This window comes from Erithacus rubecula (assembly GCF_903797595.1).
Source record: "Erithacus rubecula genome assembly, chromosome: 2".
NCBI classification, from domain to species: Eukaryota; Metazoa; Chordata; class Aves; order Passeriformes; family Muscicapidae; genus Erithacus; species Erithacus rubecula.
Genome location: NC_136685.1, coordinates 19,078,078 through 19,150,166, shown reverse-complemented (window position 1 = coordinate 19,150,166; position 72,089 = coordinate 19,078,078). Strand labels below are relative to the sequence as shown.

The following is a 72,089-nucleotide window of genomic DNA, read 5'->3' as shown; positions in this document are numbered from 1 at the left end:
CCATTGCTCACAGGTAGCAGAGCTGCTAGCTTGGACCAAATGGCTTCTGACCACAAGAAAAAGGCTGACCAAAGAGCAGTCATTATTCAGTAGCTGGCTCTGTCCACCCAGGCTGCAATTTCTACATCTCTCTTATTCTCAGCTATGTTTGATTTCAGTTGTCCCCAGTCACACTGCAGGCTTCCCAGTCACATTGCTCTTTGCACTTCAGGGATTAATGAAAACAAAAATTTCCTTTGAAAAATGAAAGGAAAAAGGGCCTTCCCAAACAGGATCACAACCTTACACCACTGCTGCAGTCATTAACACACACACACTGCTGTACACAGGCAAATTTCCTCATGCCTTACTTAGGAGTGTCCAACAAGAGCTCTGGTAGCACGGGGAAAGCACAGTGCCCAGCGCTGCTCTGGGCTCACCGTGTTTGATGCCTTGGCTGCTGTGAGTTCAGAGTAGAGAGACAAACTTCTCCAGGCAGGGGCCATGGGCAGCACAAAGCCAGCAGAAAGGCTGGCCCCAGTGGTGCTGCCACTCTGCTTCTAGGGAGAGCCTGGGCACTGGATGCACCTGGGGCTGCTGCAAGGCAAGGGCGGGGGGCTGATGGCCCCTTGGAGCAGGGACCTGCCTGCAGGGTTGAGGGTCTCTCTTGCTCAAATGTACCTGCTGAGAGAGTGGTGGGGTTTGCATGTACTCAGCCATCAGTGCTTCTCTAGCAAGGCAATGGGAGAAATTTCACAGGCAATGAATAAAAGAAAAACCAACCCCCACCAGCACTGAGGCACTGAGAAATGTGTGTGCTCTGCCCAGGACAGGGCTCTAGCTCAGAGGAGATAATGCTGAGGGCTGGAGCCAGGTAGGAGACAAGAACAGGGAGGAGTAGCTTCTATCTGTATGAGGAAGGTTTTGGTTATTAACAAAGATAAAGGAAGAATCTGAATTCCTGGTGTTGCAACAAGGCAGTGCTAAAAAACATATATTCTGTATTGGGTTATGGTGCTGGAACAGTGGACCCAGGTTTTGCAGGATTTTTTCTTTCTAGTTAATATTTTTCCTTTTTTGTCCCATAATAGAGTGTTATGTGTCTTTCACAGTTCTGACGTGAATCATCATGGCGTTTCCCACTATATTTCTATTATTTCTTTCCTCCAAAATGTAAGAAACACATTACTCATAAAATATTTCCTGCCTCCCCCTTTCAGTTTTCAGTTTTTAGTGAGATAATTAAAGGCCTGTCACAACTTGAGTGCTTTAGTCCTCATAATTTCTGCCCTGTTTTCAACAGCCACTTCTATCAGGGAGTATAAAACCTCCAGATTCAGCTTGTAAGCCAAAGAAAATAACTGCAATTCACAGAAATCTTTTAATAATTTCAGCAAAATGCTGAAGGAGGCAATTTTTAATTAAAGATTTCATATTTTCTTACTTACTTTCTTATTTTAATTTCTTCATCGTGTTCTGTTATGAGGTGGGAAGATTTTTTCTACTGATTCCATGACACCAAGCTGGGGGAAAAAATGTTTGCACAACTGGCAAGTTTTTTATTGGAATAACTTTGTCATATTGTTATATCTTAAATTCATGGAATAAGTATTTATGTGTATCCTTTTTCCAGGCAACCTTCAAAACAGCATTTACTTCATTAGATTGTTGCAACATTTAGATTAAGTGCTTTGGCAGAAGAAATTAATTCTATCCCAAGTTTGTGGATTAGTGTTTGGCAAACTTTAATGCATAATAAAGCAATGGGATTTTATCAGGATTCTGTGCCATGCATCCTGTGAGCTAACATGCAGAAGGTGGAGGGTGGCAAGAAGCAAGACTTTTGTCATAACAGAAGCTCTTGTGAATCCAATACCTGAAGAACTCCTGCTCTTGCTCTATCATGTGTGTGGTTGTTCTTTCCACAAAATCTCTGAGGCTCGGCCAGGAGGAACTTCCTGATTCCTATACATCCATTCCTGTGTTTCAGGGACATTACTGTGTTTTCTTTCACAGGATCTGAAAATGGAACTGAAGTTTATTCAATACCAAGTAAGTAATCATTTGAAATCATACAGGATGTGAAAAGTCCTGCTGGCTGCCATGTAGGTATGGCCAGACAAGATGCAGCTCACTTCTGAGGCACACACAGATGCCTCCTGTCCAGTGGCTCTTTGTCTTCAATGACATTATTTGCCTCTTCTTGATGAAGAAAATCCATTTGTTAATCTAAACTGAAGCACCTGCATATTCCTTTGTGAATTTTGCACAATAATTCTCTCTTGTGCCCTAGATTGACCTATTTTGCTTACAGAAAGCAGTTTAATGTTAAAAGATAACTTGGTCCCTGATTTTCTGAGCATTTTCTGATAATAATGTTTACTGTTGTAAGTGCTGAAAGCTCAGTCTTTGGAAAATTAACAGTTATACAAGCCTTAAGAAGTCAAACAAAAAAAAAAAAAAAAAAAAAAAAGGAGACAATTCCTATCTCTCTGTTATTAATTTGTATGCAAATGAAAAATAACAGCCAATACCCACTGTCATTGATGAAGTGCATGCATAAGTAACAGAAGAGGTTCAATACATTATTGCAGAAGACTAATGAATGACCAAGCACAAAATGAAATAGGAAATGTAAAGACAACTTCTATTTATTATAATTTCGTCCTCTGGTCGCTCTTCTTTTATTAGAATTTGGGTTTAGTAGCCTATTTCTAAAACTCTTATTAAAATGTTGCTGTGAAGTGATATATACTGTTGCTCAATACTGAATTTCAGAACTTGCAGCCTAGCCACACAGAAATCAGCAGAGTGGAAGTGCAGAGTTTCTGCAGAGAAGGACATCACCCCCTGCCACACTGTCACTGACCTGCAGCACAGGGGGACAGATTGGGAGAGGCAGACAAATAAGGGGAAGAAATAGGAGAAAACATAGAAAAAGAATGTTAAAGATTACTTTAATTTTCTTGCTTATTGTTTGGGGGGACATAAAACTTTGATCCAATGTGGAAAATTCTTTTGGGAGCAAAACTGGGATGTTTGTGTACAAATATGGAACTTATTGAAAAAGAAAGAGTAACAGACAGGAGTGGTATGAACTCTACCTGAAAAAATAGAGTATTCAGAAAAAATACATAGATGTATGCTGATGAAATTTGTGTTTTTACTGGCAACTGTACCTTGCCATATCATAATCTGACATCAGATTATGCTCACTTATTTATATTTGCATTATTTCCAATGAAGTTTATAGATCTCTATTTATTATCAATGTCATAGTGGGGAACATACACGTGTTTTCATGCAGAATATTTTAATTTAAATTTAATTTTTAAAATTACATGGCTTTATTTCTTATTTTGCCAATTGGGATATCAGTTAGTCTATGAGAAATAATGTAGTATTCTTCCTTTTTATTTTTTAAATCAGAAATAAGAAAACTAGTCTGTTCAACAGCACAACTTCTAGATGCTCCAAAAGGAGTGTAATAAAAATGAAGGTTTAGGTTGTGGATAATCTGACTAAAATAATTCATGACTGTCTCACTGTAGAAGTAGTAATTATTGATCAACCTCTTTTTTAATTCTTTTTTGAAGTTGAAGTACTGTAACCAGCTGCATTTGTAGAGGGCTGAGTGAACTTGGCTTATTCACAAAGGCTCAGACAGTGCAAAGTTAATGAGGCTGCTGAAATTGATGACTTCACAGGAAGTGAATATAGGACACTTAAAGGTGTGTGTTTCTTCCATTTTATTAAGATGCATTTTATAAGTTTAATAATTGGTACAGATAGCAACTCCATTAGAGCAAGGAGTCAGAGAAGAAGCCACATTCTGTGGCTTGCAATGGATTAATGAGTCTTTCATGGCAGAGCTGTACTGCTGTCTTGCTCATTGAAGATGCATTCTGCTAATTTCTAATTGAGAAATTAATTCAGTTCTCTTGAAATGCAACTCTAGTCATCCTTTGACTATTCAGTCCTTTATGTTAGGATCAGACACTGGACAGACCAGAAATCTTGCCTTGAAAAGAAATCAGAAAATTCCCATCTGTATCTGCCATAAATCAAATACTGTATTCAGTATTTAAACATTTTAACATTAGATGCCATCTGTATATAGACCATCTTTGGTTTTAAGATATGCCTTTTGCCCTGCATTATAGGGTTTCTTAAAGTCTTTGTCTTGGCAATGTAAATTTCCTGATATTTCTTCTTACCTGTCTCCTTTTGCAGCAGCCTGGGGACAATTTTTTTTATTATATTATATTTTGAAGGGAAATTACAAAACTCCCCAAGTGATATTCATTTGTCCTGGTGTTTCTCAAATTGTCCTGGATTTTCTCAAATCTTGGCATCCTTGCTGTGACAACAAGGATGACTAGGAAATCCATCTGTTCAGGATATAAGTACATCAATAGGATTTATGCATAGTGTTTCAATTTATGAAGACTAAATACTCTCAACCTGACAGTGATCACTTGTCACCTGCATTTTATCTAATTGTGCTAAAAATAAGGATTTTTTGCTATCATCATCATCATTATATTTAATTGTAATAGAAAATTATGCAATAAGCACTTTCTGGACACTGTTTTGAAGAACTTGCAGGATGGTGAAGGCTTTCTGTTCACTCCTATGAAGCATTTCTCACATTTCCTCTGAAAAATATCATCACTGCTCTTCAGTCCTAATAGATATCTCCAACCCTGCTGTTTCTCTTCAGTTTTCTAATTCCACTTTTTTCCACTGGAAGAAAACCTGCAAGAAACTGATGGAAAAAGCCAAAGTCTAGACCTGTCTGGCACTCTAGCTGTGCAGAAAGTGCAGAATAAGGGTATGCCTGCTACTATCATGTTAGTGGCTTTCTTAGAAAATCTATTGGCAACCTTTCTTCTTCCTTTTGATACTGAGAAAGAGTCTCACACAATTGTTCTGCCTTAATTTTGTCTGTGCCTCATGCTTCTCAGGGTGGTGATTCTCTAGCAGGGGCAGTGCACCCTGGCTGTAACTCCTGCATGGCTGCTTGAGATGCCCCTGGATCACCTCAGCCACTGCTGCAGTGGATTCCTGGCTCCACACAGCACATTGTCAGGTGCCATACACACTTCCACCACTCTGAAGGGGCTTGTCCTGCTGATATAGCTCATAGTAAGTGATGCAATAGGGTAGATACCCTATAAAGCAAAAAGCTGGAGGAGACCTCAAGTATTCATGAAGTTCAGCCGGTTACCCGTAGACAGGATCACCTATAACTGCAGTTTTTCTCTTTTTCAAAGATTTATGGGGATGGATATTCAACTATGGACACTTGGACAATCACTCTAAAGCGTCATTATTCCTGCCACTAAAAAATTTGCCCTAATACCAAACCTGTTTTTTTCTCTGCCATGTAAGTTACCATAGTGGGGTGCCATGCTCAGTACAAGTCCCCCCAAAAATGTTAATTATTTCTCCTGGGAAGCACTGTGTGTGAAACTTTAATCCATGTTGTAAGCCTGCCTATGCATTCTGCATTTCTAAAGCATTTTAAAGTATGTGTGAAAAGCCAAGAGAAGTTGTACTTCTGCATTTGGTGTCTAAAAGCTCTGTTCAGCCTGGAGAACAGGAGGCTTAGGGAGACACTGCAGTTACAACTTCCTCATGAGGGGAAGAGGAGGGGCAGACCCTGATCTCTGCTCTGTGGTGACACTGACAGGACCTGAGGGAATTGTCTGAAATTGAGTTAAGGGGAGGTTCAGGTTGGATATCAAAGAAAGGTTCTTCACCCAGAGGGTGTTTGGGCACTGGAACAGCTCCCCAGGGCAGTGGGCACAGCACCAAGCCTGACAGAGCTCAAGAAGCGTTTGGAAAATACTCCCAGGTCCATGGTGTGATTCTTGTGCAGGGCAGGGAGTTGGACCTGATGATCCTTGTGGGTCTCTTCCAACTCAGCTGATTCTCTGATCTTTTATTTATAATGGGCTGCATCCAAATGCAAGTCTTATGTTACCAGTGCTTGAAATAAGGTTGTGAATCACTATCCCTCAGTTCACGGGGATGAATCAGATATTCCAGCATCTTCTTGTACCTGTCAGGGTGGATAGTACCAGGAATCATTTAATCACTGCAAAAAGGAAAAAAAGGGAGATTAATATCACAACAAGGGAATTAGGAAAGCTGCCTACATACTACACACCATTCCTTAAAAAACTGACCGGGGCCAAAACAAAACCATGAAATATTCTTCTTTAGAGGTGTAAAATAAGAATAACCTGGTTTTACTTGAGTTGTCAAACTACCTGCCAAAATTTCCCTATAAATACTTTGCCAGAAAAAGAACTGGAATAGCAGATTGATCAACAGAATGATAGTGCAGGGTTGCCTCTGTGCAGACACCACAACTGGTTGAGTGATAACTGACTGATAACTGACTGATAACTGACTGATAACTAACTGATATCTATGTCAGCTTCTAGTCAGTATGTCAGTTAACACAGTTAATTTTCATTTGGATCTGGGTCAGTAACTATGACTACAAGGATAAAATATGTATGAGTTATTGCATACTTCATCTTTTAAAAGTGGATTTTGTTTTGGTTCTTATCTCATATCCAAACATGGTTTTGAAGCTGAGTGAGCATAAACTATTTTGAGATAAAATACCAGATTTTGTCATTGGTTACATATGGCTTGTATTTGTTTCAACAGTAGATAATGCACATAGCTGACCTAAAAACATGTTTGCATGGTACACAGAATTTTGCCCCTCCTTAACAAGAGAATATGGCTGCCTAGATTGCAAAAACCAAGCAAAACTCTACAGATAGACATCATGCTGTGAGCTTTTATTGTCTGACTGTGTCTAATGGTTGAACTGCCAAAACTAGCAGCAGGATGAAAATAAATTATGAACAAATGAAGAACTCTCTCATTCTTGTGCAATAATCCAGATTTCCTTTATCTATAAATAATGATTCCAGGGTTTGAAAATGAGAAGGACAAACATTATATGAACAAATAGTAGGAAGATTTTACATCCTTCTTAGAAATATCTTCTCTGACAAATCAAAACACCAGATGCCTAATATAAAAAGGGTAGAAACCCTGTAAATTAAGTGTCCATATAAAATATCAATGCTTATATAAGATGCTTTATATTCCTAAACTTGGTGTGCATGAGTCCTTTGTAACCTTAGTGTTCTGCATTCATGAGTATGATGACTCTATGGCTCACAGTCAGTGTTCTCTTTATAGTCAAGAGGAAGAGGGAGCTTTTTGCACAACAGATTGCCCAACCTAGCAGCTTATTCACATAAGCAATATCATTCAAATCAGCAGGTTTCCCCACAATAATTCTCTCCATGTAAAGAATGGCACGCCTATTTAAAACCACATCTGCCAATATCACTAATGCTAATTCTTCCTTGCACTGATTTATGCCAGTATAGTTTGCATGAAGAAATCACACTCAAATCAGGGAACTACCCTCATACAAATAGGATAATAAAATGCATATGTGCACCTTTACTATATTTGATGAGTGGAAATTAAAATGAGACATGCTTCAAGCTGAATATGATAGGGAAAGAAAGGGAAAATAATGTCAAAGGAAAGAAGGGAGTAACAGACAAGATGATGGAAAATATAGGGAGACCTTTAGGGTGTTAATCTTTAAGTTTTGAAATGTTCTGCCAACTTAGAATTATTATTTGGCAGAATACATAAAATGAGACACCTTGACCATGACCTCAGGTACCTGTCTTCCTCTAGTTCCTGTGGTCTCCTTTTTAATGTTTTAATGTTTTTAATGTTTTTGGAAAGATTTTTTTTTAAATATTAATATTAATGGTTTTTAAAATATTTTCTCTTGTTCTTCCTATACTTGTTTAATCTTTTAAATCTAAACTAGCCCATTTTTTTCACCCAGTTTTACCTAAAGGAAGATTCTGCTGCTGTGAAATCTCATTGTTTCATAGGGCAAACATCATGTCTTTTGCAAAGGCAAGAAGTTCCCTATTGGACTGAATGCTGTTGAATTATTTAGGCAGAATAACCAAGGTATGCTCCAATATGAATTATTCTTTACATGCTTTCATCAATTGTTGCCTTGGCCCACTGGCTGTACAGTCTGAATAGAAGTCAGTGCATTTAAGCCTTGTAACCTACATACATATGATTAGGACATTCGGCAAGAAGTTGAATGTGGACCAGGAGACAAAATATACAGATAGCAGTAGCATTTCTGCATGCAAACAATTATTTAAAAAACAAAAAACCCAAAAAATGGAAGTTTTTTTTAAGAGGATTTTTTTTTTTTTTTAATGGGAAAGATTGTTAGGAACAAATAGGAAAATTGATACATTTCCTAGTACAAAGTTGTTATGTCAGAAGGCACCTTTGGCTACAAGTAAGCGCATGGATCTTGAATTTTGTGATTTGTTTTTTTTACTTAATGATTTAATATATCTTGACCATATAGTTTATATACAATGTCCACAATATGTTAGATGTACTAAGCATGTAATTACTTACATAATGTATGATGACAGGAATTGAAGTTCAGATCCTGTATGGAGGGCTCTGGAAATGAGAAGAACATCAAATTTGTACCCTGGTTCAAATATAAAATTCTTGTCTTTGCCTGCTTTTGAAAAGAAGCCAAGGAATCAAAATTTCCTAGACCCTCTCAGCATGGAAGATAATTGAATCAGTCTGTTTTAATTACTGCAAGAATTAGGGTGCTTTAAAAAAATAACTGTTTTTGCAAAATAAAAACTGCCTAAAGAAATTATATGAAAGAGCTATTTGTTATGTGCCACTATGGGATGCATGCAACATTTACTTTTGCATTACTAGAAAATATAGAAGTCTGGTAGCCTAAGTAAAAGTGATTGAAAACATAGTTTGTATTGGGGCTTGAAGGAGGCAAAAAAAAAAAAAAACCCATTAAAAAGATGTAATTATTACTGGATTGGTATGGATTGCTTTCAATTATTATATACTGAAAAGTGAGTTTTGGGAGAGATCTGCAATACAGATTCTGTGTGAGTCCCCTGATTTCCAGTGACTACAGGATCTAAAGATTTGTCAAATCAGCATCTTGGTTTCACAGAAGGTACTCATGGGATATTTCACTTCTTGCCTAGTAAAATAAAAAAATAAATAATTAAAAACTCTACTGTGATCTCTGCTTTGATGTTTGCAAAAAAATGGAGTGGTCAAGAACATCTGAAAGGAGATTAACAAAATCACATATACTCAAGTGAAGTCTTGCCAAGCTGCATTTACTATGCAGGATAAATCTGATTTGCAAAAATGGGGAATATAGATTACTAGATTAATGAATTAAAAGAACAGACCTTAGTGTCTGTCTTTTGCTCATTTTCTGTCTCATGAGAAGAATAAATTATATTTTCTCTCCTCACTGGAATAATTAAAATTTTGAAGAGCATGCAAGTACAATACTGAATAGTTACTTATCCATTTGCAGTTTTGCTAAACTTTCTATGTCACAAAGTGAACATCAGTGTCTGCATTTACTCATTAAGAAGAAGTAAATGCCCTACTCAAATCATAACTTTTGATTCCTTTCCCTCTGATTTAGAGTGGGTCCAAACTGGGATTTTGCAATTATTTTTTCCCCCATTTTTTGCCTCATTGAATTTTTTTCTCACTGATTTTGGATCCTGAATCGATTTTGCATCTGTCAACGAATATTCAGAATATTGTCTGTGAATTCCATAGTAGGGAGGACATCTCACACAAAGAATCTGGTGAGAGGTCTCTATCCAAGGCACAGCAAAGCCTGTGAGAGAAAACAGGTACATACTAAGGATATTTGATTATATGAGAAGGAAACAGGGCAACTAGCAAGGAAAGACAAAGGACAAGAGGTATATGTTGCATGATATTAAAAAAAAAGAAAAGAGAGAGAGAGACTTGAAGCTTTCAGGCAAGCCAAAAATAGGGCTTGGTGCCAAGGAGAAAGAACTTCATTGCAGTTTTTGATTCCAGATAACTCTGAAGCAGATGTAGTCTTGATGGAGGGAGAGGAGCAGCTCCTCCTCTCCAGCAGCAGGGAGGTGCTGTCTCACTGAATGGGCTGCTGCAGACAGGACCACAGGTCTACAAGCTTCTGTGCCAAGTCAATGTCATGAAGGAAACATGAGTGCTTGCATTTTTGTCATTGCTGTTGTGAATAAATGGGGTTTCATATTAAAAAATACATGACTTCTTTGTCAAATCTTCAATCCATGTCTTTATCAATTGTTTCTGGTAGGGACAATGTATTGGACTGCACATCCTGGCTGATAGCCTGGTCTCTATATATAGATCCAGTGTGTATGCCTATAAAATATTTCTCCTCTATGATGATCCCTCTGCAAAATGCCTATTTCTGTCAGTTTAGATTAGCTTTGAAACTTCAGAGCCAGCAGCTAACAGGCTTAACAGCACAGACTAGTAAATCATCTGTCTTGCAAAGGCATTTATGTGGAAGAGCTGAGCATCTCTGAAAATCAGGCCATTTCATTTTACTGGCTATATATGGGTTCAGCAACTTAAACCAGGCCATTTCAGAAATGTTAGCAGTGGAATTTTCTAAAGACTGATTGCTATTCCATTATTAGAGCTAGCTCCAAATGCTTGTTTCATGCTAGAAAAGGTATGACAGCAGTACTTCACTAGCCAAATGGACATAATGACCTTCTTGAAATGGCTCCAGCACGGGATGGGGCTGACAGTGCAGTATCACTGCATGCAGATGGTACTCAGGAGGGTGGGGGTTCAGCTACCACAATGGGCAATTTTCACCTATGAAGATGAACTCTAGATTTGATAAGTTTATGTGGCCACCCCACAGCTCTGAAGGAGCTGTCTTGGACAGGCTGGTGGGTGATAAAAGTATGTGGCTGAGAGCAGGCACGTGCTAAGCCAGTCACTAGCAACCTTAAATTCTCAAGGGAGTTGGGATCCTTTGCCTTCCAGAAGTTCTCTCCATCTACTGATTTTGGAGCAGTAGTACTGCTTCTCTAATCTTTTGGATTCTGCAGCCTGGTGCCAGCTCAGCTGTCTGGCAAGTGAAATCTGTTTGTGCAATGGGCTGCTGGCTCTGCCACTTGCCCAGAGATGGCCACACAAGTGACCCCCAGAGCTGGCATTGTTGCTCCCACAGGCTTTGTCTGGCATTCACCAGTGACATGATCTGCAGCATCCATGGATATTTGGTCCCTTCCCACGGAGTTCTCAAGACCTCTGAAATACCTGCTCCCGACAGAATGATCAGGCACAGCTGGGACAACAATGTATGTCATGGACTGCTCCTGAAAAATCAGTGCAAGCAAGGGGGTAAGTCATGCACAGATTGCAAGGTGTGTTCTGCCAGTCATCCTCAGGACCCATGGTCCCTGGACTATTTTACTCAGTGGTACAGACAAAGCCAGAGATTACAAAGATTTCACCTTTTTTTCCCCAAGTCTGAGAAGCAAGAGCATCCTTAGGATACCTCAGATTTGGTACTTGGATGACAAAACTGCCCAGGAAATCTTGTAGACTGAGATTTTAGAGATTTCTGTCATAAATGGTAAGGCTATGTACAGTTTTATGCCAGAACTAGTTGATGCCCTTTCTTCCAAAGACTCTGCAGGAAGCCTGCACCCTTTTAAAGAGTTTTGTGAAGCACAGGTAAAGCTAATGCCAGGTAAAGCAGAAGCTGCTGGGAAACATGTACCCTTCCTGAGCCATGCTTGCAGAGTCAGTCTGCAGTTTTGCCATAAATTACATAGCAACAAAAGTAATGAGGAATTGTTTAATAAACTGGAGGAAAAAAAAGGCTCTTAAACTGACTGGATTACCTTTAACACCTTTGAAGTTTAGCAGAGAGATTTTCACCATGCTTTGGGAATTCCCAGTGAGTGACAAACCAGTTAATGAACAGCTTTCAAAGAGCCTAAACTTAGCTAAAGCCTGTTCATGAATCCCTTTGATAATCAAGAACACCAGCAGAATGAGATTGAGAAAACAAAAATCTATAGCTTGACTTTACACCGTGTACAAATTAAGGAGCTGACTCTTATATTTGATCTTTTAAGTAGAAAGGTAAATTATCATTACCTTAATACTTCACTTTGTCTCTCATCACCTCACTCTTGTCAGTACAACTCAAATGGTGCTGATTCTTGATGCCACTGCTATTTACATCAGCCCAGCTGGATTTCACCTACATTTCCACATTGTGCTGTTGTCAATTTCTGTCTTTGAACTGAAAGATTTGCAATTTATCCTGCTGCAGCTTCTCCCCTTGACCATGAATGCTCAATCCATCAGATATTCCTCCAGTCCTTTTGGCTATTGAAGAATTAAACATATTTTGGCTCTTCTACTCAGCAAGTAAAGTTAACAGTGGGAACTTGACACCACACTGATCCAGTGAGCTCCATCCTGATTTCATTGAAAACCCAGGATGGCAGCACTTTGCAAAGCTGGGCCTTACATGCTGGCAATATCTGCTTGCAGTGAACAGACTATAAAAGGGCTCTACTCAAAGGGAAACAAAGCTACAAAGCTCATGGGCAGGCTCTGTCTAATCTGTCCTCTTTATAGAAGGAGTTATAACTGATTTGTTGTTGTTGCTTTGTTATTTTTTTTTGGTTTTTTTTAGAATGAGAGAGCTGAAGTGCTACTGTACTGATGGAAATTTTCCTTTTGGTAAGGCATCTAAATTTCCTTCATTGCCAGCTGCTGCCCAATGCAACTGTAATTGTGCAGATTGTTTTACAGAGATGACTGGGGTTTTGAGGTATGTTGTATGGTGGTGAATTGTTTTTTAGGAAAATTTAACTGCAAATGCAACAATATATGGACAGACTGCATGAAATTTGTGATCATGATACTACTGCTTTTCTATTTTAAAGATAAAAAGCCAGGTTGGATGACTACTGAACAAATGAACAGATGTTCTTTCCTCATCAGTGAGCACACTGAGTGTGACACTGATTTATATGACCTGGAAAGGATGTATTTATAAAATATTTTGGATATGGAAAAGCAGAATAATTATAAAACCAGTTATTTAAAGTTTCAGCACTGGAGCACAATCCAATATTTGACTGTAAATTGTTTGATCACCTCTTCAGTCTCTTGCTAACAGGAAAACTATTGCCTTGAGCAATTTTAGCAAGAGCAGGGTAACTGCCTTAAAATGACTGCAAGCCTGGATATGTCCCTGTGGTGGTTTAGATCCAAGTGGGAATTAAACTCCAAATAACTGCTCTCCTTCCCTGCCCCTCCCTCCAAGAGAGGGACAAAGACAAAAACTGTGGTCGAGATAATTTCCTGAAGGCAAACAGCAATGGGATGAGAAAGAACCAGTAACACTAACAATATCAATAACAAAAGTATGCAAAAGAGAGGGTGATTTGCACACAAAAAAGTGCCACTGAGATCAGATGGTGGACATTTCCACATTCCACAGCTGGCATACTCCTTCCCTAATGAGAAAACTTTAGGAATTTTTTCCTATAACTGGTTTTGTAGCTTGATATTGCAACAGAAAGGCTGTATCTGGCAATCAGACCAGAAAATTGCCCAAAAAAAAAGCCATTTGGGCAAATACCAGTAAACTTTCCAATGTTGTCGTAACACTTTCAGTAAATGACTTGTGCATTAGATGAAGGATATCATCAGGTCATTCTCAGGGAGATGCTGTGGTCAGTCACACAACTCTGAGGTGAGACATAGAGGACAGGGCTCAGATGGAAAGATGGAACTTCACATGCTGCAGCCATCCCCCTCTCAACTTGTTTAAGCTCCCCTTGCTGCCAGTGCAGAGAAATATCTACTCTGGAAGAGCAGGCATCCCTTAAAGTTAGCCAGGAAGAACAAGCACCTCCAGAAGATTATGGTCTCATCTAGTGTAGGCAAAGGATGAATGTTTGTCACCTCACAGCAAGACTTCCTCTTCCTGGTGACTAGAAGAAATAGATGACTGATTAGATAACAAAAAACATATTCAAGCATTGGTGGAATTATGTTAATGTAAAGACTACATTATAATTTATTTACCTTCTAAGCATATAAGCACTTTCAACCACTTAGGCTACATCCAAACAAAATGGTGCCATGATATTACAACTGACCTCTGAGGCTGGATAACTGAGGACCCTGTTAATAAGTGTCTTGGGGTGAATTATGAATATGCATCTCTTTAAAAAGAGAGGTTAATTTCCATATACCACAGGGCCAGTAGCACAGTTATAAAAGAGCAGTGTGGTTTAAGCTATGCCTCAGGTCCACAGGCAAAGTTTTTACAATGCAGTTTGGATCCTGTCTGTCCCTCTCCTCACTCATTGAGGGGTCTAGCTCTGCTGTTGGCTTCTGCAGGGTTGATGAGGTTTCCTCTTGGACCTGGGGCAGAAATTGGCCCAAGATGTTCCCAACTACCCACAAGCAAGGAATAATAGGTGGGGTAGTGATGCACTGTGCAGATCTTCCATCTGTCAGAGGGAAGCTTGAATGTTGGATCTGGCCACCCATGGATGAAAAACAGTGTTTTCCTTCAAAGACAGATTCAGCACATCTCATATATTTAAGTATAAATAAATGGCACACCAAATTTTTTCCTAGTCCTTGTGGGATAAGGCAGCTTTGGGGTATGTCCCTTTGGTGATGAAAATCCTGGTTCTGTGTAAGTTCTTATTTAGACACTTTTGCAGATCTGGGCCATAATAATTTACCTCTTGTGGCAGTCCCGCATCTTAAGATGAAGCAAAGGTATGTGATTAGTTGCTACTGGAGCATCTACTCTTCATATCTTAAAATCTAAATTTTACCCACTTGAAATGAAGCACAAATGGATCAATTGTAAATGATATTTGAGAAGGACCCATACTTGAAGTGATAGTGAACTGTCATCACACACAAAAAAAAAAATCAATAGGTTTCCAAAATAGGTGTTTAAAAGCAAGAAGAAAGATATTACACTTCTTTTGAGGTGGGTGGAAGGAAAAAGTCAGTTGGTATGTTATTTGATGTAGCAGCTGGATTAAATAGGGAAGGATACTTTCTGCTGTCTATGTCTAGGTGACATACTGCCCATGGGAAACCCTGAAGTAAAAATTTTCCCAAAAAAGCTGAGATTCTTAAATGACTCATTGAAAGCTTGGATTTTCTTTCAAAGCATTAGAGACAGGAAAATCTAAAGATAGTCCTTGAAGAATTAAAGCATTAAACCAGCCAAGTATCTCAAATATGCAGAATATCCATGTGCCAGTTTAAAATTTCACTCTTAATAGCATAGATGCGAACCCTCCCTCTGAAGTCAGTGGAGTTGTTTTCAGTGATGGAAGAGAAAGCACACATATGGGGAAAAAACCAAAAAAACCGAACCTCTAATCTTTCTAGGACTGAAGCTGAGAAAGCGTTTTATTTTTTTGTCCAAGTAGTATCTTGACATTGCATTGTCTTTAAAAAAACTTCTGTTTCTTGAGTCTGAGATGGCACCTGCAGGGCTGACATATGCATGGTGAATGAGACATCTGGTCTGGAACAAAGTTGTCTTTCAACTCAAAATAAACATCACTTTTTCTTCAATGACAAGCAGTAGACAGAGCTAGGGATGAAAGCCAGGTGAATGTTATACAGTGTATATTAAAAGTGATTATAATAAGAACTTACAGGGCATGCAATTTAATCACCTCTTCAGAATACAGAACATTTTCCTGCTTTTTGTTTTTGGAGAGGCACCTGTGGTTAACTAGATTTGTTTAAGTAGCTGAAGATGACATTGCAGACCACCCCATGGAGCTGTGGGACAGTATCTGCAGAAAGTCTCTTTCTTTGCCCAGTTGCCATCATGGAGGGACTGTGGGGGCAGGCAGGGAATATGATTTCTGGAAGGGATGGCTCAAATATGGTTCCCACCTGGTTCCTGTGCCTCCCTGTGATGCTCCAGCCCTGCTGGCAGTGCAGCAGCCTGCCCACCTCAGTCAAATACAGCACTACAGGGTGGGAGAGGTGCCACAGTGTCAAGGGATCTTTAGCCCTGTGTCTGTGAAATAAGGATGAGGGAATCAAAAAAGGCCAGGGCAGAGTCCTGCACCTGGGGAGGAACAGCCCCATGGACCCCATGTACAGGCTGGGGGCTGATCTGCTGGGAAGCAGCTCCATGGAGAAGGACCTGGGGGTCCTGGTGGGCAACAAGCTGTTTATGAGCCAGCAGTGTGTCTTTGTGGCCAAGAAGGCCAAAGGTATCCTGGGGTGCATTGAGAAGAGCTTTGCCACAGGGCACTGGAGGTGATCCTGTCCTTCTGCTCAGCCCTGGTGAGGCACATCTGGAGTGCTGTGTCCAGTTCTGGCTCCTCGGGACAGGAGAGACTTGGAGCATCCAGAGCAGGTCTAATGGAGAGCTACAGAGATGATGAAGGGACTGGAACTTCTCTCTTATAAGGAAAGGCTCAGGGAGCTGAGCCTGTTCAGCCTCCAGAAGAGACAACTGAGAGGGGCCCTGATCAATGTCACTGTCTGAGGGAAGGTGTCAAGAGGATGAGTCAGTCAGTTGTTGATATTCCAGTCCTTGGCACCATCTGAAAGGGCCCAATATGATGAAATTGGGATGTAACAACATCAGCTTTTAGCCCTGAGCCTGTCAGATATTTGCCTCTAAAATCTATAAAAGTGACAGGTCTGAGTGTAAAAATTTGAACTAGGTTCAGTAGTTGAAAAATTTTTGAATGCTTTGCAAATTAGAAACAATTGGCAACTGGCTGGAAAAAAATGTCGTTGCTGACTTTTGCAAACTGTCATTTCTGGCAATACTGGCAAGAAAAGCTATTTTATATCCTGGAGGATTGTTCTTGAAAAAGAAAATAAAATAGCTTCATTCACTTTTCTTTCAGTGTGGCAACATGGAAGAAACTGTGCAGCAGAGCTGGGTGTATGACAGGGAAGACACCACCCTTGCTATTAATGAGTATCCTCTGAAGAAGAAGTGTCATGGATCACTGAGGATGAATTTGAGTTTTGTGAAGGGTATGACTTCTGGTTTCATATGGCCTAGAAAAGTAGTGATAATTTAATTAAGTTTCAGACAATGACTCTTGGGAAGGTCACTGCAGGGCCCACTAGGATAGATGGATTTTCTTGACAGAAATACTTTCACAGGCTTCAGTGCAGTGAGCACCTCACGGGCTTAATATATCTGAGCAGTTACTGTGTGTGCACTGGTTCTGCATAGTGAATAAGGCATCCTGAGCACATCAAGTGTACAGCAGAAACAGAGATCACCTATGAAATCCACACTCCAGAATCAACCCCTCAACACTTCCAAAGAATCAGGCTTTGGAATGGGTGCTGAAGGGTAACCTTCCTCCCCAAGGAGCATCTCCATGGTTTCTGGATGCTGAGCAAGCCAGAAGTCCCAAACAAAAGCAGGAAATCCTCCTGCTCTGCCCAGGTGACACTTCCAAACTGTAGAAGTGAGTGTAAAGAAAGAAGCCTTCTTAGGAAGAATCACTGGAGGACAAGAGGCAAAAGATATCCAAAGGACTGCCATAAGTGGCCTCCTGCAGGTATTAAGAAGAAGAAATTCTGTGCAAGAGGCCTTTTCTCATGTTATTTCAAGCTGGTTCTGATAATTTCCTGAACAAATTACTTGGACAGTCTGCCATTTTTGGGGATGGCAAATCCTTTGCTCCAAAGAGCTCAGCAGATATATCCCAGCCTGATGCAGGGACAGCATATGCACCACTGGGCAGGAGATAGCAGAACTTCTACTTGACTTTTCACTATAAACTACAGCAGGTTTTCAACCCAGATAATTCACAAATATACTATGGTTCATTATGAAAGCAGTCTTCACTCTTAAATTCTCCAAGTACTTATAACTAACATCACAAAGACACCTGCTAGATGTAATTAAGACATATAGGACAAATGTCTTTATGAAAGACCAAAGGGAAAGGAAGGAAAAGAACAAGAAATCCTTAGAACAGATTAGCACCACTAGTGTGACTGTCTCAGGTCAGTGATGCTGATGCCATGCCATTTATGTTCGAATTTTACAGGTTTTTATGAAAGAGTGGAAGGTCCTCCCCAGACAATCATATGCCAGTATTTATTAATCTTGTTTTGCACTTGGTGATATGCTTTTGATCTCTCATCATCTTTCTTAGTACCTATTGTTGGAGGTGGCATGGCTGTTAAAAAACAAAACTCCTTGGTGCAGTGCCCATGTAAAACAAATTTAATAGCTTTTTTACCTTTAGAGTTCTTATAAATATAGGTAGTTCTCCAAGTAGCCATAAGAAGTATTTTTCTCAAGGTATCAGTTGTGTGTAACAGCTGTGTGACAGTATACAGCTCAGTCTTGTTAGACACAGATAACCTGCTATGTTACTAACCAGCAGTTTAACACCAAGTGAAAAATTTCCACCTCCTTTCCCACGTGCTCCAGGTACCAGAAAGAGAACTCCTAAGGCTAATATGTGAGTCACAGAGAAGTTGGTTTGGCCACAGTAAATTAAGCCTCCTAATGGCCCTGTTGAAATGTGCAGAGAGCTGCTGCTGGGTGATGCTAAACGTGTGAAAACTGCTGCAGGAGAGGACTGGACAAACAAAGGGAAAACATTACAATTTGCACTTTCAAGTCAAGTAATGACTAGAGTAAAATGCAACACAAAGGAAAAGGTTTGTAATTAATTTGTACAGTCATACTTCTCTGTATGGATAAAATATTTGAAACTGAAGGAAGAATCTATACCAGCTAAACTGACAAAAGGGAGCAGGAGTAAACAGCTGCCAAAAAACTGTACTTAGCCCAGATGTGTCCCTACTGCCTCTTATTATGGTCACTTTCTCCTCATTTAGGCTTCCCAGTAAAAACAAACAGTGCTGGAAAGACATTCCTGTGTTCACTGAAACAAGTACAAATGCATAGCAAGAATAAATGTTTTCAAAAAGAGAAACAGTCTTAAATTGTAAAAAGCCTTTGTAGGATAATAAAGGGATTTGGGCTGCAATGAAAGTGCTCATTAATGTTTTGAGAACAAAGCATAAATAAATCCAGAAATGAAACTGTTATTTTAAGTATACAAATGCAAAAGAAAATTAAGCATTTTAGTGTATATTTGTCCAAAGTGCTGCATCTCATTTCTCTACAAACAGTAGCAAAATCATTATAAAAAGCATGTCACACACTTACTTACTTACTAGTTGCCAACTAACAGAAAAAATATTCTAATGTTTTAAGGCATAGCCCCAATACCTTTTGAGAAGTTTCTCTAAAAATGAAAGAACATAGACATAAAAATAGGAAATATTTATGGAAATTTGGGTCTTCTTTTTTGGTTGACTTGGTTTGGGGTTTGTTTTATTTTTTTTTTTTTAATTTATTAATTTTGTTTGTTTGTTTGTTTGTGTGTTCATCTGATTTTTCTTTTTTAAAAGTACAAATTATTTAAAATTAGTTTTGTTTATTTCATGGTTTGTGATGTTTGAGGTACTTATTTTCAAGCCTTTCTCCATAGCAGTGATGCCTGACAAAGCTAATATTTGTCATTTCAACGAGCCGAGATTTCCATATAATCACTTAACTTGAGGATTAGCTTTTCCAACACTGCATTTAATGCTATGATATTGCTTGTGCTATCAGATAACACTATTTCCTTCATAAAACCTTCCAGGGAGCAATTGCATGCTCCAGCAAGTCAACTGCAGTGGCCTTACATAGGAGGGCTTTAACTGGCAGAGAGGAATTAGCTGGGAAATGAGCTGGTTTGCTCCCACAGCAGCACCACCCTGATGGCTCGAGGAAAGGCAAACCCACTGGCTAGAGGATGGCCTTGTCTCATTTCTAGAGTGCAGCCTTCTGACTTAGAGCTTTAGGAACAGATTTTTTTTTTTTTTTTTTTTTTTCCTCCAGAGAGGAAAATCTACCCATTTAATTGGCCTGCTTGTTTGATTTGAGCAAAGGTTACTCTCTCACCTGCTGGTGTAGCAGCTCAGTGATTCACATAGAGCTGCTTGTTCACTTGTACCAGTCCAGTCCTGCTATGAGAGAAGACTGCCTGGAAACTCCTAAGGAACTGGGGGTTAATTTCAGGAGAAGCCTGCCACAGGACTTAAAGTTTACCAGATCCTGATCACTGCTTGAGGAATCCTGCATTTAGAGATGCTAATTGGGTCAACAAGAGAATATTCCGTTCACAGTGCAAGTAAACAAATTAAAAAAGTGTTAGTTAGACACTCTCAGTGGTGTCAGATTAAACCCTGATCCTAGCAAAATACAGATGTTATCCTTTTGCTATTTTGTGCTAGATAGACAGGCTGCAAACTGAACAGCATGCCTTGTCTCATGCTAGACAAGGAAAAGCTACATTGTTCTTAGAGCAGTTCAATCTTACAGAAACACTACACTCCAGTAATGTTAACACACACCCTGTTCTGCACCCAGTGCTTTCCTCAGAGCTACTGGTGACACAAATGGTCTTATAGCAAAGCTTTAAAAATTATAGACCCCAAAAGTTAGGGAGAGAAGAAGCCCTTAATAAATATTCAGTTTTAAGACAATGAACAAATAGCTAATGTAACCAGTAATAAGCCACAGAATTTAGGCTTTTTTTACAACTTCTGACAGATTATTCATCAGCATCACTACTATGGATTATGTCATGAAAGCAGAAGCATCTCACCTGAGACAGCTGTCAGCTTTCAACAGATTTAACTAGGTAGCTTAAACAACAAATATTACCAATGTCAATCCTACTTATTGTATGGGTGTGAATCAACTGAGAGAGGGATGAAGAATGTATATTATTATATTTGCCCAAAATAACACCCTCCAGAAGGGCATTCAGCCTCACAAGATGATTCAGTCTTTCTCATGCATGGGTACAATTAGTCTAACCTCCATCCTGGTCTTCATGATTGTTGCAAAATGTGAAATATGGAAAATTTTCTTAAGAAAGGATGTTCTTTAATCCTTGTTCTTTGTATACTTTCAAACCCAATCGATAAGAAGGGAGATTTAAACCATTAAACAGAGAGCAGATAACAGGACCTAAGTGGTTTTCTTGTGTCAGAAAAGCAAATTACTTGTTGGTAGAATTACCTTGTAAAGGTTTAGGGCTGGACATGATCTCAGACCTAGAGGGATGTTAACAAAACTTAGGAAGAAGGATGCCTACTGATAGTGGGCACAAAGAATGCAGAATTTATGGGCCACAAAAATAACTGGCAGAATTTCCAAGATAAGGAAGTTCTTCCAAGAACTTCCAAGAAACTAATAAACCCAACTCAGAAGCTGTGCTGAAATCAGCTCCAACTGGGTGAAAGGTAGTTCTGGCAAGGGGAGATCTGCAACCACTGACTCAGGGGCCACTGACACAAGAAACCCACTGACCCAAAAGAAGAGAAACACTGAGCCTGGGGACTAATTAGCATGAGAGGCGAGAGAATCATTAACCAACAGAAGACAGAATGCCAATTAATAAGAGAACCATGTAACTTGTATCCAGTGAACACTAACTCCTTTGTTTGATAAAATGTATAAATACTAATAAGTTTTGATACTTGATGCGCTTGATTTGTAGAATTCCACCAAGCACTCAGTCTTGCACAACTCTGAAATAAATAAACAGTGTCTTTCTTGAGTGTTTAATTACCAGGTAATGAATCCAGTTTTTGTGGACAGCACCCCCGCCTATGAGAATTGCATCGGAGCAGCTGGGCTGTCAGGGAATGCCCTGGAGGAGCCACAGGATGCTTTGCAGAGCCCAGCCCCAGTGCACAGAGGTCACCACGTTCATGTATCTTTGCAGGATCTAACCTTTCAGTATAGATCTACCCTGATCATCCTCCTTGCCTTTCAGTCCTGTTTCATTTGTGGCTGATTTGTTCCTGCAAGTTCTTTAGGAGGCATATTTCTCTGCACCTGGCAGCCTTCTGCTTTTCAAGGTCATCGTACCCATGGAAAGTGATATTTGTACTCTTTTTCCCAAGGGACATTTACAAAAAGCCACACTGAATTCAGACCACTGTCCAGATTTGTGATCATGGGTGCTTGTTTTGACAGTGTCATTTCTGAGAGAGGCTATTATCAATCTGTAGGAGGGGCAGAATGTTTGCTATCTTACCTTGCTGTCAGCTTGCTACTTCACATATCAATGTTATGAATGCAGTTCTGTTTGTATTTGTGAAGCCCTGGTAAAATGTTAAGCATTCTAGTAGTGCTGAAGATTAATATTATTTTGCTTTGTAGAGCACACAGCTCTTTCAATAGGACAAGGCAGTCCAGACAGGTCTTGACAGAGTCTGGATAGGAAAACAACACAAGCAACCTCTTGTATTTTTCCTGCAAGATAAAGGCTGAGTTGTGTCTGGCTGGAAGTTATTCTTTCTCTGTGTGTTTCTCTAAAATACCCTGAATCACCACATAACTCACAGGAAGAAAGGTAAAGAAGCTGTCTTTATTCATGTTTCTTTACAGCCCAGATGCCTCTTCATGTTCACAGTAAGTGCAGAAAAGCTGTACTTGCTGTGATTTCTTTTGATCTTGGACTGGCACCTGCTGGTGCAGGGAACTGGAGGCACTGTGATGAATGATGGCTCAGCAGCAGCCAGCTACACTGAGGTGAGAGATCGTGGAGTTGATGTGCAAACCTAGGTCTGAAGCCCCACTGTGCTTTCTTCAACCCCCTTCTTAATCCTTACAGCATCTGATTTGGAAGCAACAGCTGTGAAAAATGACTAGCAGTTCCAAGAGTGCTTTTTTTCCCTGCCAGAAAGCCTTGTGCACTGCAATCAGCATTTCAAGAAGTGTGTGTATTTTTATCACAAGAAGTCCTGGAGGTACTTACACCTGGAATGCCCACCTCATCTCACTGCTCAAAGGGGCTGTGAGGAAGCACTGGGTGCTTCCTGAACTGCAGCTCTCCCAGTGAGTCATGGGCACTTAGCCTGATTAGTGGTCTCTGAAATAAGGGGCAATACAGTCAGAAAGCAAGAAAGTAATTTGGAAAATAACAGACAGAAGGATAACAGTATTTTTTAAACATTGACTGCTGCATTTGCACCTGCTCAGCCATATTAATCAAGTTTAATAGCCAAAGACAGAAACTATCCAGATTTTCTAAGAAGTTTTAAAGTGAACTACAATGCATTGAGGAATTTTTGATTGCTTACTTGAAAAAGTAACAAAAAATGGCTCACCACACCCTCACACCTTGATAGCCTTATTTTTTGTACTCATTACAAACCATGTAGGCAGTGCAACTCATGGTGCCTGAGTTCAGTGGTAGGGTGAGAAATCTGCCCAGACTGCCCAACGTTATGTGCAATCACTGGAGACAAGAAATTAGGGCATCAACTCTAAGATTTAATTCATTCTCCCCAAATAAAAGTATCTAGAATTCAGCACATGTTTAAGTATTTTTCAAAGTTCTGCTATATGCACTGCTACCTATGACAGACTTGTCTTCCAGCAGCCTTCTTCCCTACTTTGTCTATGCCCAAAGCCAGTTCTGAGTCATGGTGTGAGTATTTCTTTGAGAAGGATAGTTTAAATTTCCCCTAGCAACTTGACATTTTTAATTGCATAGCATGGTACAGAATTACTAGACTGAGCATAATGCACCAAGTCAATAAGCCTTGTATTACATTTTTAACCTGAGGCTTCAGAAATCCATGTATTTATGTAGGTGTGTTTCCTGTACATGCTTTGAAGCCCAGGACATGTATAGCTTAAGGGAGTTGTGTTGTACATTTTCTTCATTTTCTTCCTCTTCACTTTATACAGGGAGCTGTGTTAATGAATGGAACTTACCATTTTAGTCCACACCTACAATAATTTTTCTGTGGTTGAGAAGTGATCCTTTTTTCAAGTATGGGAAAGCATTAAATATCTCAGAGTATAATAAATAATGACTCCACTTCATGTCTTGATTCCAAAGTGGAGACTTCTGACAACAGAGACTCTTCCTAGAATTTATACCCATAGAGAGGTGACCACATCTACTCTTTCTGTTTCAGCAGTCACTGACAATTTGTGACACAAACTTAATATGAATGGTAAATCTATTATCTCCCCAAGGAAAATAATGGATTGTGTTTAATTCCATTGATTATTGTACAAAAAAAAAAAAAAAAATCACCATCCAAACATGACATTTCCTTCCTGGCAGGTAATGTGCCCCTCCTTCAGGCATGGTGATGGGGAGGCTGCAATCTCCAGCATCCTTGGCAAAACAGAAGAAACCATCCTTCTCAACATTTTAGCTCAGCAGAGGCTCCTTGGTCTCCATCACTCAGAGCAAGGCCCAGTCTGCATTTGGACCCCTGGGCTGAGCAGGAGGAGAGGGCAGTGCCCCACACAGGTAGTCCCAGGTGAGAAGTCATCAGTGATGTGACAGTGATGTGTGTGCACAGAGCCTCCCAAGCCAGAGCACAGCTGGCAGGCAGACTGGGCCTGGGAGGAGGCTTGGGTGCATGGTTTGTTCAGCACTCAGGGGAATTAGCAAGTAAAAGCATCTGGGAGATCTCAGTCTAGCAAAGCATTCAAGTACCTGTTAAAATTTAATCAAATCAATAGCTTGTTGACTTTGGTGGGACTAATGATGAGCCTCATTTTCAGGCTGTGTTTAAGTGCTTGGCTGGATTCAGGTTTGAATATTTCTTGCTACTGAGTTTTGTATATTCTAATGCAGGTAAGTGTGGAGAAAACAGAAGGTGATACCACCCCTAAAGTGAATGCTACAAAACTTGTTTTGGAAGAATCAGATAATTGCAGTTCAAAGTGGAAAGCTAACCATCTGTTTTGCATAAGAACATATTTTACAGTTTCCTCTCCTAGCTTACTTTAGGACTTGGCCATTACTGTATTTTATTTGCCTTGCCCTCCTCCAAGTCTCTTCTACTTATTTCCTTCTTTGTTTCACTGTTCTCAGAACTGAAGTTAAAAGGAAAGTAGAGACCCTTTGAATCTGCAGCAAGCTGGATTAACTGGGATAAGCAGCCCTCCCTCCCCTCCCCTGCTCTGCTGTTTGCAGCAGAGTGATAACATCAACCAGCCCTTGTTCCTTACACTGTCCCGTCTGTTTTCTCTTTCTGGTTTTTTGGGTTTTTTTTTGGTTTTTGTTTTTGGGGGGTTTTTTTTTGTTTTTTTTTTTTGTTTTGGCTTGGTTTGGTTTGGTTTTTAAACCAGTGACTGGCTTTAATTCCTCATGCACCAGTGAACAGCAGCTGCTAATGCTTGATCTAAGGACTATGCAAGGAAAGCTTTTACACAGCCTGCAACCTGAGCTTCTGCAAACACAATTCAAAACTCCAGCTGGTCAAGGTGCACCTCTGCTCACATTTCCTTTTATCAGAGGGCTGCAGGAGACCGTTCTGGGCAGATTATTTACTCTCCTCTCTATGCAGCCTTGCATTTCATATTGGAGGTTGCCACCCAGCAAGGAAACATGAGATTAATGGTTGTGAGTAAAAAAAAAATACTCATTCTTTGTAGGATATAAAGATCATTAGGTGATTGCACATTGTTTGTTTACTCAAATGAGCAGGCAGGAGCCAAAATGTGGATGCTTGTCTGAACCAAAACTCTCTCCCTGTTTATTTTCAATCCTTTTTGCCAGCAGAGCTGAGGATCCAATATGGGTGCAAATAAGAATGCCAGACTCCAGCTTCCCCAAAGGACATCACAGGGCATGGTGGTAAAGCCATCATGGTTGACATAGCTTGCTTACTGCCTGGTGGTCTTTAAGGACTTTGAAAAGCAGTCTGACCCACAGTAGAGGCTGCCACTGAAGGTTACTTCTGTATCTAGAGCAGGAAGGTAATAAAGGCCAAATACCATGAGAAGACCAAAAGCAGTGGAGGAAAACCACATGTATGTATGCAGGAGGAGCATGAAAAGGCTGTCAAGCCTGTTTCCTTCAGGCTTTCTTTACTGCTTTTATTGGCTGGCAAGGAGAAGTTCTTTTTGCCCTAGGTGGTTGAGACTTGGGCTGTGTCTCACAGACAGGCTGGGGAGACCCTGCTTGTCCTTCCCCAGTGGCTGCAGAGAAAGGCAGTGAAGCTTTGGCTTAGCCTCTGAAGTGAGGCATGAGTCTAAGCCTCTGCCTCTTTTGTTAATACCCTCTATACTTAGCAAAGAAACAAAAATGTCCTTGAAACATGTGGACATGATAGGCACTTGTTTGCATTGGGTGTCCCCAGGGAATTCTCAGCCAGTATACATCCTTCTGCATTGCACCACTTTGGGGAAAATTATAGAGCTCCCTCTTGCCTTGTAACCGTGTTACGTAAAGCATCTGAATATGTTACCCTCTGAGATGATGTGCCAGCTCCAAGGATCTCAATCAGATATTTCAGATATGATAATGACCCATTTAAGGAACTAATTAAAATTGGATGAGTTTCATATCTCCCCCAGTTTTAGAAAAGAAAAATCATAGGCCAAATATAAATTTCATAAATGCTTGATGCACCCTCTGCAGGAAGAAATTTGGCAGAGGACATTAAGACCAGACCCATTTGAGCAAAAAAAAACCTAAAGCAAGACTTTGAAGTCTGACCTTCAGAATCTACATAATTGCTGGGTGACAAAGTAATAAATACCAGAGTGGGTCAGAATGTATCTAATTAAGCAGTTTTAGCTATGTTTTGGCTTTATTTTCAACTGTATTTCTTACTAGAGGGATTTTCAAACTTACCAGCATAGTGATGTTAGTTCCGAAAACACTGCTTTTTTCTCTATGCAAAGCAGCACACCATCAGTTATTTTATAGTCACATCTACTTCAGTGGTGTCACTTCCACCACAGCATGGAAAGCTGTGACTGTGTCACTTCACCATGGGCCAAGCACATTTTTTCTGAGCTTTATGTTAAAATCAATGGATAAACTAATAGGATAGACACTGCTATGTGAACCAGAACACCGATTTCTTTTAATCCATATAGAGAGAATAAAAACTGTGCTTTCTTACTCACTTGCTTTGGCAGAATCAAAACATATGAGTTTTTTGAAAGGGACTTCTAGAGATCTGTCTGACCCCTAGACATTCTTTACAGCTCTGCTGATTGTTTATGCACAATTGCAAGTAGAGCAGAGGGCAGGGTTGCATCCTTTGACCTGCTGGCAACACCACTTTCAATGCAGCTCAGGAGGTTCTTGACCTTCTTGACTGCAATTATTTAGTGCTGGGTCATGGTCAGCTTGTTTTCCACCAGTGTCCCCCACTCCTTCTCTGCAGATCTGCTTTTCAGCTGGCTGTCTCCCAGAGTCTATTGGTGCATGGAACTTTTCCTGCCCAGGTGCAAGACTCTACACTTCCCCTCATTGAACTTCATGAGACTCCTGCCAGCCCATTTCTCCAGCCTGGCCAGGTCATGTCCCTTTGAATGCCCACAAAACTCCCTTGTGTGTCAACCATTCATTCCAGCCTTTTATTGTCTGCAGTCTTACTGAGTCTTCTCTCTGCCCCAACATCTAGATCATTAATGATGTTAGGGGAGCCAGTGTTAAAACCCCTGCTAAAGTCAAGATAAACATCCTCTGTTCCTCAGCTTCATTACAGAAGGCTCAAGCACCTTTTTCCTCTTTGCAAATCTTTGCTGACTATTGCCAGACACTTTCTTGCTCTTGTGTTTAGAAAGGTTTTTCAGGATTATATGCTCCATCACCTTCCCTGTGGATTGAGATGAGACTGCCTGGGCTGTAGTTCCCCATATCCTCTTTCTCACCTTCCTTGAAGACAGTAATATTTCCTCTCTAGCAGTACTCATGAACCTTTCCCAGCTGCCATGTCTTTTGAAAGAGAATGTAAAGTAGCTTTGCAGTGACATTGATCAGCTCCCTCAGCACTCATGGGTGCATCCAACTTGTCTTCATCTAGTGTATTCACAAGCTCCCTAAATGATCCTCCTCCAGTAAAGCAATCTTTTTTATTCCAGTCTTTTCACTGGTCTCAAGGCCTTGGGACAGATGAAGGACAAGACCAGTAAAGATCAAGTTGAGAACAGCATGCAGTCTCTCAGCCCATTACCTACAGTGTCCTTTGTCACTAGGTGCACTGCCCCATGCAGCAGCAGACACATTTCTTCCAGTCTTCCTTTTGTTGTCAATATATCTGCTGAAGACCTTGTTGCTCAGCATGTCTCCCACACGAAAATTTAACTCTAGGTGGGCTCTGCCTTTCCTAAGCCCATCCTTGCACGTTCAGGCAGTGCACCTGTATTTCTCTGAGGTTATCTGTCCCAGCTTCCACCTCCTGTTTTGTCCATTTTTATGCCTGAGTTCATAGAGCACTGGCAGTCCTCCTGCCACCTTTGCTTTTATACCTACTTATGAGGATGGACCATTCTTTAGCTCAGAGAAGATGACCTTCAAAAATAAATCTTTAGAGTCCCTCCAGAACTGTATCACATACAAATTTGTGATATAACTATCTGAACAGCAGAACTCTGCTCTCCTGGAGACCAGGGTTATGATACTTCTTTTTGCCATGGTTCCTCCTCTCAGAATTCTGAACTCCACCAGCTCGCAGTTGCCACAATCAACTACTGCCCCCTCACGTAAGGTTCCTGTGAAATTTCATGTTCCTGTGAAATTCTCTTTCTTTGTAAGAATGAACTCCATCAGAGCACCTCCCTCATTGATTCTGAACAGCATAGCCAGAAGACAGTGGGGTCTCTGCTGGCAAAGCCCAGGGATGGAGGACAAGACAAACCTTACAGGCAGCAGTCACAGACACAGAGACATGGCAGATGCAGGGTGGATTCCTCCACATCCTTCATTCCCTGCCTCAGCTCAGTTCACAGGTCCAGAAGAGTTATGCAAAATGATCTTGCATAATTTATGCTTCCAATGCATAGGATGAAACCTTATCCCAAAGGGCACCCACTGTTCTGGCAGTGGCTCCATTCCCCAGGTGCTTGCTTCACAAACTGGCCCATTAACAGGAACTGGCAAGGCTGAGAGAGGGTGAGGCAAAGCCATCTGCTTGAGTAGCTTTAGCTACAGGAACAGAAAAACCTGATAACCCAGGAGCTCTACAGTGCTCATGTCAGCAATCAAGACTAATACATGGAAAGCACTTTTGAAATTCTGGAGCTTTCACTTGTGGGATCAGCTCAGTCATTTCCTGTAGATTCATGCGTACTTAGGATGAGCATCTGCTGGAGGAAAAGTGGAGGGCTGCTGAACTGTAAGATGCGAAAGGCAACTCTCCACAAATAGAACCATGCTGGGTTCTGGGACTGTCTGGGCAAAAGGGTGCAGATTTTCATCAGGTTCACTGCCTAGTCCCAAGGAAATGCATCATGCTGCGCTATTGAGAGGAACTCTCTGAGGACACTGGAGACTGAATGTTTTAAGAGGTGGACACAGAATGATCTGTTCCAAGTATCACCAACACTATCTGCATATCCTTCACAAAAGGCACCATGCTTCCCTCTTAGTCCAAGACAGAATAAGCCATGTTAAAAACTGTTAACACTAGAATTCTGCCTGGTCTTGAAGCTCACTTCCTTTTTCCTGTTCCCACTTCTTCCAAGACACTTTTGCAAATTGTTAACAAGTCTCCTCCTCTTCTATCTTTATTGATTTTCTAATCTCATGCTATTACAGCACAGTAGTCATATTTTTCAGTCATTGCCTAATATTCTTTTCATTGAAAACACCATCCCACATGGAAGTTAATTCCTGATAGCATATGGTTTGCCTAACCTAGATTCCTGAGCTGTACATAAGCACCTGGTGCTTGGTGGAGCAATCCTGCTGAAATGAGGGCTTCATGGGGCACTGGTTCTCACTAGATTTTCACACTTCTCACAGACACTCTCAGTCACAGCCTCATATGCCCTGTTGAATCACTCACCCTCTGGGGGATGTCCTCTGTGCCCGGGCTGAATTAATCTCTGTGTGCCATCACAACAAGGTGACAGGCTTTCTGTAGACTGATGTGACACAGGGGCAGTAGTGGCAGATGGTCCTTCCTGTCCTCAGGCTTTGAATTACGTGAAGGAAAACGCTATTATTCCTTGCTGAGCTGGGTGACACATGCTTCTTGCAGATTCACAGATATATTGTAACTCATAGAATCATAGAATGGCTTGAGCTGGAAAGGACATTGAAGACCACCTAGTTTCAACAACCCTGCAGTGTGAGGGTTTGCCTTTCCCTAGACCAGGCTGTTCAGATCTCCATCCAACCTGGCCTTGAAGACTTCTAGGAATGCAGCATCCACCCCCTCCCTGGTCAAGCTGTGCCAGTGCCTCACCATCCTCACAGTAAAGGATTTTTTAAAACATTTTAGTATCTAATCTAAGCCTACTCCTTTTCAGTTTGAAGCCATTCCTCTTGTCATGTCTCCAGTGTCTGTGTGGGGTACTCCAGTGCCATTTGTGAGAGCTATGCTGAGAGATCTGAACTGGTGTATAACCTTGGTAGTAATTTTTATATGTATTTATGCACCTTTATCCAACATATAAAAGATGGTTAATAGTACAATTTGTAAATAGTTTTACACTCCTTGTGTTCGAGGCTCTGTCATCATTCCCAAACTTTACAAAAATCTCCTTTACTGATCTCCTTGAAATGCCTTGTGGTTTACTGCTTAATTATTTAACATGCCTCCTCTAAACTAGCCATGGTTAGTATGTACAGGCTTGTGCATGGCACTGACTGCACTGTAACATGCACATACCTGAATATTATATAGCTTGATTAATGGTGGGTTCTTAAACACCAGCTTTGCTGGTAGGGATGGAGTGCAGTCATCTGTGTGACCTAAATTGCTTCATGAGCTGGGGTTGCTAAGAGAGAGTGCATAAGTGATGGGATGGCATTATGAAATCATGTTTTCTCTTGTGTAGCTAAAACCAGCTGCAGTCAAATACAAGTGGGTCTGTTTGCTTGAACTGACATACTTGCAGTTTCAGACAGGAAAAGAATTTTAAAAATCATTTTCTGAAGGGCTTCTTTGCTGAATGTTAAGAAGGTTGGACAAGAACTCCATCCCCTCTCTGACATTTGCTACTTGTGTGCATTGCCAGCTGCCAATGGACATTTTCTCAGCTCTTTGGTGCTGGAGGGTTTACACCAACCATTACAAAGCACTGCAGGTACATGCAGGCAGAGCTCACCTGCTGTGCCATGAGCAATTCCCAGCAGCTCCAACAGCCCCTGGATTGCAGCAGCAGCACCACCAGTAGAGAAGCTGCATTGGAAGACCAGCCTGGAAAGTGCTGTGCATTCTAAATGTTCACTGACACCATGAAGGACCAGCTTGTTTCAGGTTTTTAGGAAAGTTTTCTGTATCAAAAGGACACAACAAATAGTGAGGGTTCCAGTCAGATCAAGATAAATCACCTTTTAGAAAAGAAAGGGAGCAAAATATTAATTGTAACATAGTAAACTAACAGTGTAGGGCTTTGCACCTAGGTTTGGCACAGCTCTGGTTTTTCTTGTTTACTATGAATATATATATTCATAGTGCTGGGAATTTGTTAAGTAAAGTACCTATGAGTAAAGGGATTGTTCAAAGCATAGTTTCACAATATTCTGGGGGAAATTATTGAATATTCCAGGGAAAATCAAACCACACTCCTCAAAGACATTTATATGAATTTTCTGTTATTCCATGGAAATTATGATTTTTTACTGTGATAAAGACAAATAAAGTCTTACATTCTTCCATAAGGGAAAAAAAATTGAAGACATGTTCTAATTATCAGAGAAGCTGTGTAACTGTGGAGCTAAAAGGCCATATTCTCATCTCACATTTCCTGCATTAAGCAAAGGCTAAAAATGGGATAAACTGTTTACTTGCTCTAATTATGGAGCACATGGAGTAACTAACTGAAAAGGTGCATTTATTAGTAACGATAAAAGAAAAAAAATTTGGTTTGAGGCAGCACACAGTTGTGTTGCTGCATGTTCTTAGGATCATGGTAGCTCAATTATGGAAAACCCAGTTGTCCTCAGAACACATTGTTGAGCAGGTCTATGGCTTACATGACTCTAGAGAAAGCATTCAATATTTTGTTTTCAGCATCCTAGGTTGTGTGTGTAAAGACAATTTTTCTACATAAACTCTGAGGAATCCTTTCAATGCCAAGTCCAATGTTCTGGCATCTAGCCCTAGTCATTATCATCTCCTAAAGAGAACAGGTTTTACATTTGTTTCTATTTCTCTTGAAAAAATAAAATTGTAGTCCTAATTTCTTCTTCCACTGAAATGATAGTGAGGTTAGAAATCTTTGTAGTCATAGACTGTATTGTATATAGACTACTTTCAGAAAAAAGGTCTCAAAACTGTCCACTGAAACCTTTCAAAATAATTTAAAACAAATTTTCAGTGGTTCCACACTTTTGATCTTGTACAAAAGAAAAAACAAGATCCATTAATATTCAGGACTGCATGAATGTCTGTGGTAATTTTTTTTTTCTAAGATGAAGATTTTATTTTTTTCTTATTCTAAGATTAAAGCTTCATTTTTTTTGGTAGTGTGATGTATTTCATATCAATAATCCTATGATTAGTTAGAATTTGAGGGGTATATGAACACTGTGAAGAGTTTATCAACTCGCCCTTTCTCTTGGCTTACTGCCTAATTGGGAATATGACTTTGATCAACTTCCAGTTCAGCAGGCTTTGGTGCTTCTATTATGTAAACACACATGAAAATAGCTATACATATTGCAATGATTATTAAATCATTACTGTCTGCAAACTCCAGCAATGTCTGTGTTGTGATATTCATTTTCATTGCTAACCAGACCGTACTAGGGGAAATCCACTATTTTGTAACTGGTGTGTTGGTTCTTCTTTCACAGTGATAAAACTCTCTTAGGAAAGACACTGAAAATTCAGAAGAGAAATTGCTCCTAATGAGAAAATCATGCAACTGAATGGAAAAAGAGATGATAAAATGACAAAATCTTCATTTAATGGTTTAGAACATTAGTCATGTTTTAAAATTATTTATGTGTCTGCCTTTCTTTTTCCTCATTCATCTCTTCATTCACACTGCTCTCCAAAAAGTGATCAGTATTTCTAATTCTGGAGAAGATAAGAGTCCATATGATCAGTATTTCTAATTCTGGAGAAGATAAGAGTCCATATGCAGCTCTGTTTTGCATTCAGGTTGTTTTATTTTTAAATGTTACTAACTTTTTATTTGTGGATAGATCAACAATTGGATGAGAGATGCATGTTGACAAATAGGTCTGCCAACCCTCTCTCCCAAAACAAAAGTCAATAAAAGAAATGATGTATTTCATAACTCTGTTGCGTACCTGTGCTTTTTAGAATCATGAGTCTTTATCAAAAAAAGAGACTGAAAGGCTTTGTCATTGTGAAATGCATTCTTACTGGTTTTTTTTTAAAGTTAGGGTCAAATCCATGCAATCATTGGGTGGTACTTTACCTCCAGCACTGCTGATATTAAAGTATTGAAAGAACAGGGAGAGTCTACTCTGAAATCTCAGTATCCAGTGCATGTTGAGTCTGTATTTTAAAGTATTGTATTTGTAATCAGTAATCCCCCAAAAAGTTCTCAAAATTTTGGATTACTAACTGCAGGAGACACGTTGCCCATAAGGGGTGGGCGCTCGTGTGGTGTTTCTGCAGAGTGGACTGTCAGGCATGGCTGAAGTTGGCCTTTCTGAATCAGTTCCTGTGCTCTTAGGAAAAGCTTGGTTCTACACTGAGTTCAGGCAATGGGAGCTCTTTCAGAATTACAGAAATTTCTCAGCTGTTAATGTCTTTAATGAGGTCTGGGATTGCGTAATTTAATTGCCCAAGTACAGATTTAGATACTAGCAGGATTTTGAAAATGTTGGCTTTGTTTTGACTTGCATCTGTTTTCTTTACTGGAGCTGTCAGACATTTCTTGACATCTCCTAGAATGTGAACTGCTTTTGTTGCAAATATATTGTTGGTTTGTGTGTGTGCCTTGTCAAGCCCTTGGGGATGCAGGGTTTGAAGGCAACCCTGTGCTGGTGCAGGGAGCACCATCCTCCAGCTTTGGGGGGATTTTGGGCTGTGTGGGTGCATTTCCTCACCACAAGCCTGGTGCAAAGTGGGTGGCTTCCTGATGGATTCACACAAATATTGAAAGTTGTCCCAGTTACATGTTTTGCCCTTCACAGCTTTTAATCTTTGCCAGTTTGTCAATTTTTCTTCCTCAGAACATGCTTGGTTTTAACAAGCCAATAAAATATAAATGCCAAACCATTTAGTCCTGTATTGTATCTTCAAAACTAACCAGTTCAAGGGACTTCTGAAAAAGAGTTGACTGTCTATCAAAAAGAAAAGAGCCCTTAGGTCTGAAGACCTGATGAAAGAACCTGAAAAGCCATCAAAAAGCCATAGCTTTATTTTTATTAGATAATAATAAGAGATATTACAGTCTTTTTCAAGAACCTATTATTATTGCAAACCTTTATTTTAATAATAAAACAGACCATTATTCCCTTTATACCAATTCCCCTATGACATAATATCATGTATCTCTGGTACAAATGCTTTTTGCCTTCCTTTGATCAGCAATTCCCTTTTAAACTGTCTCCTCTCAGTTCCTTCTTTGATCACCTTTGACAGACTACTAGAGTCTGGAGGACTAGTGCATTTAGAAGAGCAAGAAAAATCTCTGGATACAAAATATATTTATAAGAAATATGACTTACACACATCTCCAAAGCAGAATCAGGATAAAAGATATAAAAGCTAGTGCAAGGAACTGGCAGAAGCAAGAAAAATTGTCTCGTGTCTCTCTGGTGCTGCAATTCATTGTTTGCCTTAGAGTTTCAGAAAACAACAGTTGCCTGAACCTTGATGGCTAGAAATCAATAATATAGATTCCATCTGCAAACAAATGCAATCTCTGCCCCTTTGTGGGAGGAGCAGCCAATCCCTCAAACACGAGGCATGACTTTCAGCTTCATCTACACTGCCCTGGCAAGTGTCATGCAACCTTGCAAGCAGCCTTATTTTCATAAGCAGAATGAAAAATCAAAGGGCCAGATATGAGGGGGAGACAAATTTGGGAACAAAGTGTAAAATAATTACTTCTAAACATATTATAAAAAGCATGCAAGCAAGATTCTAAAAAGACTGTAATTTCTCAGGAAGGATAGCTGAGCTAGCAACAGGTCATAGGCTTTGTTTTAACATACTTTATTTATTTCTATTTCCTAGACACTTTTATTTCAGCTTCATATTGCCTGTGGGTCCTTCCTTCCTTCCTTCCTCTTCCTTCCTTCCTTCTTCTTCCTTCCTTCCTTCCTTGCCCTTCTCCTTCCTTCCTTCCTTCCTTCCTTCCTTCCTTCTTCCTTCCTTCCTCCTTCCTTCCTTCTTCCTCCTTCCTTCCTCCTTCCTTCCTTCCTTCCTTCCTTCCTTCCTTCTTCCTTCTCTTCCTTCCTTCCTTCCTTCCTTCCTTTCCTTCTCTTCCTCCTTCCTTCCTTCCTTCCTTCCTTCCTTCTTCCTTCCTTTCCTTCCGTCCTTCCTTCCTTCCTCCTTCCTTTCCTGTCTTCTCCTTCTCTTCCTTCCTTCCTCTTCCTTCTTCCTTCCTTCTTCCTTCCTCTTCCTTCCTTCTCCATCCTTCCATTCTTCTTCCTTCCTTCCTTCCTTCTTCCTCCTATCCTTCCTTCCTTCCTTCCGTCCTTCCTTCCTTCCTTCCTTCCTTCCTCCTTCTATTCCTTCCTTCTGACTTCCTTCCTTCCCTTCCTTCCTTCCGTCCTTCCTTCCTTCCGGCCTTCCGTTCCTTGTCCCTTCCTTCATTCCTTCCCTATCCTTCCTTCCTTCCTTCCTTCCTTCCTTCCTTCCCTCCCTCTTTCCTTCCTTCCTCCCCTCCCTGCCCTCCCCCCTCCTCCCTCCCTTCCTCCCTCCCTCCCTCCCTCCCCTCCCTCCCTTCCTCCCTCCCTCCCTCCCCTCCCCTCCCTCTCTTCCCTTCCTTCCCTGTTTTTCCTTTATAGTTCTCTTTCAGAAAAAAAAAATTCCCTTTAGCATCAGCATGTGTTTTTTCAATTTTGATGGAATTTTCATTTATTTTTGCTTTATTTTTCCACACAGAAATAAAAATTTCTGTGAAAACTTCTTTATTGTGAAATAATCTGAAATGGTGTCACAAGACTTCCAGGATAATTTAAGTGTGTTTCACAACAGACTTGTTTTTCATAATAATTGGGATAAAGCAATATTAAGAGAGGGTACAGAGACCTTCAGAAAAAAGATAGCTAGAAGCAAAATTGCCTTCAGTTTTCTCTCTGACACAACTATATTTGTTACATGCAAAATATTTAATCACTGCACACACAAATCACAAGTTTCTGACAGTAACATGACTGAGAAAACTGCAGAGACTCAAGGAATTATTCCAAAGAATCTTTCAGTTAGTTACACATTAACAGCTTCAGTAGTTGTACATTCACTTATTAAGATATCATCCAAGTTTAGAGTTCAAATGAAAACTTCCTTTTCTGCACTGCACTTTATCTGGAAAAAGTAATGACTCTATATATTGCACTCTAATGGCCTGGAACATATTTGTCTGACTGGAATACTAATGAATATTAAACTTTAATATTAATAGACCTGAGAATGTATATGTACAAACTGAAATTTTAAGGGGGTACAGTGCCTAGACCCAGTAGTGACTAGTTAGTACAGTTTTGAATTAATGGTATAATGAGAGTTCTCTAAAACTCTTGTCAGTAGTTTTGGCCTTTACCTATAACAAAAAATATTTTTCAGCTGAGCTATTGCTAATTAATTGTATTCAACTTTTTCATCATCTGCCTCAGGACCAAAAAGAACCCAGCACCCAAAATGAGCCTATTTCTGAATACACCAGATGCTCTGAGCATGCTGCTTCCTCTACTATGTATGTGATGTTTTGCTTTGACCTAGACTGCTTTTATTGACAAAAATATATTCATTTTCAGAGATTTCTAATTTTGTTGGTGCCTAAAGTTTTCTTTTTTGGTTTTTTTTTGTTTGTTTTTTTGGTGGGGGTGGAGAGGCAGGATATTAATTCAATTCTTCTTGAATTTTTCAATTCAACTCCATTAAAGTCAAGTTCCATTATGAAAATATTTTTGTTGGAATTTTTTTTAACAACCTTACCATTTAGATATCTAGATTTATGTACACTAATGACTCACTTCTCCTTCCTCCAGTGATTTGCTTTGCTATTGTTTTTACAAACTGCTCTTTCCTCTTTTATTCTGAAAATAAAAACAAAGACCCCTGTATCAATCTTTGCCTATGCTTTCCCTGCCTTTCCAGCAACTGCTTCATTCTTTGGCTAAGACACAGCTCTTCTCTGGAATAGGAGCACACCACTTGATTTTTCAGATTTGCCTTTTGTGTTGCTGTCTATCATAAGGATAAACCAAATCTCAGTTAGCACCACTTTAACCTGCTGGTAGAGAGATTGAAACAGCCTTCAAAAAAGAGATTTAAGGGAGCAGACAATGAAGAACTTGTCCAAGACAGCCACACTCCACAGAATTTAATTATTATGCCAGACATTAAGTTTATCTTTAACTAAGTTGCCTATTCCTAAATAAGTAAGGACATGTCTCACACTTGTTCTTGGTGCTAGGGTACCACTGTGATGTCACATTTCCTGAGCCCACCTATCCTGGGAGCACCCAATGTTCTTTGCCTCATAGGGACTTTCTGCCAATGACCATGTTGGCTCTGCAGCATTTCTTCCAGAGCGCCTCAGTTTGGACAAATTATGGTTTACCAAGCTGAAACTTCTTCCAGTCACACCTGGGTGGGAATTTTCAGAAACAGCAGGACAAAACTGAACAAAATGTTTTACCTCAATAAAGGACAAAAAAAAAAAAGTAAAAAGAAGAAAAAAAAAAAAAAAAAAAAAGAAAAAGTGACACAGAGGGTCTCTAAAAATCTCAGCAGGCTCTATGACTTCAGACAAACACTTTCACAATGGTACAGCTTGTGAGCATCAGATGAGGGTGGAATTGATCTTGCCTCAGTTTAACTGGCCAAAGGTTAGTAGTCTAGCCTAAACCGGTCACCATTTCCCCCAACAGTCAGCAGTGAACTGTAGGCAGCTACAGAAGTGATTCACTCCAGGTCTATCTAGACAGGATGACTCACTGGCTGCAGATAGGGCTGCTGGGGTGGGCAGCTAGGTGAGGTGCACTGTGCTGCTGGGCACTGTTTGTCAGCCTGCCCGTGGAGCAGAGCACCAGGCTCACTGTAAAATACCTGCAGGCTGCATCACCTCCTGGAGCAGCCCAGGAGCACACACCTGGACAGTCACAGCAGCTCACAGGACAAGCGCTGGCAGGCTCGGCTGCCAGAGCTGACTCATGTGGCTGAACCCTTAGTACCAGCATCTGCTTGCAAAACTGGCTCTGAGATACTTCTGATAAGGAGAATTATGATTTGGAAAGGTTGTGAGTTCTTTTGAAACACTACACCATTTCAAATAGCTCAAGCTATGACCTAGTATCTTAGCACTCCCTCTTCTTTGCTGCAGTATCACATGGCTCTTTATAGCTGTAACTACTACCAGTAATTGATTATTACTCAATTAAATACAGTGAGAACCTTAAGCTTGAAAAGTAGAACATTTTATAAAGCTAAAATCTATGACTTCATTAAAATGATTCTCACATCATCTTACTTCCACTTTAGAAACTCATCAGACTCAAATAGCATAGTGGATCCAACACAATTAAGAAGGAAGTAAAATAGTTGACATATCTTTCACTTTATTTCTGATTAATTTTTTTGCCTCCTCCACAGAATGGAAAAGACCATCATCACATTTTCTTTCTACAGTCTGGGAGTTTTCTAGTTTACTTTATTCCTCATGTTTTAAGAATCCTCCTTGACATGATTTCATTTTCACCTCTTTTTTTAGCTACTGGTTTTTCTCATACTTCTGATGGATTTGTTGCTATGTGACACAGTTCTTCGTGTGAAACACATCCGTTTATGATTGACTTTTTTGTGTTTCCATTGCACCATCCCATTTGATTTCACTCAGAACCACCCACGTTTACTTCCTGTTTGGATGGAATTTGTTATCTTTGCTTTACATTTCATCCTTGATCATACTGGCAAAGGTATGATCCTGACTGTGCAGAAAACACTGCTGTGTCTTTACACAAACCTTTGAGGTTTGTCACAATGAAGAGAAGCATTAGTAAAGGCTGGGAAGGCTGCAGGAAATGGTCATCAGAGGGTTCTTGATATTGGAATATTTGTCCTGGGCAATGTTTATGCTTTGCAGCGATTCCCAGGACGTTATCATGCTACATGTGTACACCTACAACAAAGCACAGCACTTACCCATGGCCAGACATTCTACATACCCTGCCTTCCTTGTGCTGCCTCCTCCACTGAGCTGTCAATCTGGGTGAAAACTAGCATTTTTGTAGCAAAATGTAAAATGCAAAATTGACGTCCTTCTGTTTCTTGTTCACATTCAGTACCTGAACAGTCCTAAATGTTTGGATTGTTTCAATCTGGATCATAACTGTGTTTATAGAACTATGAAAAGTTTTTATTTCAAAAGAAATATACCTATATATATATCTTGAAAAGATATCTATGTAGAATAATTGAGTAAAATCAACAGAGAACAAATACAGGAGTCCTTGGTCAGTGTTTAAGTTAGGAATGAGCAAAATAATTTTAAATTGGGCTTAAACTGGAATATGTATTTGTGATCTATTCAGAGAGACAAATACAGAAATTTTTTAAGTAGTAGAGCATTCATTTAGAAGAAAAGAAACCCTGTTCTCTCCCTTTAACTTCCTGGTACATATTCTGTTTACACAGTAGCAAGGCCTCTGAAGCTGGAACAGCTAGAGTTGAGAGGATGATCTCTGGTGAGCACTTTTAGAGTCCAGGTCAACCACCTTTCTTGCTATCAGGCTTCCTGCCCAGCAGTGCCCACTCCTCCATCAGCTCCTGCCAGGTGGGCAGCTCGTGAGAAGATGCCCCAGGTGCTGCAGCACCAAAGCAGGGGGGGGATGGCCAGGCTCTGCTCTGTGCACTCAGCACACCTTGAGGCTGGATTTGCAGCTGGGGAGGATAACTAGCTCCACAGCATTTGACAGCCAGATCTCTTTCCAGGGCCACATCTCAACTGAAGGTTTCAGAGCTCCAGATCTTCTCAGTTGTTTCTGTTCAGCTGAGCCCTGTGGCAAGCTGACTTGAACTAAGCAGAGGGAGGACTGCTGAAGGACAATTGAGCACATGGACAATTGCAACACTTTTGAATCAATTTTATCTTACAGCTAAAGTAGTGCAAATAGATTTAAATCCATACTTCTAATTAAAGCAACACTTTCCTGTGCCTCCCAACTGTAGGCAGAATCTGAGTTCTATTCTGTGACGAAATACCTCTTTTGCAAGTTACCACAAAAACTCCCTAGATCTTGCCAGCTCTGCTGAATCATTGGATAGGTTGCAAATGCCTTTCTTAGGATACTCTGAAGAAAGACAAAAATATCAAATTATGTAACTTTGGGAGTTAACATTCATCCAAATTAGTTTTCCTTGTTTCCAGGCATTTTGCAGGGCATTATTTTTTATTGCATAATATTAATTTTTTTACTGTAAAAAATCTTAATGATTATCCTTTATAGTGAGATGCAATTAGCAGACTTAAGATTTTTATGTACTTCTGCTTTTGTAGAAACATTTTACACACGAGGACTGTTGTTAATATTGGTCTCAGTGCTCAGGTAAAGCCAGATACTAACATAATACAAGCCACACTGATTGATGTTGTAAATAGTTGAAGATCAGGGGAATCTATTTATGACATCAAATTTTGAGATCAAGCGTAGGTAAATGGGGATTTTAGACAAAGTGGCCATGCAAGAAGATCATCCTCTTGGACTATTCATGATAAGACTCTTTGAGATTCTTGGGATTGTCCTGTGGTGGGCCAGTAGTTGGATTTGATGATCCTTGTGGGTCCCTTCCAACTCAGCATATTCTATGATTCTGTGATTAGTGGGCAGAGAAGTCCTTTTACTATCATATAAATTTGTTTCTTCAATTGTGTTAGGATAATATAAGATGATCTATGAACATCTCAAACTGCAGGAATAAGATGGTCTTTCTACTAACTGTAGGATAATAAAATTATACAATCTAAATAACTGAACATTTAGGAAAATTGAAGCTTCCAGACTGTAAGTCTGTTTTATAATGTTACATTGAAGATTTGTTCTCAGAAGTTACGCAATATTCAGCCTCTTTGTTTTAATTGACATCAAGGAATTTAATCCTTTTTTACAATCTTTTTTTACTGTTCTCATGTTATCAGAGCAGATGGAGGCAGCTCTGCAGATGCTCTTCTTAAACCCAATAGATGCCTGGAGAACCACCACAGTTTGAGTTTGGGGTTGAACCCAATAGACTAAATCTCTGGTGTTGACTGACTCTTGCATGTGATAAAATTCTTCTTAAATTTATTTTCCTGCAGGAAATAATACTGAATGAAGACGTGACACTTTGCTGTCCTGGGTTCCACATAGAACTGTTTCAGTCTTTCCAGTTCTGCAAAGCTTACCCAATTGGCTTTCACTTTCCTAATGTTTTTATTTGGCTCCACCAAACTTCTTAGAAGGTTTAAACTATACTACACCATGAAAAGATTTGTCATTTGGGATTTGATTTTGCAGTAATTGTGCTCAGAGTTCTTTGAGGACAAAGTGTCACTACAACTCTGAAAAGCTTACCCTCTAGAAGACATAAACCAAGCCAAAGATGATGTTACAAACAGGTATCAAAGAAGAAAACAATGGAAAAATATATGCTAAACTATGCAGGAAGAGCTATATAGATTAAAAAAAAACTAGAGACTTGGTCTCTGATCTTGAGTTTCTGCTTAACTACACAACACATTCATTTCTTGCCTTTTGCATGATTAGTTCTTAGTTTCCCTAGGGCAGAATCAGAAAGATTGAGCAGAAGGGTGTAAAACCTAACTGAAAGCATTATTCAGAAAAAAAAAGTTTACAGGAATGAGGATAAATAGAACAGTGGCCTGTGTAATGAATGACTGGCACATGAATGAGTTCACTGGAAATGCAAACACGGAAAGGGATTGTCAGAGAGGGTGTAAGATGAGCAGCTCAGACCGATGAATAACTGCGGAAGTGGGTAAGATTTCCTGGCCAACAAAGACAGAACCAGTGATGCAAGAAGAGGTTGGGCTAGAAGGAAGGAACAGGAACAGCACTCCCCTTGGTGTGCCCAGCTGTGCCTGCCTCTCTGTGCATGACTCCACATCTTGGTGCTTGCTGCTTCAGTGCTCTAATGCTGATCAATAACCGACCAATAATCACAGGGTTTTGTGCTGATGATTGCTACCCTCTGGTTCCTCCTACTGCCTATGAAAAAAACATACAAATTGGTACTCCTGTTGAGCTCTTGATGATTGAGGCAAACTTTGAAACCCAGACAATCACAGCTCTTAGGTATTTTTAATCAACTGCTGAGGCAACTCAAGTCCAGTACAAATGTGCAAGCTAATGGTACATGATCTCCTGTTCTTTCAGGAACTAGACTGATTCCTGAAGGTGGATATATGCAGCTGACTTCAACCTGGAGGTTTGGTTTTTTTCTTTTTTATGATACTGTTAGCTTTTCTGCTATATCACAAATTTTATTGGCAACTATAATTGACCAAAATTCTCAATATCTTTTGTCATGGAGACCTTGACAGACTGCTGTTGCATCATTGCCTGAAAACGAGCAGAGCAGTCCTATCTAAGCCCATTTTATTTCCAAGGATGGGGCATCTACCACCTCTCTCTACAACATTATACTTCAGTGAATTGACATAGTCCCTTTTGGTACCATGGGATAAAGCCAGGATAAATACAGCTGTTCTTTGGCAAAAGTTCTTGGAGATAATAAGTACTTTTGCAGTTGTGTGCTCAGAATGCCTCAACATCTACAGTACACCTGAAAAGACCTTTTTTCTGGTTTCTTTCCAACACCTATTTACTACTCAGAGATGAATCAGAAGCAAAGCAGTGGATGGTTAAGCTGTGGACTTTTGAAGGTTATTTGCACCAGCCAGTCCGAGAGCAGGAGCTTGCCAAGCCTTACTTCTGGATGAAATCCACTAGGCTTCATAAAATATAGGATAAAGGTGTTAACTGAAAAATTACTTAAGAGCAATGTTCCCAAATGCTAAGCTGGGCTGTAGCCCAGGGTCACGCTCAGACTATGATGGCTCTGTCCTCTCTAAGGCAGCAAGATGAGCAAAGGCTTGCTATGAAGACTAACCATGTATCCATCCTTTCCAGACCTGCTTCATACCTTGCACTGACACAGGTCACCCAGGATTTGTGACCTATGTCACAAATGTAACCTTCCATGTCAGCAATAATAAAGTTGCTCTTGGGTGTTTTTTGTGGAAGATCCCAATTTACACAGCCAGCATCCTTTAGCTTCACCTCAAGTTGCCTTCAAATGCTGTCTGGTGAAACACTTGAGTCTGAGTAGATTAGACCATACCAAAATGATAACTATGAAACTGGAGTGCATTGGTTTCTGGTAAAAGTTCACTGTATGCAACTATTATTTCTGCTGCTTTCTTCACAAAATAAATAAACAGAGATTTAGCATAATATGTTGAATTCTTTATATGGAAAGAACAGTCAAACAACAGGTTATTTATAAGATTCTGGAGATAATGTATTTCCCAAGCAGAATTTCAAGATCCCTCCCACTTTGGACATTGGTTGAGATGAATGTGGCATTGCCTGCAGCACATTGTAGCTTTTGACAGTGAGCAAGACCAAATAATACTAAATTTGGAAAAAAATAGTACCCTTCAGGAATAAACTCTATCTTTTCAGCCATATTCTGAAATAAAACATATTAAAATGTTGTAGAACAGCCTTAGCCTCATATAATTCAAATTTACTGATATTAAGAGCTGCTATTTTGCCACCTCCTTGCAAGATTCCATGCCTAAGCTCTCAGCAAGAGCTCTGGACGTGGTTCAGGGATGTATTGCACTTTCAGATGTTCAAAGTCAAGTATCAGCCTCACTCACAGAGAAATCAATTCCTTAATGGGATTTCAGCTTTAAAATAATAGCACTTTAATGGAGCCAGCAAAATAAAAGTATACTTTAAAAAAACAAACGTTACCTCTCAGAATGGTAGTTTTATTTGTATGCATTCAATAGCACACAGTTTTTGTCACAAGAATATAAACATAACAATGGTGAAACATCTGTATCTCATCTGACCAGTATTCCATTCCAAAGCATTCAAAAGCAGATGCAAGAAGCTTCACAGGACCCAATGGCAGGATAACCTGCCCCAGAAGAAAGTTTCTGCTTAATCTCCACTGTTGTAATGCTTGGCCAATTTCACAAAACATGTACACTTACATCCTTTACAAAAGTAATATACATATAGAAAAATCTCTATTTCTTATAGATTTCTGTACAGTAATATTTACAGTATATTGCAAAGATTTCAGTCTTATCTCCATATTCCAGGCCATAAACCCCAGACTTTGTACCTTTCTGCTGTTATGCCACATCTGTGGACATTGCTCCTTGTCACTGCACTGGAGAACCATGAAACACTTGGGTGTAAACAGCAATTTGCTCTGCACACTTGCACCCCATTTGGCTATTTTGTTTACATAGTTCTAGTCAAACAAAGTAATTCTATTTATGATTAGCCTTTGTCATCAGCCGCTGTTTTAGGCTTCCCAGACAACTGGAAAACCGTTGCTAAAACTTTTGTTCAAACTGCAACAGCTCCCTTTTCCACACTTTAACACCAAAGCTGGAAAATTCCATCCCAGAGGATATCTTTTACAATCAAATAGTTAAAAAAAAAACAAACCAAAAAAAGAACTGAACTAAAATGATTTTTTTTTTTTTTTGGTGAAATGAGATAAAGATAGGTAGTGGCTACCATCAGCAAGTTCTTCTGATTTTGAAGGATATGATTGAAACTCATCAGAAGAAAGGAAAACCCTTTACATGTAACAGTAACAGGAATGGAAAAAACACCAGAGCTCTCATCATTTGGAAAAAGCACTGAATTACCCATTCCCAAAATGTACAGAGAAAGAAAGATTGTCACCCTTTTTTGTTCTAACATATAGGAAATGTAAATTATTAGCTTCCCCAGAGGGTAATACAGGGAATCTATATCTTATCAGGCAAAGATCTTAGACAGATCCACATCACCACTGAAATAAATGGGAGTGCTTGGCATTCCTACAGAGTTTAAACAGAGAAATTTTGTGGTATCAGTGTGGAAAGTCACCTGAACCCTTCTGAACTACGCACAAAAACAAAAAGAGGGATTAAAGAAGTATTCAGAATGTGCCCAGTTCTGATTTCACTAACCTCTGCCATAAACCCTCACTGATTTTCAGAAAGGCTGATGTTCGGTATTTTCAAGCAAATTAAACATAATCCTTCCTAATATTGAAAACTCAAGAGCAATACATTTTTCATCTTACTTTTGAAAGCTGCTCTGTGACACAGGAACAACAAACAGAAGTTTGAAAATGAAACAAAAAATTTCCTTGGAAACAAAACAAATTAATTCTCTTCCCCTGTTGCAGAGCACTGGATTGTAACTCCAAAGAGTTTTCCTGCACTCTGAGCTATCTACAGTCATCCACATTTTCAAAGAAAAATATTCCTTAGCTCTGATATTTAAATATATATGTGGTACAGCAACTTGCTGGGAGCATGAACAGAATGGATACATGAGATTATGTTTTTCACTAATAAACCTAGACTGTGATCCTTAAAAACCTGTATAAATCTTATCGTATTAGCAGCATCTTGAAATTTCTGAGAATCATCCTTTTATAATAATGTAACAAATATATATGGAGATTTTTTTTTATGTAGGAAAATATCCACATATACTACTTTCTAAGTTTGAAGGAGCTCACACAAACTATGTTTTCCTCCTGTTGAAAAGTGCGTTCAACAATTATTTTATCTGGAATTGTTATCTAGTTATCTTAAGAACTTCAGACATGTAGGCCTTAGTACCTAACACTAGAAACAGAAGACATTGCATTTCCAAACTGATGCTGTAATTGAGAACTAACCATCCAAGGACTGACAAGCACATTTAAAACCATGGAAGTGCAACTCAGATGATATTCAGCTGATGTGGAGGAGCTCTTCAAGGGTAACTCTTCCACTACCATGGCAACACAAAGTAAACTTTTAACCCCTGCACGACCAACAGCTGAAGAAAGCATTATGCCAGTCAGGCAGCTTTCACAGATGGGTATCACCACAAATGAAAGGGGAAGTGGCTTTGGGTTTTTTTTTTTTGGTTTTTTTTTTTTAATTTTTTTTTTAATTGCTTTGTGGTTTTCTAATGTCTGTGTAAAAATGCTTTGATTTTCTAGCAAACAATGACAGCTTGGGTTGTTTGAGGTACAGCCAGCAAATTCCATGAGTGACTGCAGAGGCCTCATTCACTACACTAACAACCCAAGTATCACCTTTTACAACGTGTTTAGCTCAGGCAGCCCAAATGAAGCATTTTACTGATGATATTGAGTAAAGTGCTGTCTGTATTGGGTGTCACCAGGACATTCCCTGGCCTGGCTGTGCCCTAACATGCCTCCTTGTCTTGCAGGACAGCAATGCTGCCTTGCACAGCCAGACCCACACCAGGGAAGTGTGGCTTTACACAGCCTGGAACACTGCACATAGCTCCCTAATGCCATTCTGCAAGAGCCTGCTCACTCACTGCCTAAAACTAAAGGTGTTACACCACGACTGCCCAACCTTGCAGTGTTTGCCATGTCAGAGTCAGGCACACACTGCAAATAAATTGTACTGTCCTGCAAGGTAGAAACAATACAAACCCTCCCTCAATACCTGTTTCTTGGAACCATGCTCTTGGAAGACTTGATGCTATTCTTTCCCAGTGGCAGAGCAAGCTGCGTGACAAACTAGCAAGAGCAAACTGGATGGATACAAGGTACACCAATTTGGCTTGCGTGCTCTCAGAGAAAGAGAGGTTTGGCAGGGGTTTAGCTTGCAACGTTTGCCAAGTATTTCAAACAAGGATGCCACAGCTAGTCCTCACCAGCAAAGCAAATGATGGTGAATGATGTCAGGATGAGCTCTGATCAAACTGCCTTGGTAAGGCAGAGCCTTTGAGCATCCAGGTGGAGTCTGTCTGCAAGGGCACACCTGACCCAGAAATCATTGCCACTTCATTCCCACTTTCTCTCCCCATCACTGTTGACAAATTCATTGCTGGAGAGAGATGGATGCACAAAACAGACCTTCTGTCACAGCCTGGAATGACATCCTGAGGCAGTGAGCTGATGTTGAATATTATTGTGGATGGCAGCTGCTGTCAAGCTTCACTTTTCCAGGGGCTTTTGTTTCCTGCTGTCTTGCTGGGGCACAGTTCACAATCTCTACTTTTCATTGCAGTCTTGGACACTCTTGGGCTTGACAAAACTGAGGCTTCCAGGGGATGGGGGAGAAGGTAGGAAGGCATAACAAAACACTAAACTTGGACAAAGTAAACATAAGCCAGATGAGGGAACAGTTTCTTCCTGTGTCTGGTTTTGTTCAACTTCCAAGTCAACAGTTCTGAAGAAAGTAGAAAAAGATTGTCAATTGTTATTTATCACATCAGACAAGCATAAGGTGATACTCTAAAACTTTCATTCACCTGCCCAGAGCTACTGCCAACGTAGTAAATTACCCTCCTTGGAGATTTCCACTTGAATAATGCCCATTCATTTAAGAATTATGAGAAACTCAAGGCTGAATAATCCTGATTCAGCTCAGGAAGGAGGATGCAGAGTGAACCCTCTTCCTAGAATCAAGCAGAACTGACAGTGAGAGGAACTGAACTGCAGAGGAGAACCCAAGCAGCTTTCTACCAAGAAACAGCAACCACCATCTTGCCAAGGATCTCAGTTTTCTATAGCTCACAACCCACACTCTGCAATCACCTCTCTGATGAAACATGCTAAAGAACCTGATCCATCAAACAGCTCTTTTATTTACATGGTGCTCCACCAGGTCCCAAAGAGCTCATGAAAAATTAAACAGAGAACATAAAATATGAATGGAATGATCGCTGGCCCATAAAAGCTCTGCAGTCCTTGAAAGATGTTTTATACATAACAAATGTTGGGATTTCAGAAATGAGGTTTCTGGCTTATTGTCCAAAAAAGATGCAACAATTTTCAAGCCCCTGTAGGAAACCAGGAACTTCTAAGGATGTGTACACCAGGAAGAGTACATTGCTTTCCAGCAGAGTCCACTGTCCTTTAATAAGCAAACTAAACAGAGCCAAATACTGGGATATTGTGAAAACATGTAGATATCCAACTTGATGCTGTATTATCAGCTGAAGTGTAGAACTGAATGAAAATTTAGAGCAGAACTACAAAATTGACCTTGCAATCACATGGTATTAACCAGTCTCCTTAAATTCTGTCCAGTAAATGTAATATTTAAATTATGGTAACTCTTGATGATCCTTGTCCTTTATTCTGGGTGCTGTGTACAGGTATTTTTAGCTGACCTTTCTGAACTTTCCACTTCTGTGGCCTAAATGATAAGTATGTTCTCAGTTTCCAGAAACTCTCTACAGATGACATCCAATAGCTGTGAGTCAGCCCTAGTATTCTTAAAATTAGGTTTACAAATAAGGACCCTCTGAATTAGTCTTTCCTAGGCTGTCAAAAAATTTAGTGCCAAAGGAAATTGCTACCAGAGTAATGCACTCCTTTATTCTAGGTATTGAAGTTATTGCAGAATGAACATATGATCACTTGAATAAACTTGCTGTTTATTTCATGGAGATCTTTTCACCACCTTGTTAGGATGTGTAATTTTATCTTATATAGTAAAAATAAAAAAGCCCCTGACCAAGCCCATGTGTGGTTACACTGGTTCAGCTCCTGGTACTTCCCATGCTGCTGCCCTTGCCTTTGCCCTGGTGCTGCATCTCCTCTGCAGACTGCATGCTCCCTGGGGTGCTCACCAGCATCTCCTGCCCCAGCTGCAGCACTGGACATGCTCAGCACCCTGCAAATGGATGGGGAAAGGACCAGCTGCTCCCTCTGGAGCCAGCTCTGTGGTGATGACCTGGACTCTACCCCCACCAGGGGCATTCAGGAGCAAACAGGCTTTTATTTGGTTGTTTTCCTTGTGTGGTTCATGCTTGCTGGAATCTGCCTCACATCCTCTTGTTTAGCAAGGCTGGCAGCTGCAAGACTAAACCAACACCTTCCCATTTTATTTTGTGTATCTCCCTGGCCTTTTATCATAGAATGATGAGCAAGGAGAAGTGATTAGTTCAGGAGAGTCCTTTCTTCTCTAAGATTATTTGGGAAAGGATTTGTTACATAACAACACTTCTTTTAAATTGTCAGCCAGATACCTGAGAACGTTCTTATCAGCATGGTCTTGAAAAGTTTTTGAAAAATGCCTCTCTCCTCATCTTCCTCCTCTTGCAGGAAGAAAATAGACTTTTGAGAAAAATCCTAATTATCAAGGTGAGCTGAATTTCACATCATTAAAACCAGTTTCAAGTAAATGGATTTTTGTCTTATATGGATTAAAGGAATTTAGAGTGATAGCTTCACATCCACATAGGCATGAGACCCACATGCTCCATCTACAGCTGTATCTACACCAAGTGATGTTCTTCTCACGCACCAATTACGAACTGTCAGAAAATATACGTGTAATTCTTCATATCAAGACCTACTCATGCAATTTTTAAATACCTCATGGTAAGCTGCAGTAGTTATCCTAGGGGCTTTATGTACTGAAAGGAGAAAAACTATTATCTCATAGATTATCAACACCACAGGCTCCATGAATAAAGTTATTTTTCAGGAGATCACATGCAAAATAAACACCACTTTTATTAAACCCAGCACACTGGCTTTTCCCAGAGCTAAATTTGTTTTGCTTCTGTCTGAGAAGGAATTAATTCTTAAGCCTAGATCCACACTTTGTGTTAATTTATTTAGCTTAAAACAGTGGAGTACTCCTCTGACCAAGGCAAACCGCACAACTCATTCCCAACTACCAGCACCAAACCACACAGCAAAACCCACGGCAGAGGGAAAACCAAACTCTGAAATGCCATGAGGTCACCTGGAACAAACTTTTATGGTCCCAACAGAAAGCCATGGAGGAAATAAGAACGCTAGCAGGGCACTGATTTCGTTTTGCTTTCCTGATACTTGGGGGTGCCAAGGGGAAGGAGAGAGAGTGAAGGAAAGTAAAGAGGGGAAAACTGTAGCAGTGTAGTGTAAATACAGTGCACTCCTGGTGAGTGTTACTTTCAGCAGAACAGTATAAATACAGTGTACTCCTAATTAGTATTAGAGTGTTCAGTCTGTTATCCAAATAACTGTAACTAAAGGTTGAATACTGTTCTAAGGTTTTTTCCTAGCATTTAATATAGCAGAAATTAGAAGAAATAAGATACTTGCAAAGCAGGAATCTGCCAAGTGCAGGCATCCTTCACAGACACTGACTCCTTAATTTCCTGTGGGGGGTCTGATCTAAACCTGGCAAGCTGCAAGCATTTACTTGTTTTTATTTTGGGTTTTGTAATAACACAGATTTCTGCGTTGCAAAGAAAAGCCACACTTGGAACACGCGGCAAACAAAATACATTTTCCTTCAACCCTTCCTTGAAAAGTCTAATATAAACCATGAGGAGTCAATTGCCCTCTAAAAAGGAAAGAGAAACCCAAATTGCCAGGGCAAGGCTTTGCACACACCTTGAGTTGGGCAGGCTCCAAGGCATGCTGAATGCGGCCATCACGCCAGCTCCTGCATCACCGTGCTGCTCTCCTTGGCTCTCTTGCACGTGTACAGCCATTTGATGATGCGAGCGTTGCGCTCCACCACGGAGGTGCTGCTGGGCACCTGCTCGGTGAGCTCGTCCTCCAGCAGCCCCTCATCGCCGCTGTGCCGCGTGAACTCGCTCTCCGACGTGGCCACGCTGATGCTGCGGATCTTGAAGGACACGTTGTCAGACACCACGGAGAAGTTCTCTCTCCCAAGGTCCTCAATGACCTCCTGCTCCAGGCCACAGTACTTGAAAAATGTGTCAAACTCGGCAAAGGACTTGGAGTAGCGAGAGCTGATGTCTGACTGGGAGCGATGGAGCCCTCTCCTCTTCACCTCCTTGACCTCTTCAGGAGGTGCGCTCAGTTTCGAGGGTCTCCCGTGCTCCTTCGTACACAGCCCAGTCCCTTCAGCGCTCGCAGGGACAGTCTGCACCGCTCCATGGTCGCTCGCCTCACGGTCACCACCTTCGGCCGAGAGAGGCTCGCTGCCCTCGGTGGCTGCGATGTCCTCCATGACTCTGGGCAACTCAGGGGAAGCCAGCTGCTTCTCCTTTATGGACCCATTGAAGATCCTCCTCACCAAGCTCCCCCGCGGGCTGTCCTGGCTCTGACCTCTGCCAAGCTCACACTTCTGGCGGTAGATGACCAGGGAATCCGGCCGCATCTGCCGGCGGGTGCTGCGGCGGGCGGTGGGGGGGCCGTGCTGCAGGGGGGCCCGGCAGGCGCTGCCGGCCCTGCCCGGCTCCAGCGGCCTGGCGCCCGCGGCCCGGGCCCGCTCCCCGCCCGCCCTGCTCCCCACGGAGCAGCTCTCGCTGCTGCTCTCCGAGGCAGAGCTGAGCGTGATGACGGGGTCCTGCCTGCTGCTGATCACCTGCTGGCTCTTCACGTACTTGGCCTTATCGGCGGCCAGTCTCTCCACGGCACTCTTCCTGCCCGGCTTGCCGGCCTCCAGCTGCCTGCGGAGGTACTCGGGCCCCTTGTTGAGGAGCCGCAGGGGCAGCGAGGAGTGGAGGTCGGAGATGGCGTGCATTCCCACGGCCTGGGAGAGTTCAGCTGGCATAGCAATCCCAGGGACGCCGATCCTGCTTCAGTCCCGACGGGGAAGTGGGATAAAAAGAAAACAAAACCAAAAGGTTAAAAAGGAAAATCGCGGTGCAGGGCAGCGCGGGCGCTCCGAGGGCCGCGCTCCCCGCACCGTCGGGGCGCAGCGCGTCCCGCCCGCCCGGGCAGGCACAGCCAATCCCGGCCGGCAGGAGGGAGGGAGGCAGGGCAGGCAGGGCAGGGAGGGAGGCAGAGCCGCCCGGGGGTGGGGGCAGCGCCCGGCCCCGCCGCTGCCCGCTGCCGCCGGCCGGGGCTCCGGGGGAGCCTGTCCCACACCGGGGCATCCGGAGCGTTCGCTCCGACAGGAACATCTCCCCCGGGCCGCCGCCTGAGGACGGGCGCCGCTGCAGGGCCGGACTCCGCAGACCCCGGCGCCTCTTGCCCTTCGGGGGCAGCGCCTTGCCCCGCTCCTTTCGCGGTGCGCTCCCCCGCGGGTATCGCTGCCCGGCCGTGCGCTCCAGCGGGACACCTTGCAATGGTCGGGAAAGGACGGGACCGGCTTCCCGAGCACAGCGGCACAACAGAGTCCGAGCACGCCGGGAGGGCAGCACAGCTGTGCCCCTGGTGTGCCCCCACCTGTGCCTCCACCTGTGCCCCAACTCTGCTCCCGGTGTGCCCCAGCTGTGCCTCCACCTGTGCTCCCGGCTGTGCCTCCACCTGTGCCCCCAGCTGTGCCTCCACCTGTGCCCCAGCTGTGCCCCCACCTGTGCCCCAGCTGTGCCTCCACCTCTGCCTCCACCTGTGTCCCCAGCTGTGCCTCCACCTGTGCCCACAGCTGTGCCCCCACCTGTGCCCCAGCTGTGCCTCCACCTCTGCCTCCACCTGTGCCTCCACCTGTGCCCCAGCTGTGCCTCCACCTGTGCCCCCAGCTGTGCCCACAGCTGTGCCTCTAGCTGTGCCTCCAGCTGTGCCTCTAGCTGTGCCCCGCCTGTGCCCCCAGCTGTGCCCCTCCTGTGCCCCCAGCTGTGCCCCAGCTGTGCCTCCACCTGTGCCCCCGGCTGTGCCCCAGCTGTGCCCCAGCTGTGCCTCCACCTGTGCCTCCAGCGTTTCCCCCACTATGCCCCCATCTTTGTCCCCAGCTGTGCCTCCAGCTGTGCTGGCAGCATCCTGCCCTTCCGGGGGCAGCGGCCGCAGCAGCAGCAGGGACAGGACACATTTGTCCCTGTGCACTTGTAAAGTGTAAAGTGCGGTGGAACAGCATCGGTCTGAACTGCGTGTCGCAAATCTTTGCCCTTTAGAAACATGGAGCAGAATTCCCACCTGGGGCTGGCAATTCCAAACAGGCAGGACAGAGACTTGTAAGTCATAGGTAATCACCTGGGGCAGTCCAACTTTAACTCGTGATCTCATGTGAGATGCACTATAATAACTTAATTATAAATACCTTTTGTTCTAATTCAGGAAACAAAAGCCAGTTTATATCTGCAAGTTTTTTCATGCATATTTTTTTCTGATTTGGTTTGGTTTTAATACTTCTGGGGGAATAGAATGCTTTTGTGGTGATTGGTTCATGCTTCATCCTTACAAACACTAAATTGTTTAGGAAGGAAGAGATGAGCCTCCCCATCCTCATTATAAAGTTTCAGGGTACACAACTTTGCTATCAGCAAGGTTCTCACTGTGACAAGAGAAAGGATACCAGCAACCCTGGAGTCAGAATTTGGGCTAGCTCTTCAGTGAAGACCTTCTAAGAAACACACAAAACAGAAATATTCTCTTGCCAACATGGTTCTATTGCAGGTTTTCCCCTTAATTTCACATAATCTTTGTTTCTAGACATGTAGGTCTGAACTCCAAAAGCCCCATAACATATAGAACTGCCTGTTCACAGCAAGGATCCCAGATATGATGCCTGCCTGAATCATGACTGAAATTTGTGACATAACTTGAGATCACTTATGGTGAAATTCCTGTTGGTGTGTAGAATGCATGAAGTTTTTTGAGAAAGATTTTTTTTTTTTTTACAGGTGTATAAGTAGAGCTAGTTCACATAATAACTTACCTAAAATTAATATTTTGGAAAACTGAGAGACAATAATAAAAGTTTAAACACAGTTAATTACTAGGGAACTCTTTCCTGTTAAAGTGGCTCATGCACAGATGTGTAAGAGTCTAGTTAATATAATTACATATTTAAATGCTTCATGGGGTGCTGGGCACATAGAGAAGGTTGATGTCTTCTGACAATTAATCTGAGCAATAAACTGATAGATGTAATGAATTTAGTTATGAGATACTAATGTTTCATTCCCATATTGACAAATCTGCCTTCATTGTTTTCTTCAACATTTTCCTTGGAGTTCTGTGGCACTGAATAATGTAATAACACATATTCACATTTCTCCATGCATTTTGTGTTTGTTCCAAATTCTAGTGTCTTGTAGAACCTTTAAGAACATACTTTAAAGGTTCTTAAAAAAGTAAAGAAAAGAAAAAAAAATTAGTTTGCAGTCATTTGAAATAATAAGAAAAATGAACACACACAAGTATCAGTAAGAGGGGTCTTATTAAACAACAACAATTCATTTATTTATCCAAGTTGTTCATTCACTCCCTGCAATACTATATAGTTTTTCTCAGTGGACAATAGCTTTGTGTTTAGAGTTGATATACAAAACCAATTTAAAAACATTGGTTTAGATAGGAAAAAAGGGTTTAAAACATGAAAAATTTTTTATATATTTTCCTTTCTCTTATAATGTCCTTGGCTTTAAATACATGCCTGAAAGAATTTTGATGGAATATTTTCATTTTTCAGCCAGTTTCATCCTCATCTCACTGACAAAACTAGATGTGACTTTTCATTTTCCATGAAGTGCATGTCACAAGGAATTTCTCATGAAAAATTGCAACAGCAATTTCCAGCTGACTTTCCAGATATGTGAGATACTTTTTCCTGAGAATCCTGGGTGATGACGGCAACATTTAAGGGGAGGAAGAATCTTCCCAGGGTCAGAAAACATTGCAAGCAACAAAATTTTGTAACCCTATCTCCTTTTAGTAAGACACATCAATATAGCAGCTGCAGAGTTTAGTGATATTTTAAATATATTTAGGTTACATATTTTAAAACTTACGTGCATTTCAATTTAAAATAAGATTCCCTGTCTTGAAATACTTATATTTGTATTTCTTGGAATTAGCTCTTATATTTATGGATACACTCTTGCAGTATTCAAAGAAGAGGGAGCCATTTCTTCCTTCTGGAAAGCAGAGTGTTATGAGAGTCCCAGGCAAACCACCTTTGCCCCTGACCCAGAACAGGCTTGCAGATAATGAAATGGAAATAAAAATGGGTGCAGCAGCATCCATCCCTCAGCCTGTCAGCTGCCATCAGTCTCCATCTAGCACCAATGCATTAGACAAAGGTAAGAGAGGCAACTCCTGCTCACACTGAGCCTGTCTGACACAAAGAGTTTTCCCATGGAAAGAGAGTTCTACAAAACACCTTTGAGTCAGCTGGCATTTACAATTATCACGAAATACAAAGCAGCTGAATTTTATGTGGGATAAGAAAAAAACACTTCTCACTGAGATTTTATTAATAAGTGATGTTTTTAGAGCACAGCTAGAATCTGAACCAGAGGAAAGCCAGAAACAGGACTGGTACAATGTCACTGCAAACAAACAGTACAATGTGTGCAAAGCTTAGGTCACTGCTGTCACTGCTCCCACCCCATTACCAGTGGTCAAAGGGCAAAAATGAAGTGGGAGCTAAAGGCAAGGAGGAAAGAGAAAGGGGAGCTCGAGCCCTAACAGAAATAGGATGCTCCCATTGTGAAGACCAGCAGAACAGCTGTGTCCCAGGACTGAGGTTTCTACCCCCAGCAGCTCTCAGTGCTGAGTGCAGGTGTTGCTGCCCACACCAGGGAGTGATTCACTTCTGCTGTGACTGAGTGGTGCCACTGCATGTCCTGTTTGCTGCATTGGGGGGATGTAAAGCAGCCACAACACAGAAATTAACAGATTCCAAACAGATGTCTCCAGTGGGGAAATTTTAGGCCCTTCAACATGAAATCAGTGACTGTCTCAATTCTCTCAGATTCACACAATAGGAAATATAGGCATGCCTATACATCTTCAGGCAGAATTTCAAGACTCTGGGCTTGAGTGCTGTACAACAAGAGGCAGACCCACATCATTTGTATGTCTTCTTTTAGCCTCTCCCACCAGATTGCTTAGCATCCTTTTTCACCCTTGTGATTTTGGGTTTTTTATTTCATTAAACTTGGCACCTTAATCAGAAAACCTCTTCCTCCAAAAGTCAATCCAGTTTGCTCAAACTTTCATTAGTGGGCTTCATTTTTTAGTGGAATTTTGGAAATTCACCCCAGGTGTAGCACTTCCCAGGCTGAACAACCACCATGGATCTCAACGGGACTGTGCAATTTACATCACAGAAATTCATGGAAACATATGGGAAGCCTTATTAGAACAAACAGCAAAAGAAAAGTGATGGAATATCACAGTGAAAACAAGAGATGAAAGGAGAACAAATGCAATATGCATTACACCAGGCAGTTATAATGGGGAAGGTGCTAGCCATAGCATGCTTCTTTTCCTTTTTATGCCTTCTTGTCTCTGCAGTACATCTGAGCCTACACTAATTCCTTTTTTCATACAGCTCTCACATGTCTAAAATGTAAAAATAAAAAAATCCAAGCCAGGTTTGGTGCTTAACATATTTAGTGTGTGTTAAAATATTGACATTGAATATTTTGATACTAAAAGACTGATATGTTTATCATGCTGTTGGATCAAATTCACTGAGTAATTTGGAAAGGAGGGGAAGAACCAGAGTTTTCACAGTAAAATACAGCTATGATGCTGTAAAGAAAATAAGTCATTTGACTCTCAGAACAACTCTGTTTGATCCTGAAAGGGATTCCTTCAAGTTTGAATTGAGATACTTCATGAATGAACATGTGTTACAAGTGTCAAAATAAATTTTGCACTCAGTAAAAGGTTCTTACTGTTGCTTCTGTCATGTATGAGTTGTTCTAGTCATACCTTGCAGTTGTAAAACTGCCTCTCAGTGGTTGCAGCACCCTTTACCAACCAACCAAGCTCATAAACAGCCACTTCATCCAACACAGGCATGGGTCAGAGCACTTCTTAAATAATTTATGAATTTTGTAGGCAGGATTGCTGCAGTCATCAGCAGACTTATCCACACAGTTTTCCTCTGTAAAGGTCTTGCTGGCCTAGTCTCATGTATAGTTAGCTTTGATAGTAGAAAAACCCTTTCACCTAATCTTTACCTAAAACTCATAAAGAGTTTAAAGCCATCCAGATGTTTTAGGGAACTTCCAGCATCTCTGTGTTGCCTCTTTGCTGTCTGCTTGCCTGGCAGATGCCTAAAACAATTGGCAAAGTTTCTGCTGCTGCTGTGCCAAGGCAGTACATGAATTGCCTGTAGTCTGTTACATGTAATTTGTATTGTGGTAGTTGTAGTACTCACCTGGAAAGTGTGAGGGACAATCTTCCCCTCCCAGATTTGCAGCAAACTTTCCAAACTGGGTTTCTTGCTTCCTAACACAGTAGTTATAATGTGGAGACTCACATTAGTTCATTAGTAGCTCATTATCACATTTTCTTTTGCTGAAAACATTTATATTTTGCTTGTCTAATTAGAAATTTACTGAAGGTAATGGTCAGAAGATATTAATTCTATAATCTAGTGTGCATGCACCTAGGAAATTCATGGATTTATAGTTACTCTTGCAAAGTGGAAGGATTTAAACAGGGAAGGTTAAAAAAGTTTCACCTCCAATGTTGTTTAAGGTGTTCACTGGAGATGTGTGTTCAAACCACAAAATGGTATCTGAAAACTTCATCTCTCCTACCATACTGCTGGCATGCTGTTCTAAGATCTCAGTCTCATTTTCAATGATATAGACTTGAGTTCAGAAATCAAACAACAGGATATATTCACATTTGAAAATTCCAGTGATGCATAGGAACCAAACAACAGTCAGAACAGTCTTCAGACTTTTGAATGTCCTACCAGCTTATGCAGGTATTTCCCCATTCAGACACTGACTGCTGGAAATCCCATTCCCTATTGGATTTATCAATTTTTTGTAGAGTATATTACATGTTTTACAACAAGTAGTGAGTCATTAAACTCAAAATTTTTCTACTAAGACAGAAATTTTGTCACATTTTCCTTGAGACAATGCCCATCATGGAGCTCCTTTTAAATGTAACTGAATAAATTTGTCCAACACTATAATGGACACAGCTCTTAATGTTTAAAGAAGCCCATCTGTCAAACACCAAAATACTGGAAATATCACCAAAGGAGCACAGTATCAGAACTTGGAATGCATGGATAGATATGTATATAACATGTGAAGTCTATCATCTTCTGTCTAAGGTTTTGATAGCAAATTAGATAAGATCATGATGCTTCTTTCACAAGGATTTAGTTTAGTTTCTCTGAAGATACAGCTATCAGTCGTTCATTATTTCTTATCAAATTATTGCAAATTTAAGTCTCTGTCCCTATGAAATCTATGGAGAACTGACCAGTGTTTTGTCTGTACTTCTTATGTATTAATCTGGGCCCAAAAGAGCTCTTGCATGGTCTCTAAGAAGTCATTGGCAAGTGAAGTCTGCATGTTACCTTTCCATAGAAGGAGTCAGTGCTCTTCATTGCTGAGACACCTTATGGTGTTCCATGATTTTTCAGTGCTTAGAATCTTTCCCAGATCCCTATGGATGTGGGTTTGGAGTTCAGTTCTTGATGGACATGTGATAATTAAAGGGGACTGTTGCTATACAGGCTCTATAAGGACTCCAAAGTGTGTCCTTTACTGTTTAGGCACAAGAAATATCGAAATATAGAAAAACTGATAAATGTGCTTGCATTTATTAATTCAGCTTTTTTTTGCTTCCCATTTTAAAGTATTTTCATGTCTCCTTCAGGTTGGTGATGCAAGACTTTCTTTCAGAGTTTAGATGAGAAAATGAAATAATTTATCAAGACAGTTGCCCTGCCAAAGACAAACATTTACATTTAATAGACATCCGTCAGAATACCTCTGAAGGTGTGGTGCCTTGTCCTGTCACTTCCTAAAGGACTCTTGTACAGTTCAGACATAAAAGGCAAATATCTTCCAAGCTTAAAAGGGAGCCTGCACCCTGCCCTGTCTGTATGTACAGAGGAGATAGGTTGTGTCTCCTTAACATGGCTTTGGGAATCAGCACAGGTTTTTGGCCATTCCCAACTATACTGTTTGGCTGACAGGTGAGTTAAATAGTGTAGATGTTGTCAAATCACGTCGGGTTTAGGCTTGAGATCAAAGAATAAACCTGAGCCCACAGATGCAATTCTGAATCCTCACTCTGAATTCAATTAATTGTCTGACCTTCTCTAGATATTCACTGTGACATGCAGCAGCTCTATGTGTAGCTAATTGTAAGTTCAACTCAGTCTATTTGATAATTTTCAGCTTTGGTTTAGGGAGATGAGTAAGTTACTGTAACACTATAGAATTGTGTCTTAACTAAGCTGGGCAACATCTGTGTTGCAAGTGGGTTCTCTGACACAGTTATTTACATGGTGAAATCGAGCCTTGTCTTGCCCTTTGCATTTCAGAGTCCTTCTAAATGCACCCCAACATCACCTGAGCTCCACATAACAACAGAAGAGCGTTCAAAATACTCTTGGGATGACCTGACTACAAGTTCTTGATGTACATTAATTTATCTTGAAAGTTATAACAGATTTGTTTTAAACTGATTGACTCTGAAGATTAAATAACATCTTGGATAAAGAGAGTAAAATAGCTTAGCTGTTCTGTATAATTATATCAATTCCAAAGCTATATAAAACAAATAAACATAAGCCCCAGTATTCAAGCTTCATTAGGTTTATGTTGTAACAGCTACATTAAACAAAATTACAGATTCAGTAAGATCTTATCATGCTGATGCAGCAGCTGCTGTGGACAGGATCACATAGTTATTCTTATTTGCAGGTTTTTCTAGGAAACCATAGTCCAGACCTCTTCCATGAACAGGTCCACCCCTGCCCTGCAAACTTTAAATCATGTTCTAGCAAGATGCTAAACCCCTGCTGAAAAAGTAGATGTAATGGGCAGAATAGGGTTGAGATTTTAATCATTCATCCATATGACTATTCAGTGTCCATCCAGGAATATCTGTCAGAAAATGCTTGTCAGCCTAGGTGTAGGTGTAGCTTATGGGCTTGCTTCTGCTCCAGAGGGGAATAAGTGGAGCCAGCACAGATCACAGGATCAGAAATTCATGTTGAATTCAGATTTTCTAGTCCAAGTCTCTAGTCCAAACTCTTTCTCCAAGCAGGCTCAGCTGTGAGACCAGAGCAGGTTATGGCCTAGACCTAAAAATAGTGTTGTAGGAATGGATTACATAAAGACTGATAAGATTTGGCAGAGCACAACAAATAAGGCAAAAAATTTTGTAGTTGATAATATGATATTTTGAGCACCTATTTAATTTCCATTCTTAACATGATCCATTCATTTAGTTTCTTATATAGATTTTAGGCTTCTGTTTTGTGTATTTAACTGGTCTGTAAATTGTCTACATTCTTATTCATAAAATAAAAAAATTCAAGCAATATTAAAGTCAACTGATATACAAATAAATGTGATGTGCTATTTACTTACAGTCCAAAGGAATTATTTATCCACACTGAAAATGAGACTTGACTGGAGAGAAAAATAACTTCAGTTTATTGTTCTTTGGCTTTGAATAGTAAGTCTCTGCTATTTTACTACCAGTTGAACTTAGAGGGAGCCTGTAATGTAGGCCTAATAAAACTCATTTCTTGTTCTTAAAGAGTTAGTATTTTAAATTTCTTCTAAAAAATTGCTTCCATTAACCCATCTGCTAAACCCATAAAAAAACTCCTCTTCCCCCTAAAAACACTTTAAAATATTTTAATAATTAGACTGTTGTGGATTTTTTTTCCTCTTTTATATGAAATTAGCTCAATTGGTTAGAGCATGGTGCTAATACCATCAAAGTCATGGATTCAATCTCTACATGGGTCATTCACTTAAGAGCTGGAATCCATGATCCTTCTGGGTACATTCCAACTCAGAATATTCTGTGATTCTGTGAAAGTATTTGGTTACTCTATTGTCTTGTTCAGGATTTGTGTCAAAAATTATATTAAAGGGAAGACTATAAGGATTAACACATAAACTCAAGTCATCAGTATGTTGTAGAATAAAAATTGTTCAAACCTTTGTTTCTTTGGTCTAAGATTGGTACTAAGTAATGAATGGACAGATAATCTAGTAATTCAGATTAGCATTCTGCATTACCAGGGAAAAAATATTTCCAAAACACAATAAAGTTTTCTAATCTGGAACTTTGTGCATTGTGTGTGGTTGTCCCAGTAACCCCAAATACACAGCAAATTTGATCCATCCAATATTGTAGTGTTGAGCATTCAGCCTAGACTGAACTAAAGCTGTTTCCCAGGGGCAGAAGCCATGTGCACTCAGGCACTGAAACAGGGTCACACAAGATGTGGGTTTCCTCTTGGGGCTCCTGGTGCCCTGTGCTGGGTGCTGGCCCTCTGCACCCAGCATGGTCAGCCCTGGCTCATGGTGAGGGGACATGGGGCAGTGCTTGGATGAGCACATCTCTTATCCTGAGCTATCCATCTGGGGCTGGAAGAGCAAAGCCCAGCCATTGCAGATGTTTTGTGGAATAGGGGCAGCTCTCCAGGACCCTGCATCCAGCAGAGCCCCTGCAATCCCAGCACTGGCTCTGCTTCCTGTGTTTCATGTGGCGCCTGGAGCTGACCCTTATCTGATTTCAGCAGAGACAACATTTGCTGAACCATTTGTGAATCACTTGACACTTGCACAGACTTGTTGAGAAACCAAAGTCATCTGCCAGACCACAATGTTCCTGGCTTTTCTTTCCTTCCTTTTTGAGACTGCTGCTTCAGTCAACTGAAATTATGTAAGCATGGCACAGGTGAAGAGATAGGCCAAGATAGTGAAAAATAATTGTCTTCTTTTAGGTTTCCATGCAAAATTGAAGGCTTTCTATGTAACACTGAAGCTATAAACAGCTCAGTTCCCACTGGCTTTAGTCAGAGATAAGGACACAGGACACGAAGCATCAGGCAAGTTTGTTTGCTCAGAGATACAATCACTCAAGAAATAAAAAGAACTTGCATCCTGTCACGTTAGTCAAAGATGTCAATGCTCAATGAACCTTTACAAAGGCTTTTGAAAGGAGATAAATAGTGTAAAGAGCTTAGTTTATTACCTAACTAATTGTATTTTATTTTTAAATAATTTAAAGTGAATGAATTAGTAAAGTATAATTTAATATTTAACAATTTTAGAGGCTTGAAAGTGCTGTAGAAAAAATATGCACACATTAGTTTGCTGTTGTCTTATTTGAGAGGTTTATGTTTTGTTAATACTGTCTAAGCATTCCTAACACTGAATATGTAAATGAATACAGCATCAGAGTCTGAGGTTGCATCTCTGAGCTTCAATGTTAGAGCTTTGCCTTTTATTCTTCTGTACAATTCTTTGAAAAAAATGACATCATTCTTTGGTCTCTATGTTGCTTTATTATATTTTAAAGGATTTTAGGGTTTGAAAAATGATGATCAGCAAGGGTATCAGCTGGCAAAATCAACTTCCATCTCCATACTGCTCTACAGAGCAAAGAAAAAAACAAACAAACACAAAATCTTTCCTTTTCTAGACAAGAAATAGAGGTAATAGGCAATATTTCTGGTGAACACTCAAATATTTTTATGCACAATTTTAAATGGTGGCACTTCCAAATCCTTTTGCTAGCAGAGCTGTTACCTAGTGCTTCTAGCTGATGAGTATAAATAGAGCACTGCTACAGCTCAGCCCTTGGAAGGCACCTCAGGAGGGCTGTGGTTTACATCTCCTCCCTCACCTTCCTTACAGGGCTCACCACCCCAAAGCAGCACTGGCCTCTCCAGTGAAGAATGCACTTTCCTCCACATGATTATGAATTTTCCCTCTGTTGGAAACAATATTTGAACAATATGAACAATATTTGTCCTGCTCCATGCTGGTGGTCCAGCCAACAGCCCTGGTGTGCACTGCACAGGTTTGAAGCCTGGCCCTACAGCCTGGAGTTCTTTGTGGCTCAATGTGAGAAATGATAGCAAAGCACATGGAAATCGTTAGGGGCTGTGTTCTCTAGTGCCACAGCAGCAAGGTTTGCTTTCTTTGCCAGCAAGACACAGCTGAGTTGCTCAGTGGAGCTCTGTGTGGCTTGAGTTGAGGAGTATTAGATTTCTGGCAAAGGCAATGGACTAAAGCTTTGCACTGGGAAAGGCTGAAATGCATTTACCTACATAATGTGGTTGGTATTTTATCTCGGAGCACACAAGCCCTGCTGTCTATCTTTTGCACTCCCTTCTCCCTCTCAGCTCTCCCCCTCTGTTATCATTCTCTCTCACTGCTGTCTTTGGCCCGGCACTCAGCAGCCTGCAGGGGAGGTGGCCTCTCTAATCACGTTTGTGCTAATTGGGGCCTGATGAGAGGCATTTGCTTTCCCCTCTGTGCTGATGGCTCCCCAGCTGGGGCCCTGGCTGGCTCTGCTCTTTCCCTGTGTCGGGGCTGTTCCAGAGCAGCAGATGCTCCCTGCTCCCCACAGAGAACAGCTGGCTGCTGTCCCTGCCCTGTCACGAGCCAGCCTGTGCACCCTGCCACACAGCCAGGACACTGGAGTCCCCCACCATCACCCTGCTCCTCAGGAACAGCCCCATGCTGCAAAATCATCAATTTTTCTCACAGAGAAAAACAAAACAGTTGTGTCCTGGTCTCAGTGTTTATAGCAGGAACTCTCTGAGGGCAGATAGCATCTCTGTTGAAAAATGCACACATGTAAGAGCACAGATTGCTGTGAAAATGTGCTGGTTTGGTTTTTTTTCTTTTTTTTTTTTTAATAGCAATTAACATAGCTTCTGAAGAAAGCCATATCTGATGGCTAAGGGCAAGGTGGGACCTCATGCACATAAAGCTCAGTTACAGGGGTAACCCATGGGAGTTTCTAAATCAGTTTTTATTCAATTCAGTTATGGGATTTTCTACCCAGCCTCCTAATCATCTCCTTTTACTGTGCTTGGGTTTGTACTTCAGCATGATGTCAGATTTCCTGGATTGGATCCTACTTGATAGAGGCAGCAGGACACCCTAATCCCAGTTATTGACAAGCAGTTGATGTGAGCTGGTCCAGCCTGGGTGGATGGATGTGCTTCCCTTGGGCTCTGCTGTCTGCTGACCTCACCCACGTGTCCCCCACAGCAGCTGGTTCTGGCACGACTTTGCCCAAGATGGCAACAAGAAACTGAAATCCAGCCTCTTGTTTCTGATGGCCTGGCAGAGCTTGTTGCCCTTTTCCTGGCTCTGGACACATGTTTGTGTGTGTGTGTGCTGTAGAGGAGGAGCATCTTCAGGGCCTTTCCAGAGACTGCATTATTCTGCTGCAAGCAGGATGCTGCCAGAGACTCCATGCTGCAATCCAGTTCATCCTCCAGGTGGTTTCTTCACTCCTGTTGATTAGCTCATTCCTTCCTGGAATGATCCAGGATGATCCTAATGATCTGTATTGAGATCTAGTTTAAAAATAATCTATGGGAAACTTTGACTTCATTGTAAGAAGTCACTGAGGTTTTGTTTTGTTTACAAGCAGAAGAATTGTGCTTGTAAACACAATTTCTAAGTTGGTGGTCTTCAGTGCACTGTTTGTAGAGCAGGTTGTGGCCATTTGGTCAGTGGTCACTGAGGACATTTGCACAGAGACACTGACAGCTCCACCTTAAATAGGGTCTGATGCCAGCTTTCTTACTAGCCAGGAGAAACAACGAGTTTTTTCTCAGGTATAAGTTCTCCTGAGCATGGGGGGTTGGAAAAGAGTAATGGTAGGAGAGAGAAACCTGTTATTTGAATTTTTTTAATCTTAAAAATATTGCACGTAGCTTTAATCACTATATCACTTAACTACATCAGAGAAACTGAAGTGAGTAGAAGGCAGTGAACACTCCTTCTGAACAACATTTTCTTTGAGCTGTTTGTCTATGCAGTTCTCTGCTGGAATGCAACTAGCAGAAATAGCATCTGATTTCTGCAAGGTCCACTTAAGGTGTATTGTGTTATCAAGGCAGATCAGTAAAGTAGCTCTTTTTGATCAGGAGCTGTTTCACCTTAAGTTTTCAAAACTGGCATGTTATCTGAGGGGAGAAACCATCACTTAGTCTTTCCACTTCTCCATTGTGCCTGAAGTAAACCTTCCACTCAGGAGAGTTTGAAATCCTATGATCGATACATTTTTAATGACCTACTATGTATCCATAGGCACTGACTCTGTGCCTTTCACAGGTTCCTTTCACCTGACTGCTCCTGTGGGGTTCAGCAAAGGACAGTGTTGTGTCCCCATGAGTGTCCCCATGTAGGTGCCCTGAGCCTAAACTGTGCCTGTGGCCAGTGGAGGTCTGGCCAACACAATCACTCCACAACTGTGTGGGTCACTCTAAAGCCCACCTGAGGTCACTTCTGCACCGTTTGAGCTGCCTGAGGGTCAACCTGGGATGTCCAGCTGCTGATCTGGAAGGAAATTGGTGCTCTACAGCATATGTGCCATATTTGATAGCTCTATCATGCCACTTTATGCATCCTATTGTGACCCAAATGACACCAGACGCCTATGCATAGGGAACTGAGTGTCCTTGTAACATCAGCGTGGTAGACTTCTAATTCTAATTGGTCCTTCTCTGCTCCCTCTCTGTTCCCCTGTTGCTTGCTGGTGACACCTATTTCAAGATGAAATGTGTCTTGTAATACTGCTTTCACTGCATCAGGACTGCCCAGATCATGGGTTTCCATGCTAAATGCTGCAGCTTTTCCTGGGAATTTGCTGTAGGAGGGAGCAGCCTGCAGAGGATGATAACTGGGTGTAGCTCAGGTGTTGTGTGGAAAAGGCTCTCGAGTCACAGCCTGTTCCCACATCTGACTCCTGTCATCTGACTACACCTTGCCCTTTGGTCGGGACTTTTGGCAGTTTTGTAATGTCCTTGGCTGATACTGTGGCCAAGTTCACGCAGGGTGTGGCATGGGCAGGGTTAGCACACTCCTGCATGAATTTCTAAAAAAAACAGTGTTCAGAAAGGGTAAATGTCAGGAAATAGTCATAGTGGCAGTATAGTGGCCATTGTTTGGTTTTTTGGTTTGTTTTGGTTTGTTCTGTTTTTTACTGGATTATCCTGAATTTAAATCAGAAGTAGTGACAGGTACACAATCTTGCAGCCCGTGGATTGTGTCAATATTAAAATAACAATCTGCACTTTTCTCTGCCAGATGTTTTCGGCTATGGCTGACCAGCTTGGAAATCCTCTAGAGTGTTTTTTGCTCTAAGGGAGCAAGGGAAAGGTATTCTACAGAAAATCAAGATGTGAATTTGCAGTGCCAATAGCAGCATAAGGGTTTCTCCATTTGAACAGCCTTTTTCCCTGTCCCGATCACATCTAAATTGATGGACCTGGTACCTGTTCTCCCTGTCCATGCTTGGTTGGGGCAGACATGGAGCTATTTCTGTTCTAGAAGTTGTGTAAATCCATTGCTGCAGCTCTGAGCAGCAGCTGAGTTGCTGTCCTGTGCTGACATGCCCTGTGAACTTTGTGCACATTGACTTCATTCACTTCCAAAATTCACTAAGTTAAATGAGACAAAGGACTTTTTGAACAAATTGTTGACCTAAGAGTCAGCACAATGTATCATTCTGTACCGTTTTCTCATAAAGAGAGGTCCAAGATCTCCAGTCTCTGTGTTTCTGAACCCCTGTCATTCTACTTACCTGTCAGTGAGATAAAGAACTACTTGCATAAAAAAGCCCCTACCTGTTTGGGAATTTTAAAATATCACATACTTCCTAGGAGGACCAAGAAGACACTTTGTTCAGCGGTTGTATCATAAAAATGAAGAGGATTGAGGGCTCCCATATAAACTTTCTTCAAAACCAATTAATCCACAGCCAGCTGTTTCGCAGATGTGAAAAAGGACTTGAGATACTAGTTTTTCTTTGTGAGACCCTGATAATGGATCAGTTTGTGCTCCTGTGCCTTGGCTTGTGGAAGGCTTAGAATCCAAATATTGCTGTTTATTCTGGTTATACATTGAGATAATGCTGTGGCAGTATGCATGGAACTCTGTCTTCTGTCTGTCTCCACCATCAAGACTTAAATTTCTGCCTTCTTGTGAAAGGTAATTTTTTCTAGCTGCTTACTCAGTTTGTTGATGAGACTGGCTGGAGAAGCCACCTTGGATGCAGCAGGGCTGCTCATGCAGTGAGCAATGTTTTGACTTTTTGGTTTGCTCATATGTCTAATAGGGCTGGGCTCTAATGCAAGGATAGATTGCAGCTGCCTGATTACACTAAGTGCATGTACAGTAAATTATTATTTTACATCTGGCCTTAAGCTCAGCCTTTGTTCCCCAGGCTAATATGGCTCCTCATATTCCCAAACTCTTTCACAAGTCCACATCATACAGACTACAATATCTTGTATGTTATGTAGAATGCATTATATCTTGCTTCCTTGAGCTATTTTATATTTCCACCTTCACAATTTCTCTCTCTGTATTTTGTCCATCCTGAGAGATTGTATATTTTAACAACAGAAAAAATCAACAAAAATACAAAATCACAAAAAAAAAAAAAAAAAAAAAAAAAAAGGTGCGTCCCAAATTGCCATCAGCATAGTGTGGTGAGGTTTGTTTCCCCACACTGTTCCATTTTCAGTTCTTCATAGTTCTTTGAATTTAGATCTTCTGGTTGAGATAATCCCATGGAGAATGGAGGGTCTTTGGATAGTAAACAGCACAGGTAATTACTGTCTTTAAAGACATCCTGAGTGAGTATACACAAGAAAGTAAAGAGTGCCAGAAACTGTCAGTTTGCTAATTATGGCCAGGGTTATTAATGACATTCTTTAGACAGTTAATTACTCTTTTCTATAGCTGAAATCTACCTAGATGATAAGACCACCAAGATTCTATTTATTCTTCTTCCTCATATGAAGGCAATATGTGCCTCTAAATAGTGTACAGACACATACAAATCAGATAATGATGTCAGATATTTCAGGATATTTTCCAGTTTTTCTGGAAATATGATGAAAATTTTTTGTATAGTATCACCCATAATTAAGTAGTATAGAAACCAGGGTGTTTTTTCTGCCAAACTCATAGGTGAGTTATATGATGATTGTATAAAGTTCACATAAGTGACCTGCTGTGTGAAAGCAGGTTTAATTTAGTGAATACAGGAGAGGGGTAGGTTGTAGCAGCAGATAAAAATGGGTGTATTGAAATCATATGAATGTCAATACTTGGTGAGACCAAAATCCAAATATCCCAGTATTCTCCCACTGGTAGGGTCCCATAATGGATGCTTAACACACTCAGGAACCTGGCTCAGGAATTCTGCCATGCATCTGTGTCCCTCTGGTATAAGCACACTTGTTTTCATTAAGGTACAGGCTGGCTGTATTGTGCTTCTCCTTAACTGTCTCATCCTGTGCTCATCATGCATCTTTCTCTAGACTGTCTGGAGGAATATTTTTAAATGAAATTTTCAGAAATTCTCCTGAACTGCACTCATGAGCAAAATGAAAATAAAAGTCGGGGAAATCTCAGTGCAAGATGAGAAATGTGATAACATCAAAAACAGGTTTTAGGAAAGGTCTTAGAGAATGGGCATAAAGTTTGCAGAAGGCAAGGTCTTCAAGCAGGCAGGGGTTTGATATTAACATAGAATTCCACCAAAATCTGGCACATATGATGAGATGTTTTAGCCTGGGGCTTTAGTGAAATGCATAAGTAGGGCATGAAATCTCTATGGCAGAGGTGGCATCTGTGTTTATTGGCTGTTTGCTATGGCTAATATTTGTGAGCCTGTAGCACCCTTAACTAACCCAGCACTGCTTTTTGGGATGTGACTGAGTAACACGCAGAGGGGTTGTTGTAGAAGTTTACAAAAAATTCATAAAGGAAAAGAGCAACAGGAGCAACACATGAAAATAACAACCTAGCTGCTGTTTATTTCATATAGCTACAAATGATACTTATTAGAAAATATCAGTGTGCTACTTCAGCATCAACATCAGGGTCATAAAAGTTGAATGATTATATGAAACTAGAAATAACTTTGAGGATGGTAAATAGAACAATAACAGTGTCTAGCAGAAACAGTAATCTTAACCTTTCAAATTTAAATTGCCTGAAATCACCAGTTTCTACACCTCCTAGATAAAAAGCTACCTTAGATGACTCAAACTATACTTACCTGACATAGAGTACATCTGCAAAAAGGTCTATGACAATGGAAGGTACCACTGAATCTTGCTTCAGTGGTTCTCAGACCATATAGAGAGTACCAAATTGTGCCAATACACAATGATGTAAAGGTTGAGGAACCACTGTTTCCTGCTACTGTCTTTTACTTGTCACCTGCAGCACTTCTTCACTCTCCAAAAGTGGTACCTTTACACAGGAAGAGAAAGCTGTTTTCCCCACTGAATCAAACTAACTCATTCTAAATTATATAGGAATTTTTTTTAGAGGCTACAGGAACGTTTATATGCTCTGCACTCATCTGAGTGTGGAAAATATCTCCAGATATACCTCTCTGATTGGTGGGGGTCTCCAAAGAAATCATACTAGAAGGAGTATGGTTGTTTTCTGTTCTTTCTATATAGTTTCTGGTTTTCTTCTACCTAATGGGATGTAACTTTCTGACACCCATTTGAGGCTTGGTATTATACTTAAAAATCAGACTTCAAGGTCAACTGAAAATTCTCACTGCTAAAAGGGGCTTTTTGCACATTGGCACAACAGATGCATTGCTCTACCACACACAAAAAATTACACTCTCACTCAAATAAGTGTGCATGCTCCAGATGTAATAGCTGTCCCTGGAATAAAAATGCACTTAAATTATGTCTTGAATATGGTCTCATTGACATCAGCCAGGCAGTTCATGTGGTTAAAATTAAACAGGTATAGGCACTTTCACAGGTTGCAGTCATCAGGACATTATTACATGCCCCCAGGAACTCTACAGCTCAGTGAGATCAGCTTTTTTTTGCATAAATAAACAAAAGCTTCAGGATTAAAAAATATCTTTTAAGAAGGAGAAGAGAGAGTGATGTGGCAGGAAACAGATTTTCCCCTTGACTGACAGATGCTGGAGTGTGAAGAGTTCTGGCATGAGCCTGTAGCAGGGGCTCAAGGTCTGCAGTGCTGGCACAGAGCTGCTGCTCTGGCTCTGTCAGAGGGCTCTGCAGAGCCCTCAGAGCACAGACAGAATTGCCTGGCCCAGGCTGAGGCAGCCTGCACAACCTCTTGGTGACCAGGGGCTGCAGTGGCCCTGGGCCTGGCTTCTGTCTTGTTGGCATCTTTACTTCTGACTTTCAGAAGCCTGGGATTTAGTTCTGTCCTGACTTACAAGATGTAGCATCCTTTCCTTTGATGATTTCTCTGCTCTGTATTGTGCATACTCTGCATGCACAGACTCTTAAGAAAAATTAAAGGAAGAGTTCTCCTTCTCAATTATTTTGTATGAAATGGTAGTAGATTCATTTAGATTTAGGGCCAAACCATTGCCTGTATCAGCAATTAATTTGGGTCAGCACAGAGTGAAGTTATGAAGCTCTTGTATAGCTTATATATAATGCTGGACTTGGCAGTGCAGTGTTAATGGCTGCACTCAATCTCAAGGGTCTTTTCCAAGCTAAATGTTGCCAGGATTCTACAAAGCAAAATGCAGCTACTCTGGCTTACAAAAATGGTGTTATTTGCTGCAGGTCAGTTTGTTTGAAAATTTGTCCTAATTGTGGTAGTGCCTAAAAGAGAGTGCAGAGCTTTGTGGACATACAGGGACAAGACCAAACCTTTGTTGTTAAACATGGGCCAAGTAGACTTTTAAAAATGATCTTTACAACAAAAAGGAGATGGAATTCAGTGGAAGCTGATTGTTCTGCTGAGGGTGATAAAGGATATCCCACATGTCTGAAAGCCTCTTATTCAAATTTATGGGTTCCTCTACCACTGTATCTTCTGTGTAGCCAAAACATTATGAGGTAATTTGTTAAAATACCTAAATTTCACTTTTTGAAAGGCTAAAGAAGATTCAAAACTGACATTTGAGCAGTGCATAGAATAGAAACCTTGATGTGGTTTGAATAGACATGAATATTATTGGATGTACCTCGTTCAGTGCATTGCTTTGACAGCTGATCCCTCAGAGTCTGAATGAGTTGTAACTCTTTTATACAGAGGCTTCTTCCTCATGTTGCCTCAAGGGAATGAAAGATTGGTTTGTAACAGTGGATGGGGAGCTGAAGGACGGGAGTAAATTCTGTTTACTAAAACATATTCTGGTGCTTAATCTAATCCTGGGTGATCTCACTCGCACAGCAAAGTTAAGAGAAAGAAAGGGGAAAAACCTTGGCAACTTCATTAAAATGATTGGTGGTATGTGCAGGGAAAGAAGAGAAGGACAAAGAAAGGTCCTTCTAGTCAAATAAGGGTAAATACTGGAGAAGATGAATTTTACTTTCAAAATAATAACTATGTTCTGGTCAAGTATGCCATAAATCTGTAATATAGCCTAGGATTTCAGAACTAAATCTTTTTTCTTCCTGAAATAAATTTTTGAGAATATTTCCAGAGACCTTTAAAGAATCCAAAACATGAAAAACAGGACTGGTATTTATAAATTTATTAAGCAAACTGAAATTTTATTTTTCATCCGCTGTCCTTATGTCTTCTAATTGATAGAATCAGAGTTACACATTGCCAGGGGAAGTTTTTAAACTACTTTTTGGTCAAATTGTAGTGACACATATTTAGCATGAGGGGAAATGACTGCTAAATCTCTGGAGAGGCTGCTTTGTAATTGCTCTCACCAAAGCATTGTTATTATCACTAATAAGAGGGCTGGAGCTGAGAAACAGCACTCATGTTTGGGAGCTGGATGTGCAAGGGGAAATGGAGTAAGTAAGGAGATGTCAATGGTTGTCAGCACCCAAATTCTCCAGTGGTGAAAATACAGGAGATAGAATGTTAATTGCTTTCCTGTAAGATGCCTTCTAATATGGG

At 40.8% G+C, this 72,089-nt stretch overlaps 1 protein-coding gene across 1 annotated transcript; it reads right to left on the bottom strand.

Moving 5' to 3' along the window:
• Positions 1-44,126: 44,126 nt before the first annotated feature.
• FAM110C (family with sequence similarity 110 member C) lies at positions 44,127-52,099 on the bottom strand. The gene is made up of 2 exons (XM_079299064.1): positions 50,752-52,099; positions 44,127-47,584 (listed from the first exon to the last, which is right to left on the bottom strand). Exon 1 carries the CDS (start codon positions 51,881-51,883, stop codon positions 50,792-50,794), a length of 1,092 nt encoding a protein of 363 aa, XP_079155190.1. The 5' UTR covers positions 51,884-52,099; the 3' UTR covers positions 44,127-47,584; positions 50,752-50,791.
• Between the last annotated feature and the right edge of the window lie 19,990 nt (positions 52,100-72,089).

Bases quoted from the DNA above. Each gene is read 5' to 3' on its own strand.
- FAM110C (XM_079299064.1), bottom strand. From the start codon at position 51,883: ATGCCAGCTGAACTCTCCCAGGCCGTGGGAATGCACGCCATCTCCGAC.